Raw genomic sequence first — 72,089 nt, 5'->3', positions numbered from 1 at the left:
TAGTGGTGTTGAAGTTCTGGAAACTCTGTACTTACAGGGACCTTTCCTTAAGGAGGATAAGTCAGTATAATCTTACTCTCTCTCTCTCTCTCATCTCTCAACAGATAGAAAGATTTAGAAATAAGAACATGGCTGTAGATTAAAGGTAGATAGACATGGATAAACATGTAGATGGGGCTTTTTATTCTTGTGAATGTTGAATTCATTTTAAGCTGGACTAGGCAATAATAAGATTTGCTGAGAAAATTCTGGGTTGAGAATACTCACTACATCATTATGTAATAATATTAGAATTTAGAAATCACCCAAATGACCTACCTTGAGGAAAGAAATATATTGTATTATGTTTACATGAATGAGTACTGGGTAGCCATTAAAATCATGTTGGAGAATAATTATCCCTGTGAGAAAAAGCTACTGAAAAAAAAAAAAGAAAAAGAGAGAGAAAAGGCTGTATTAGCGCTTGAGCCATAATGAATGACTAGAATAAGGCAAGGTAATAAATGCAAAAATACTGTTTGACAAAGGACAACAGCAAATTAGTTTGAACAAGATGAATTAAATCATTGTGTGGCTTTGACAGCAATTTTTATTCCACTTTTTGTAGTAAAATATACATTGCATAAAATCTATGATTTTAACCATTTGTAGGTCTGCATTGAGCATATTCACAATGTTGTGGAACCATCACCACTATCCATTTCTAGAACTTTTCATTATTCTGCCAAGAAAGTCTCTGCTCATTATACAGTAACTCCTCACATGTCCCTCCCACCAACCCCTGGCAACCTGTACTCTGCTTTCTGTCTCTCTGAATTTGCCTTTTCTGGGTTGTTTATCATGGGGTGTCTGACATTGATCCTTGAGGCATCCACTTCAGAGACATTTGTCTCTAATAAATGGAGCTGAATGCCACGGCTACTGGCCAAACAATTAGATTAGTAACTAGGCTGCCCCTTCCCATGAAGTTCCCTTTTAAAAAGCCCTGGGTGATGTAGATAAATAACCCTTCTTTTCCCCTTCGCATGCCCTAGTTCCCACTTTTATACCTTAAATTTGCCAAGGAACTCTACCTTTCTCAACGGCATGAATAGAACTAGAGATTTTTCTGCTATAATTATTATCCTGAAATAAGCCAGGCAGGGAAAGACAAATACCATAGGATCTCACCTATAAGAGGAACCTAATGAACAAAACAAACGAATGAGCAAAATAGAACCAGAGGCATGGAAACAAGACCCAGAGGGGAGGGGGCAGGATGGGGCAGAAACAAGGGGAAGGGTCTAGCCGAGGAACATGTATGCATGACCCATGGACATGAACAACAGAGTGGGTGGGGACTGGGGGAGCGGGGGGTGGGGGGAGGTGGGTGGGGCAGGGGAGAGCAACAAGGGAAAATTGGGACAACTGTAATAGAATAACAACAATAAAAAAAAGAGTGTACTCACCCGAGACACTCCACCTTTGACCTTGATAAAGACAGAGCCCCCGACCCACACTCCCTCCTCCTCCCTTTGCCTGCAGGCAGCCTCGCTGCGCTCTCTGCTGGCCTGGTGAGTAACTGGTCTTGTCTCCACAGCTTCCATGGGAGTTGCTGAGAGGCATCCTGGAATCACAACGAGAACCACAAAGGCCAGGCCTGACACAGCCGTGGCTATAGCAGGGCATTGACTGTGGGGGACCCCGCAAATGTGTGGGCCCACAACATTGCTGTCAAGAGGTGGAGACGACATGTTTTTACAAGTGAAATCACGTGGTATTTGTCTTTTTGTGTCTGGTTCATGTCACTTAACATACTATTTCCAAAGTTCAGCTGGGTGGTGCCCAAATTTTATTCTTTTCAAGACTGAATATTATTCTGTCGCATGCGTATATCACATTTTGTTCATATATTTTCATCTGATGACAGATATTTGGGTCGTTTCCACACTTGGGCTATTGTCAATGACACTGCTGAGATGACTCCCTCTACAGAAAAGAAGAAAGATATAGAATCGATATTTAAGTTTCCACTTAGCACCTGGTCATATTCTTAGGAACCTGGAAAAAAAAAGATGCAAATTAAATCCAAAGTAAGCAGAAAAAAAAAAAGAATGACAGCAAAAATCGACCTAACTGAAATCAGGAAACGCATGGAGGAAAATCAATAAAACCAGAAGTTGATTCTTTGAAAAGATCAATAAAATTGATAAGCCTCTAGCTGTGCTAAGAAAAGAGAAGAGAGCATACACAAATTACTAACACCAGCAGTGGAAGAGCCATCACCACAGACCCTCCTGGTGTTAGAAGGGCAATATAAGAACACTATAAACAACTCTGTGTCCACAGACTTCATAACCCAGACAAATAGGCCAGTTTCTTAAAAGACACAATTTATTGAAACTCACATGAAAAGAAATAATCTGAACAGAACTCTATTGAAGAAACTGAATCAACAATTAGTAACCTTTGAAAAGAGAAAGCACCAGGCTCAGAGGAGTCCATCAGGAAACTCTACCAAACATTCAAGGAAAGCACCACAGTGCAGCCGCTTGGGAAGACTGCCTGGTAATTTCTTACAAAGCTGAGTACGCTCCTATTGTATGATCCAGCAGTCACACTCCTTGGTATTTCCCCAGAGGAGTGGAAATCCTATGTTCACACAGAAAACTGCACATAGATGTTTATAGGAGCTTTATTCATAACTGTCTAAACTTAGGAACAAACCAAGATGCCCTTCAGTAAGTGAATAGATGCACTGTGGTCCATTCAGACAATGGAATATTACTCAGCACTGAAAAGGGGCTATCAAGTCAGGAAAAGACATAGAGGAGCCTTAAGAGCATATGGCTTTAGTGAAAGAAGTCACTCTGGAAAGGCTGTCTTTTCCAGAAGGCCTCCTGGAGAAGCAAAAGTAAATGGTGGAGGCAGTGAAAAGTCCCAGGGTGGTTAGGGGTTGGGGGGAGAGAGGAGAAATATGCAGAGCACAGAGGAGACTATTTCAAATTCATGATTTACACGAAGTTTTGTTCTCGGTGCTGTACATTGGATGGGTTTGGATACGTGTGTAATGACATGTATCCATTACAGAACATTTTAATGCTCCACGTGGTGGTCTAGACAGGTAGAAGGAATGGATGGGAAGTGTTGTCTGGTTATGCCGTCCCACCTCCATCCAGGCACCTCAGCTCTGGCCCTCATGCCAGTGCTGCGCCCCCAAGGACCACTCCTCTAGGAATGTAATTTTTACCAATGCTGTTCAAGAGGGGTCACATTGCCGACTCTTCTCAGAGGGACAGCATCGTGACTGGGAGTGGCACCTTCCAGTCAGACCCCGGGACCCCAGGTGGGGACTCTGTGTGTCCAGGTGGTTGTGGGCTCCTGCAGGGCTGGGCGCCAGAGCCGTGGGCTGTTAGAAAGAGTGACATCAATGAAGACATCACAAACGGCTATTACTGTCTTTTTTAAAAAATTATTGTTTACAGTTGTCCCACCTTTTTCCCCATTGCCCTCTCCTACCCTGTCCCCCGCACTCCCACAGTCTGTGCCCGTGAGTCCTCTATTCGTGTCCCTTTACTTGCCCCTTCCCCTTTTCCTCCCATTATCTCCTCCCCTCTCCCCTCTGGTCACTGTCAGTTTGCACTTTATCTCCGTCTCTGGTTCTGTTTTGGTTGCTTGTTTGTTTGGTTGATTAGGTTCCTGTTAGAGGTGAGATCATATGGAATCACTGCCTGGCTTACTTTGCTCAGCATAATGCTCCCCAGTGCCATCCATGCAAAGGGCAGGAGTTCTTTCTTTTTAATACTTCAAATATATGTAACACATTTTCAACTGTTAACCTATCTTTCTTGTAAGAAAAAAATAAAATAACAATAGTCAGATACAGACCTTGGGACACTTTCAAGTGTGATCTTTTTCAAATCACCCACTTCCCAGCAGATCTCCAAGGACACTTGGTGAGCGGACCCAGGAGACTGTTCACAGATTCCTTTCCTTCCTACCCTGCATTGGAACCCAGAAGTTCTGGCCACCTGGGAGGTGCATTTGGAGAGGCCCATTGCCGTGTATTTCCCTGCGAGGCTGCGGGGCACATCCCTCCTGGCCGCTCTCCCAGCACTTTCAGAATTAGCAACAGCACACCCCACAGGTGCTGCAGCCCGCGCGGCAGCTGATAAGCATAGGCTGTTTTGAGAAAGGCTGAGGATGGAAGAGCGGACCTGGCTCTGAGGCCAGGTTCCCTGCACAGTGACAGACAGACTGCGTGAGGCACAGAGGAAGCTGTGTGACCTACACATTCAAATGCAGACCGGCCGTCTGGGGAGGGAGTGGGAGACTTTGGCTTATCACCGGGACTCACTCTTTTGTAGATCCTATGGTCACGTCTGTGTTTCTTGACTCAGTTTCTCACCTTAGATGTTGGGATTCTGAACCTGTCCTGAAATGGCTCTTGGTTTCCTCTCCTCAACCCTCTCTCTGACCGCCACCCGCCAACACCCATCCTTCATGGCTTTAGCTCACACTATTGCAACAGGTACTAGCCAGGATCACGGTTCATCACCACCTGCCCCATGGGGTGGACACCTGTGTTTCCTGTTACTGTATGGCTGTTCACAGTTGTAGCAGAAACCCTGCCAGGCAAAGCCTAAAATCTCTGGTCAACAGACTTTGTGATGGTATTTGTCCAGAGTATTAAGGGGAAAATAAATTAAATGATAGAAGAATGCTCTCATTCAAAAAAATTATCTGGAGACATATGCTGGAGACTCCTGAGCAGACCCAGCCCACGTCCACTCAGTAGTTACTCAGCAGTGGGAACGACGTGACTTGCAATTACAGTAACATCCCTGCAGGCTCCATACACTTATCTGTGATTGGAGCGATTGGGATGTAGCGGTCCAAAGCATTATGCATTTGTCCGTCTTGTTCAATTGTTTGCAGCCAAGTGACTCAATCATATTGTTCATGTCACTCAGGAAAAAACTAAAAGTGAGATGGTCTAAAATTAGCTTGTGTACTAACTCCAGGCAATTGGTCTGCGTCCAGATACACTTTCTGACTGCTGAGAGATTCCTGGTATGAAATTTAGAACCCATTTGTGACGAGTCACAGCCCATTAACCATCTGCTCCCTGTTCTAGACCTTTCTTTTTATAACATAAAGATTTGGTTTTCACAATAATTTAAAAATATTTTACACGCATTAAGACATGACAGCAAGTACCATCAGCATCTCACATTAGAGCAATCATTTTGATAAACATAAGTTTAAGGGTACAAATATTAAGACATGGGTAGTTCATATAAGATAAAAGTAATACATAGAGAAAAACCACAAAAATACCTCCCCCGATAAGTAACACATTGCGGTGGAAGACACGGCCTTTGTGCCTTACAGTATGTACGAGTGATCACACAAGCATGTGGGTGTCAGGTGGAAATACCTTCTGAAACTGGGCAGCCCAGGATTATTTATTGAAAACTTTCTGCCTCAGTCCCTCATTCCAGTGGTTACAACCTTTTCTACTCCAGTCCCTGGAGAACAGAGGGCAAAGAAGGAAAGACAGAATGGTCACATGATTAACTGGCTCTGGCCAGAGGCGGCTAATAATTCAGTTGTCCCCCAGTGGCCTGGATACCTTCCTTGGTTGGGTGTTCTGCATCTCGTCATCTTAGAATTCCCAGCACTTCATACCATGCTGGTGTGCATTTGGCACATTTAATTACAATTTTTTTCTAAATATAAATGTCTTTTGCATCACAGAAAACTCTGAAACTATGGTAAATATAAGAAATAAAAGATATTTGTCCATAATCCTACTACTCTGTGGTGAACTGAGCATGCGTGATATATCTGGTAGCATTTCTGATGTCTACTTGAGTGTGCATGTGCCCGTGTGTCTACTACATCCATGCACACTTATAAATACACAATTGAAGCGATGCTGTCTGTGGTATTTACAGTAATTTTTATCACTGCGATACTTGTACACATATTTTAAAAGTCAAATTGAATTGCCAGGCTTATAACACAACAGAAGTGTCTCCTAATTTACTCCTTCCCACTGGATTCCTGCCTCTCAGTGCAACTACCTTCCACACTTGTAGCTGTTCCCGTGGGTGTTGGGCTCCGCATCCCTAAATAGCTCAGGCTACTGACGCGGAACTATTTAGCGTCCAGTTTTATTAGCTTCCTTCCTAGGAAGACAGATTATGGTTTCATTTGCTCACTCTCCTCACACCAGCACTCCACCTCTAAGGGTAATCACAATTTGTATTGTTTCTTATAACTTGCGAGTTTTTGCCTTTATTCCTGTTCATCTATTTTCTCCTACCTTTCTTTGAGGTCGTATTTTCTAATTTGAGGAGGGATTTAGAAATTTATGAAGATTGTATTTTATTTAACAGTAAATGCAATTGTCACCTGGCCCCTAAGTGTGCTGTGGGGATATGAAAACACACGATGAGGAGGGAAGAGGACAAAGGGAATAAATCTGACTCACTAGACTAGAGAGAAACACAAACATGTCATGCTCTTCCACTTTTTAAGGCAGCTCTAACTCAGTTCCCACGCACTGGCATTAGTAGGTGACCTAAAATCAGGCAATTTTCAACACCTTTATGCGTCTAGATTGTTTGGAGGGTCTTTATCTTCCTTTATGTTAATTCAATGGATAGGACTGAGATGTCTGATTTAGCAACCCAGTTCTATGGCGTCTTTGTCTGCTTCCTGAAAGTTTATGAAAAACATGTTACACCTGTAACTAAATGTGGTCTTGACATAGTTTTCAACATACAAAGCCCATTATTTTTTAATTGTGGATGAACTTTCATCGATTAAAAACTACTTGTTTTATTGGATATTTACTCTTGGGGATTCAGATTTGTCTGAAATTATTACACTAGCAATTCATTTCAATCCACATTACTTGTTTTATGCTGCTCCTCTCCCAATCAGAGCCAGTAGGATTTTTAAAGCAGCTGTATTTATAATTAACATGCTGTAGAGGTAAGTTTCATTTTCTTTGGCACAGTAGATTTTTAAGTTATAAATCATTCTAAGTTATGATCTCTTCATAGTTAGGATTATGGTTGGTGATTGATAAAAATGCTAATTACGGCCCTGGCTGGTGTAGCTCAGTGGATTGAGCGAGGGCCTGTGAACCACACGATCGCGGTTCAATTCCCAGTCAGGGCACATTGCCTGGGTTGCAGGCCAGTTCCCGGTTCCTGGTAGGGGACAAATGAGAGGCAACCATACATTGATATTTCTCTCTCTCTCTCTCCTTCCCTTCCCCTCTAAGAAAAATAAATAAAATATTAAAAAAAATGCTAATTGCTTAAAGGGAATTACTATTTAGAATAAAAAAGAATATTTCATACAGAACTAAAGAACACAGTAAAATCTGTAGTTACAGGAAATTTTGTGTTGTTAAATGTTTTCATTATTAAAGAAAAAAGAAAAGTAAGCAGCCAATAAGAAGAAATTTTGAATGAACATAATTTACCAAAAGGAATCAGAATGTAGGAATCAGAGAAAAAGCAAAAATTAATAAAATGGCAAGCAAAAACACAAATTTATTTGTAATAAATCATAGCAACATTTTTCATCAAAAAACTTACACAATGGTTGAACAAGTAGCGAGTGTTATTGAAAAAAGCAAAGAAAAAAATAGACATGTAAACTCCATGGAGAATGAGAAATACGATGAAATATATGGGGCAATTAAAAAAATCTTGAGCCCTGGCTGGTATAGCTCAGGCCTGTGAAGTAAAAGGTCGCCGGTTCGATTTCCCATCAGGGCACGTGCCTGGGTTGCAGGCCAGGTCCCCAGCAGGGGGCACACGAGAGGCAACCACACACTGATGTTTCTCTCCCACTCGTTCTCCTTCCCGTCCCCTCTCTCTAAAACTAAATAAATTAAATTAAAAAAATCTTGAAATACAGCTACATGTAAGTAAAAGGCAGCAACTTTGAAAACCAAGATAAACAACATGATTTTTTGACAAAATAAAAACTACCAAAATTTCCCAAGAGGAGGTGAGAAAATATAATGGGCTGGCCGATCAGAACAGAAGAAATTTAGGAGGTAATAAAGACATCTCGTTGAAAAGGGCACCTGAACGAGGTCCCTTCGCAACTGGATTTTATATGCCCCATTAAGGACCAGCAATGCCATTGGAACTATCCCTGGTCATAAAGAAGACAGAAACCTTCCTGCTTCATTTTACAAAGCCGGTAAAACTTGAATAATAAAACTTTACCACGATAGCATCTGAAGTCAGAGAAAAATCTCAAGAATAAGTAAAAGCCAGATCATTTCGAATACAATTTTAGCAAAAGAACCCAGAAGTACATCAAAAGATGAATACATTATGCGGAAGTAGGATTTAATACATAAATAAAAAAGTGGTTAAATATGGAAGTGTGTATCATTAAAGAGAAAGCCACAGACCCAAACTGGAGTCTCTGTGCTGATGCCATGAATCTGGACTTACTACCTGGCCTACTGCGGTTTCCACCTTCTCCAGGAATGCAATGTTCCTCAGTCAGTCTGCAGTGTTCTGGTTGGTGCCAGTGTGATAATCCGTCATGCGGGCCCTCTAATACCCAAAGGAAGCTGAGGCAATCTGCCTGGTCAGACTCCCGCCTTCCACTAAGGAAAGGTCATCTTGCCTGAAACAACCTTTCCTTTCCTTTCTTTTGCCAATAATGTCTGGTCCTGCCCAGTGTCTGCCTACAAAAGCTTTCCATATTGTACAGCTTCTCGGAGCTCCTATCTATTTATTAGATGGGATGCTGGCCAATTTATGAATTGTTCTCCGAAGCCAATTAGATATTTAAAACTTAACTCTGGACGTCTAGTCTTTAGCAGTATTAAAAAATCCATTACATCAATAAATTATAGAAAAAAAAGATCGTATCCATCGATGCTGCAAAAGTATCTCATTTCTTTTTTTACTTCTAAAATTAATACACTGGCACAAGAGGTTTCACAGTGAGAAGGCTTCTTCCCATACCTGCCCTACTGCTGAAACTTCAGAGTATCAAAAGGAAAAAAAACATAAAAACACCTGCCAAGGTAATGGCGGCCACCTACCAAACAACGACCCTCTTCCAGCCGGCAGTGCATGAACCTCGAGATTCATGGCTTGTCCCTGTTAGAACCTCAGTGTTCACTGACCTCAAAGTTCAAGATGGAGGGAGCAGCAGGACTGAGTTCTCCTGAGGCCTCTATCTTTGGCTTACAGATGGCCTTCTTTCCTTCTGTGTGATGCATTCTTGTTTTTTTTCCTATAAGGACGCCAGCTTTATGAATTCATGGAACCTTCATTACCTCATTAAAGGCCCTGTTTCCAAATTCAGTCATATTGGTGGTTAGAGCTTCAATGCGTGGATGTTGGGGACACAATACCTTCTGCAACAGCAGCATTGAAAAGAAGCATGCTAGTTGACATCCTTGTCTTGTTCCTCATGTTAAAAAACGCTTTAGTTGTTTTTCTTTTTACCATTACATATGGTGTTTGCTGTGGGCACTTTGCAGAAGTCGTTAATGAGGTTTGAGAATTTACCTTTTTTCCTCATTTGCTTAGTGTGTTTTTGTTCTTTCCAGGAGCAAATGTTGACTTTCACTAAATGCTTTTTCCATCGTCAGCATTTGTTTGTATGCACATTGGACTTACGGCACTCAGAGTGGGGGTTCGATGGGCAATGGTAGACCCTCTGGGGCTACAGGCTGACAGGGCTAAGGGATGATGCACTTGGGGCAGGAGCCTCTCCTCTCCGTTTCTGCCTTCAGTGCTTCCCTTGGGAAGTTTACACCTGTTAGGGTGCAAAGAAGCCTTGTCAGTCCTAGTCCTTTAGTTGTTTGCTCTGAGTCCCTGTTTCAGCACAGGTGTCCCACAATGGCAGCTGAGGGGAGAGCTGAGGATTCTTGCCTTCTGAATAAGGATGCCCAAACATCAAGAGACATGTCTGCATAGGGAGCTCTGGTGACATGGCAGGTGATTGGAGGACACAATGTCCTCCTATCTGCAGTGACATCGAGGTACCCATTTTACCGAGCGAGCTGAGCTTGAAGGCATGCAAAACAGAGCACTTGATTCTTTGCTCATTGCATTCCACCCCCCAACTTTGGGATCATTTCCCCCCACCTTTCGAATGGAATCTTGCACAGAGCTCCACACCTTGGGTTGCTGTCAGATAAGAAAATTCCCTCTTGTGTCTTTAGTCCTAAGATCAGTCCCTTCTTGGTCACTGAAATGTCTGCTCCCTGTATTAATCAAGACCCCAACTGTCCGATAAGTCCAGTTCCTTTGCATCCTGACTTATGTCAGCTTCACGCACAGAAGCCCGACGTGGAGAGCAGCTGGTGGTCAATTCAACCTCCTCCTCCACTAGCTGTTGAAAGGATTCAGCAATTCTAGTACACAGCAAAGCTCCATCTACTGTCCTAGCAGATGAGTGATGACATACTAGAACGACCACGTTGTGACCCTCCTAGTTATTAGCTTACGGTGCTCGTGGAGGCTTCCATCCTGGTGGTGGTGACTTCCTCCAGCCACTTCTCTGCATCGACCTAGTGTCTCTCTCACTCTGGGCTAGGAGGGCACTCCACACCTGCCATTTTGTTTTAAAACTTGGGGCGCTAGTAAGTCTGAGTCCAAAGGGATCATATTTTAATAACCAGATGTTTGGAAAATATACTCCTGAAATGGTATGAAGAAATATACTCAGTGATTCTGTAGTTCTTACATGTGTACATTTGTGAGAACAAACTATTAAAGTATATTGCTCCCTAGAATAATAAGAAAAATAATTTTAGCCTGTTCTTATTAAACATCCCACATTGGAATGCTTATTTTATAATTCCCACTCTGAGATGTGTTTATTTTTGCTTATATTCAGATTTTGGATATTTTTGAGAAGAAACGAAATGCGTTCATTTCTTTGGCTGGCTCATTAGTGACCCTTTAGAAATTCTGACTCAGCGTACTAAGAACAGGGCGCTGAATGCACACCCTCAGCTGGGCAGCCACACACTGAGAGGAGCATAGTTCTGATCGAAAGAGCTGCAATAACTGAGCAAATGAGCTGAAATGAATGGCTCCAATGTTGTTTGTGATTTGCAAATTAGATATACACAGGCAAGAAAAATGTTTCTACACTCTCCTTCTACAATTATGTTCAGTTTCTTACAATATTTCCCTTAAATATGAGGATTGGGACTCTCAAACTTGGTTTCTGATTTTGGCAAAAGAAATTTGCAAATAACCTTGATTCGGGGACATACAATTCCAAATCAAAGCTATTTACGGTATAATTGGGCAGACTGCAATCCAAAATCAGGGCTATTTAGAATTTCATCATCCCAAAATAAAAAAAATCACAATGAGTTTCCTATTTCTTTTTGGAAACTTTTCTTTTACTGAAAAATTCCTTAATCTTTTTAGAGAGCAAACACATAGAAAGAAAAAAATCTCTTTAGAAGAGGAAATGCAGCAGCTGGGGTCCTGGCAACAACAGATGGTGACCTTCAAATGAGGTCATCAGAGGTGATGTTAGTGAAGACTGGCCACTACCATGGGTTCAGGGCAGGGGCTGGGGGCCTGTCTGGGAGCATTCTTGCGTCTGATGGGGCTAGTGTAGGAAGCAATGACCCAGAGTCTGGAGGAGTGGAGGGCTGCATGGAGGCAGCCCACTGTCTCGGGAGAAGTATTGATAGGGTGCTTGTCTGGCCCGAAAAACCCCATCCATGGGAAGGAAACCTGGGACTAAACACTCTGGCTCCCCAGCTCTCTCTCCCTCTGATTTCTTGTTAATGCTTCCTCTTGCCTGAACTCAGCTGCAAGCCAGAGGTCAGTTCTTAGAGGTGAGCATCCTAGGGCCCTGGGCAAGGGGGGAGGGTAAACTGGGTCTGGAGGGGCAGACAGAAGATGTGCACACAGTCTATTCCTTTGGTCCCTCAGCCTCCACTCAAGCTTCATCCAGGTACAAAGTCCACGGCCTCACCGGAGGGAACATGGCACATCTCAACAGCTAACGTATTCATCCTAGGGGACATCTAGGTAGACACACTTTCACCTAAAACCTGAAGCATTAGCTACAACTTGGGGTCTGTATATAAGGTCACAGAGAATGAAAAAAGGGAATAAACAGTTACTATAACACAAAGCTGCTTTGGTCTGTATTTTGTACCCTGTCACAGGCCGATGTTGGCCATCATTGCTGTCCTCGTCCTTTTACACTGTTAGCACCTCATCGAAGTAGTGCTGTTTGCCTGATAAGGTGACCCAGATTCTCATTTAGTTAGGCCATGAGGTCTTGGGATCTTGTCTTTATTGGACAGTCGGAGTTCTCTGGTGCTAAGGAATCCCCTGGTTCTAGCTCGAACCTGAAGGGTGGAGAAGCACCCCATGGGATGAACCACATCTGAGAGTGGAGTTACCCTCTTTTGATATCAGGGGCCCAAAACAGCCAAGGATGCTCTCAGTTTCCAAATCATGGAACCCTAACTCTGCTCTCTAGTGAGAGCGCCCCTCCCTTGGGGAGACGCCTGAGACTGTGGGCTTAAGAGGCTGAGACTGTGGGGGCTGAAAGCAAACATCCGTTAAGGGGTTCATCAGTAGCCAGCTCCTCGCCTCAGTTCTGAACCCGACTAGCGCTGAGCTGACACCCTGTATCAGCCACTAGTCAGAGAACATCCTCCACCCTCGGGGGCAGCACCTGTCCTAGCAGACTCCTGTCTCCCAGCTGGCGCAGTAAGTGACCTTCTGGCTTCTGGGATGTGGAGCAGAGGGTCAGAACAGAACTGCGATGCTACCCATTTTCAGTCTTCACCAGGAATTAGCTCCTGGAACAGAGGCAGGATCTGCAGGATTAGGGGACGATGGATAAGACATCCTGTCCGTCTATAAACAGTGGCGCTGGCAAAAGTAGGACAGGGGGGCTGATTTCTACCAGGAATATACGTCTGCCCCATGTAGACAAGTCACTATTCTCTTCGTGATAAGAGACGCCCAAGGTAACCACCCGCCATCAGGCAGCAGGTTGGCCTCCCAGATGACTGATGTCATATTGGGGTTTAGTGTTCACCTCAGTATGCACGGCCCAGCTCATTTTGCAGCAGCCAACCAGGGAGGTGAGTGGAGATGTAACAGATGACCCAGAGCTGTTCAAATATTCAGTGGGCTCGTTTGTCTCCTAAATTCCCTAGGGAGGAGGCATTAGCTTTCGGTTCCCTCTCTGGGTGAGGTTAATGGGAGGGGGAACATTTCCAGGGGCTTCCATCTGGCCTTTTCTACTGTAGTAGTCTTCACTCCATTAATCAGGAACTAAACAAGGACATTTTCTCAGTGACTAAGTGTATTTCTCCTGGGCCTGGAGAAATACCACACCTGGACCCACTAGCCCAGTAGCTCTGCTGTGGGAAGAGCTCAGGTCAGGGGCACATCTGTCACCTGGCCTCCCCCGAGCCAACCTGGGTCAGTGGGTCGTAGTGACATTCTAGGTCTGCATGGGTTAGGAACGGGTCAGAGCCAGTGCCTCCTCAAAGCCTTGGAATGCCCCTGTTCTCCCTCCAGAATTACGCAGTTAAAGTTGTTAGAGTCCTGGGAAAGCGCTGGAGAAGATTCCTGGTATCGTCTTGAGGCTGCGTGGCAGGGTCCTTCCCCAAAGGATTCAGACTCCTCCTGTTGACCTTCAGACGCCTGGCCTAGGGGCTGTCAGCCTGGTCGGCATCTTAGAATAGCCCAGGATGCCTCACAAAGTCCTGGCACCTGACAGGCCGATTCCCTGGGTCTGGGCTGGAGTCTGGGCTTGGTGGATTTCGAAACCTCCCCAAGGGCTCCTGACATGACTGGAGGGTGAGGACCCCTGTTCCCCTGTGGCATCCTTGTAAGGAGCAGGAGAGTGTTGGCTTCGGTGCTTTTTGCCAAGGACCCCAAGTGATTCTGATAGAACCAGAAAACCTCTGCTAAGCGTGTATTTGCACTGCCCAGCCAATGGCTACCGAGTTCAGCTTCCTTTTGGCAACGTATCGGTGATGCACACTGTCCCCAGCTGCCGGAGCCCACACCTAAGTCCCAGTGTGGAGAGCAGGATCAACACAATGTCACTGGTCTGATTAGTTGGTATGAAGCAGGGGTGTCAAACTCATCTTCACCGGGGAGAACATCAGCCTCGCTATTGCCTTCAAAGGGCTGAATATAATTTTAGGACTGTGTAAATGTAACTACTCCTTAACTAGGAGTAAGGAGCTTGGTGCTGCTGCTGGGTAGAAACAAGGTGCTGGGTGGATAAAACAAGGTGGAGGGCTGGATTTGGCTCTTGGGCCTTGTGTTTGCCACCTGTGGTATAAAGTCTATAAAACAAAGTGGAGTCACTTATGTCAACTAAAATGGCTGCCAGTCAGCCATGACACTTTGGTTCAAGAAGAAAATTACCTAAGTCAGAGCAGAGACATCTGGCAAGGAGACACACCCAAGATACCTGCCCACGTGGTCAGAGTGGCTGTGTTTGCAAAGCGGGACCACTCACAGACAGGCTTGCCGGGCAAAGTCCCTGCTTGGCCTCAGGGGCGCCAAGACATTTATTGAAAAGACCCAGAAGGGCGGAGGGCACCACTTTCAAGGTACAACTGAGGCAGGCTCCAGAACACTGCAGGGAGAGCTGAGCTCCACACCCCAGGTGCTGCTCCACATCATGCTGATCCCCCTTGGCACCGCCTGCCAGAGGCTCTGCCCTGCCGGACAGAGGGCTTCGTCTGCCCTGCTGCCCACCTGGCCCTGGAGGTCCTTCCTTGCAAGATGCTGACAACTCTCTTGCCAACTGTTCTGACCCACAGACCTGCAGACTGAGACTCTGGGACTCGGGTTTATTAGCCCCCACTGATTGCTGTGTGTGTGTGTGTGTGTGTGTGTGTGTGTGTGTCTTATATTCTCTTAGATTGTTGGAGTGGGAGTAGGATATTAAAATACATTGATGTCCTACTTCGAGTGAACCTGCATCCAATAAACACTGAGCAAATAGCCTAGTGTGAGGCTCCTGTCTACTCCTTGGTGCCAGGCAGCTCTGCAGGCAGCAAGCCGAGCAAGTTGTCCCACTGACTTACAGAAAAGACTGTGCCACAGACCTACACTCTTGATACCCGGTCTGGCAGGCAGCACAGATGTTGCACTGGTAGGGCCTGTTCAACCCTGTACTTAACCCTCCTCCACCCTCACAGGCTTGCTGAGCTCCTGCCAGTAGAGATCGGCTTAATCCTATAATTTGGTTGGGGTCAGGGCGGGGTGCGTTTATATCTGCTTCCAGAGCAGACCTGGTACTTCATGGCCCTGTCTATGCCAGAATCCAATTCTAATTATGAGCCTGGAGGCACAGGGTAAAGGGTATGTCTGGGTCACTTGCTAGGCAAGAGGAGACGGGCTCCTTCTCTTGGAGGAGCTCGGGGCCGTCTTTACTTGTAGGAGTCTCAGAAATTTTGCGAGTCCAGTGTTCCCTGCATTGTCTCTCGGTTCCAATGTTCCTGGCCCCTGTCTCAGGGCTGCATGCCTCTCTGGCAGGACCTGACAGGGCTGGGTATGTCCTTACGATCAGACCTCTGGCTTGGTCCTCAGCCCTACCTGTCCCCAAACTCCAGGACGTGAGGATTCATTTTAACATGTTGCCTCAACTTTCTGAATTTGACTCACATTCTCAGTTTGATCTTCACTGCCTTCTGTTTTCCTTTAGAGCAGAGTTTCTCGACCTCATCACTGTTGACATTTTGAGCCAGTCTCCTGTGCTGTAGGCTGTCTTCCACATCGTGGGATGTTTCGCAGCATCCCTGGCCTCTGCCCACCAGATGCAATAGTACTCTCCGCCCCCAACTTGTGACGACCATACTATCTGCACACATTGTCAAAGGTTCCCTGGGGGCCAAAACTGCCACCAACTGAGAGCCACCACTTTAGAGCTATCAGAGAAAAAGCCACTTAATGCTTTTAATCCGTATTATCATCATGGAGACTAATAGCTACAGTAAATTGATTTTCCAGCAATGTGCCCTCCGCTCGCCCTTCACTGCGGTCTCCACTGATGTGCGTCAACGCGATCCCAGGTGCAGCTGGGTATTCATGTCCCCTTCCCTGTGGCAAGGAGAGTAACCCAGTCCCAGAATCCTGTGTTGAGTGTCTGTCTCCTAGAGCTATTTCCAGTACCAATTTCTGTATCAGTTAACATCCCAGCAGGAAACAGATGTTACACTCAATCTGAGCAATTGGCCACACTTTAGTCAGCCACTATTTACATAGATGTGGACGGGGTGTAGGGAGACCGACAGGGAAAGTGCAGGTCCCTGAGCTCAAAATGGGCAGTGGGGACTCCATGCCCACCCCTAGGCCTGGAGAAGCAAAAGGAAGAGAGAAAGAGAAATTACCAGAATCTTAGAAACAACCTGGAGAGGGAGCAAGGGGCAGGGGCAGCAGGAGAGAGAAACTATCTGCCCACATTGTCAAAGGTTCCCTGAGGGAGCTATCTGGTGGCATCTCACTCCAGTAGCTGTCCTGTAGGAGGGAGGGAGCCTGGGGGATTGACCACCACCTGCCCCATCCTCTCCTCTTCTCCTCCCTTACTGAAGGGAGTTCTGCTCCCTATTGGCAGAACTCACCTGCAAGAGCTCTGAGAACTCACATTGTCAACAGGGACAGAGACTACTTTTTGAGAGCCACGGATTTGGACACGAGGGTCACCAGGCTCCTTGGCAGCAACACTGACCGCAAACCTCATTGCTCCCTCCCGGAGGCTCTCCCTCCCTTCCCTCCCCACCAAGCCTGTGTCTCCTAGTGTCTTCACGTAATTCTCTCCTTTGTTCTGGTGAAGTGTGTTCTGTAGCAACTTCTTGAGAGGCAGGAGGTCCCCTTCCTGTTCCTGTTCCTCTTCCTCCTCTCCTTCCTCCTCTCTTCCTCATCTGCTTTGAGGTTATTGAACTTTGGGCTCATTGAGACATTGTTTTCTGGCTCCGGACAGGCTGCTGAGTGTCAAATGCCCTCCTGATTGCCAGTCCTTTGCAAAGCGACCTGTTTTTTATTCCTGGTGACTTTCAAAATTCGCTCTTTATTCTTGATGTTGTGAAATTCAACAATTATGATTCATCATGTGTATCTGTTTCATTCATTTTTGATCTGGCCAAGTTCTGTGAAAAACTCAGTTGAGATTTTTATTATAATTATATTAAATTTACAGATTAATTTGGGGTTCATTGACATCTTTACAACATTTAGTCTTTTCATCCATGAGCATAGAATAAATCTCTCTCCATTTTTAAGATCTTTTATGCTTTGCAATAAAATATTTTATAATTTCCTCTTGAAAAGCTTTATATTTCTTTTAGATATATTCCTTAGGTATTTGATATTCACAGGTAATTATTTTTCCCCCATTGCAAGTGTGTCTTTGTAAAAGCACATTTTGTAATTGGTTATTGCTAGTACAGAGACAAGCTATTGAATTTTGTATATTCATTTTTGATTTACAAAAACAATTGCTCACTGGTAAATTTTAATTATTTTTCTGTGAAGTCTCTTTAGTTTTCTTTGTAATCAATCATGTTACTTTTAATTATCAGAAAATAGCAATTTTGTTCTTTTCTTTATGACTATAACCCTCATTCATTTTTATACCTTTCATTAATGACTAAGTAGTTTCAGCCAGGGCCCTTAAATTGTTTCTGACTTTAAAGGGATCTCTTCAGCTACTCTAATATTAAGTATACTAACTTCTGGCAGTCTTTGGTAGATACACTATCAAGTTCAAATTCATTCCTGAGTTTGCCAACTGTTTCTTTTTTTCACTAATGAGTTTTCTATTATCAGTGCTTTTTTGGCCTGTGTTATGGTGAACATGTAATTTTCCTGAGAGTCTCTGTTGAGGTATTAATTATATAATAGTTTTTCTAATATGAAATAACCTGGCTCTCTTGGCCTGGATTCTTCCTGGTCATGGTGTGCCTTACCTGCCCTTGGTACATCCAGCCCTCTGTCGACCTTAGTGTCTGTTACCTTTGCACGGCTTGGGTCAACAACCCATGGGCTCCATCTGCCCCTAACAGACCTCTTCCCCTCTTTCTGAGCATGCAAGGCCTTCCAACTTAATTTCACTTTGCCCTCCTTCTTTGTTTATCTCCATTACCCAAAGAAGCCCAAATCATCTCCATCATCTTTATCACCCAGATTCTTACCTTTGTATGGCCACACATCTCCTGATACGACTCAAGCTTTCATCTCCCTCAATCTTACAAATCCTTGCATGGCCTAGACTGAACCAAAGGTTCCATGTCTTCAACTTCCTCTTTTACCTTCTGGATGAAACTATGTTTGATATTTTCCTGGAAACGCTCGTAGATGGTGCATGCTTTCTTCCCACGCTTCTCCTGCAGTTCATCCTACAGTCAAAGTAGGTAGTTGTAGCAGATGGCACTGTATTAATACAAAGATGGACACATCATCCATCATACACCCGCTCAAGTGCTGTTTGTTCAGTGAAAATGCTGACACCTTTTCATTGGGATGCAAGTCCATGTTCTCTTCTCTTGAACTTGAATGGACCTTTGTAAATGCTTCAACTACTAGAATGCGACAAAAGTTTCACCACATAACTTCCTTTATTTCTTTCAACCTTTCAAATCCACATTTATTTTTTTCCTCTCCACACACAGATATTCTCCATACACAATATTTTTTTGCACTGTAAAATAACCTTGTATTGGTAAGGTACCATTTTACCCCTGAAATTTCAGGTAGCAAAATGGGACAGTTTATCAGCTTTCAGACCATAAAATATTTACATAGCACAGCATGTTAATCTTCAGACATGTGGCAATTGAATCATGTGAGAATAGCACGAGACCTACATGTTTAGAATCAGGTGTTCGCCGTCCCCATTTGGTGGCTGAAGGTGGCAGAGACGACAGGCGGTTATGGAACGCTGTGACCTGGCAGCCCCTGAGTATGTTACCCCAGTGATGCGTTCCACCCCACCTCTCTCAGGTGGTTTCACGATCCTTGAACATCAGGTCTGGTTGGAGCAAAAGGGACACAGACAACACAGCACACACTCTGCAGACACATTCTAACTCCTACTATGTGCATGTTGTGATTTTGAACGAGACCCGCCCCCTCCCTGGCTGGGGGCTAAAAGGCAGTCCAGCTTCTCCCTGACTCTCTCTTCCCGCAGCTTGCCCTTGGAACCCAGCCCCAGGCTGCGAGGCAGCCAGGCCACCTGGAGACCATACGTGTAGACTGCTGTTGCTGACAGTTCCCACCAGGGTCCCATGTCCCACTACCAGTGTCAGGAGCACACGACACTTCCCACAAGGCAAGCCTCGGGGCTTTGTTTTCCGATTCGNAGGCAGTCCAGCTTCTCCCTGACTCTCTCTTCCCCGCAGCTTGCCCTTGGAACCCAGCCCCAGGCTGCGAGGCAGCCAGGCCACCTGGAGACCATACGTGTAGACTGCTGTTGCTGACAGTTCCCACCAGGGTCCCATGTCCCACTACCAGTGTCAGGAGCACACGACACTTCCCACAAGGCAAGCCTCGGGGCTTTGTTTTCCGATTCGAACCTCAGACTTCATGGAGTAGAGATCACTGTCCTTTTTGTGGCTTGTCCTAATTTTTGACTCACAGAAACTATGAGAGATAATAAATGATTATTGTTGTTTTAAGCTTTGAGTTAATATGTTACGCAAGAATAAATAACTAATAGGAGTCCTTAGTGTTTCTCATTACTGTTTCCAGATCATTATCTCAGCTTCCTCCCTATTAAACCCGAGACTCCTTGGAGCTCGTGTTTTGAGAGTACACCACACGCTACTCCTGTTTCTTGCTATCCTTCATTCCTAGGGTATTTTAACTACCAATGTCTCACTTCCTTTTCTAACGACTCATGATCCATACTTTTTGGCTATGTCAATATTGTCATAGAAAAATATTCCCAATACCCCGGGGCTTCTCATTTCCTTGAAGCTTCGTCTTCCAAGAAATGTGTCCACTCTGAACGTTGGGCCCCGTGTGGTCATTACCAGGAACTGCAAGACCTCCATAACCTCTGTTTTCAGCATTCTGCTTTCTGACTACCACTTTGAATCATTCCAACCCACTCCCTCTGTCCTCCAATTTCAACAACTTTCATCCCAATAAACCTTCCAATCAATTGACCCATGACCTTGTCATTGTCCTTCACATTCCAGCTGGGCTTCCAGTTCTTTCTTTCTGAGCTTGGAGCTCCTGATCCATCACTATAGTTATTTTCACACCCTTTGCTTCTCTTTCTCTTCATTCCTGGCAAAACCTTGTACCTAGTTAATTACAATTCACCCATAACTCCACACCTGCCACCAAGAAGGCAAAAGGAACCAGAGAAAAGTATGTGACAATACTGATCAGTCTCACATTGAATTCATAACCAGTACCCTTAAGAGAGTTTTTGGTGCTTCCTGACAATCATATTACATTTCCCCTTATCTTTTCAATCCCTTATTCTTCTAGACATCTTCCAAAGCTCCAGAACCTCCTTTTTCACCTCACTCTCAAGGGATGACTTTTTTCACTTATTTCTATAAAAAAATTTTAAAACATTAAAAAAAAAATCAAGCAGCTTCCATACTGATCACCTGCATTTGGGCCTCACTTTTTATTACATTGAATAAATTCTCTGTGCTCTAAACCCAGCTCCTTTATTCATGTAATTACTTCCATTTCCTCTTTCCAACTAAAGCACACACTTGAATCATCTCTCGTTTATATCATTAAATTTCCCCCCTATGGGATCATTTCCATCAGCCTGCATGTATGGTTAAAATCCTCTTAAAGAAATAACTCTCTTAACCTCATATCCCTCTCTAGCAATGTCCCACTTCTCTGCCCATTTATGTAAAAAAAATTTTTTGAAAACATGTTCTGTACTTTATTTCCCCATTCTGCCTTCCCTCATTCTTTCTTGAACCTACCCAAGTAAGCTTTCGCTCCTGCTCTTCTTCCAAAACTCAAGTGACAAGATCATCTGTGGTCCCTGACTTGACAATTTCCACAAGTATGTCTTGCTGCTCATCTGTCTACATGGGGCAACAGCAAGTAACACAACTGGCCCTCTCTTTCTGTTTCAAGGGTACAGACTTGTTGTCCTGAGCAAGTTCTGGCGTCTAATACACAGCATAGCCATCCTAGCTAACAAGAAGGCGTTGTATACTTGGGAGTTGCTAAGAGAGTGATCTTAAATGTTCTCACCAAACACACAGAAAAGGTAATTGTGTGAGCTGATGGATGTGTTAACTAACCTGCTTGTGAGTAATCGTGTTGCAAGATAAGCATGTATCAAATCATCTCGTTGTACACCTGAAATTTACACAAAGTGTCAATCACATCTCAATAACGCTGGGGAAAACTTTATTTGGCTTCTGGGAATGATTTGCATTCATTCTCCATCTCATCATGTTTCTGCCCATCGTTGTAGAATCTCTAGGAGGAAGGCTGAGTAGTCAGGACCCTCCAGGGAATTACAAAACAGCGGCTATCTTTTAAAGCACAGGAATTATCTTTATTCATGTAAATGGAACAAGGGAAAAGGTATCAGCAATTTCTCTCCCTTTAAAATTTTTCTCCTATTCGACTATCTCAGAAATACTGTGTGTTGTGGTCAGCAAACTTCTCTCTTGCTGTGTTGATGCAATTTCATTTTGTTGCTTTGTAAGAATTGAAGTCTCCCAATAAGATGTGGAAAGTGGTTTATATGCGGATTCCACAGGAGGATGCATTTGTAAAGTGGGAATAGATTCCGGTGGAAGAGCACCCCTCTGAGGCCAGTCATCACACCCAACTATTTACACTCTTCATGCCTTTGTCTATAGAAGATTTCTGGGAGCTTCAAAGAAAAGTAAAACCCAAGCACATGACAAATATTAAAAGTGGCAGTGTCACAAATAAAAATAACATTGTGAACGTGAAATGGTGCCGAGAATGAGGCAGAATTGAATGAACTGGGTCAGTTATAAGCTTTTTAGCAGATAAGGCAAAAAGAAAGTCTGTTAATTATGTAATTTAGTTTCTTGAAGGTAAAGCTAAGTTTTCAGAAGATGTACAACCAGTCTTTTACGAGCAGCAAAGAGAGCTCCCTCTCAGGGGCCACCACTGCACGCTGTATGTAAAATCACCCAGCGTCATTGACATAGGCTCTCTCTGTCTGTTTCCAGCATCTTTATTTTTCAGACTGCCATTATTACATGTATGTGCTATTGCCCTGAAGTGAACCTGAGTAAGAGCAGGAATTCTTGTGGTCAGTGGAATGTGGTCTAGGGCTCCTGCTCTCTGAATTCTTTTGAGTTAGATGTGAATGGTGAATATCAGCAGAGGAAGCTGAAGTGTGGACCACCTCCACAAAGCTTTCGGTCACTACTGGGTAGCAAGGAGTTCAAGGTTGTGTGCCCCAGCCTGTGGTGTGGGTGTCCCTAATTCACGTTTCTGAAAAAGACCAATCCCCACACATTCACAGATAATGACTTGTGGGCAGAGTTGATAATCTCTTCCGAAAGCTTGAGATGAAGAAAGCATCTGCCTGTATAAAATATGCTTTCATCTGTTGCACAGATGCTGTCTCTTTCAGCGGACATGGTCAAGGAAACAAGAACCACACAGACGGGGATGGCTCACTGAGTAAGAGCAGAAAACTCGAGTTGCGCAAGGACGTGGGCCTCGGTCAGGGCGGTTCAACACCTTCTCATGCTCACAGGCACCAAGCAACCCACAGACGTTCAATACTTACTAAGAAAAGGCAAGAGTAAAGGTGTCCTTTTGGAAACTGCAGGTATTTGGGGGAGTTCCACACGGGCCCAAATTAACACTGGATGCCTTTTCTGTTCGTGATGTTGGGGTGCCCCAGTCTCCCTCACCCCAGACTTCACTTCTATTTCCTGGTGCGTGCTAAGCAGTTGTGACTTAAGTGTGTTTGTAGTACCAGAGTCTTCTAGACTGTGTTCAATTAAACAAATCACCCGTGCATAACCAAACAGCCTCCCATCACATAAAATCACTCCTGCCTTGTTAAAATCACATTTGTTATAGGAACTCTTAAAAACATAAGGTGCCTCCGAGGAAAAATTATTACTACCCATATTGCAACAGGAAATAATGCTTCCTATAAATCAACACCAGCAGGGATGTTCCTATTAAAAAGGGGTGCACAGGTCAATTGCTAATTTCCAGTTGACAGCGTAATTCAGTGAGGCATGCTGTGCCCTTATGGTGGCTAGTGATCATCTTTAAAGAGAGCAGGACTTATTTTATTCAGGTACTGATGGAAGCAATTTGCCATAGAAATAAAATAGAATCAGAGTTTCATATGTCATCTTGTTTTAGGTGTTTTCTTTTGTAGAAAACAGCGTTATTGAGGTATACATGACACACACAAAACTGTAGCTATTTCCCGTGTACAGTGTGATGTGTGGGCATATGCAAATTCCCACGGTACCGTTAAACACAATTAAGTCAATAGACAGATCCGACACTTTTCAAAGTTTCCTTTTGTCCCTTTGTGTGTTTTCTTTTTGTTATTATTATTATTTGTGTGTGTGTGTGTGTGTTAAGAACACTTACCAGGAGCCAGGCTCTCTCAACACCACTGTGTCAGTAACTACAGATACTGTGTTGTACAGCACAGCCCTGGATTTATTAGTCTTGTATGATCATAACTTTGTAACCATTGGAAAACAGCCCCCCTCCCCCTCCTCTCTCCACCCTCTGGCGAGCACTCTTGTATCCTCTGATCCTATGAATGGGATGATTTTAGATTCCTTACATTAGTGGAGTCATGTAATGTTTGTCCTTTGGTGATTGGCTTATCTCACTTAAGCTCAATGTCCTACAGGTTCATTCATGTTGTCACAGTGGCAAGATTTCCTTCCTTTTTAAAACTAGATTTATATACATACACATACACAGCATCTTCTTATCCACTTATTTGTGGATGGGCCCTGGGCACTGAGTGTGTCTACACCTTGGCAATCGTAAAAAATGTTGTGACGAATGTGGGGGTGCAGACATCTCCTCAAGACCCCGATTTCGATTCTTTTAGAGACATATCAGGAAATGGAATTGGTGGATGATGTAGCAGTTCTGGTTTTACATTTCTGAGGAACATTCAGCCTGGTTTCTATACCTGCTAAAGCAACCACTTCGCATTTCCACCAACTATGCAACCTTGTCAATTCTTTAAAAAATTATAGCCATCCTAACACATGGGAGGGGATAACTCCTGGTAGTTTTGGCTTGTATTTTCCTAATGAAGAGTAATGTTCAGCATCTTTTCATGTAACTATTGGCCGTTGGTGTGTTTTCTTTTGAAAAATGTTTATTTAAGTTCTTTGCCTATTTTACAAATAGGTTTGTTTATTTCCTGTTGAATTATAGGGGTTCCTTATGTATTTGAGATATTAATCCCTTATAAGATATATGGTTTGCAAATATTTTTTGCCATTTTGTAGATTGCCTTTTCATTCTGTCAATTGTTTTCTCTGCAGAAGCTTTTTCACCTTTAAAGATGGATGGGTTTTCATCAGTCTTCATGGACATTGTTTTGGAACTTTCCAATAAGATTTCAGTTTAATCTAGGCACAAATGTTTTTCTTACTCAGAACACTATGGCATTGTAGTCTTAGGGAAAACATTTCTGAGAACGTTGAAATAATCTTTCGCATGCATTTCTTTTGCTGTCTTAGAGGCTATTTTAATTGAAAACTGGGAAAGTGTGAAGCATACCTCAGTTTAATCTAAACCCTGATCAGTCGCTAGTAGTGATGCATGTGGCCACTTACGTTGCCATGTTTGCTTCTTAGTTGAGAAGAACATTAGGCTCGGGCCATTATTTGCCACGGTCAGCACAGGTAGGAAGAGGTTAGATCTGCTATTTTCAATCTCAAAGCTCTTCAGCTGTCTCCCATGTGAAGATAACAAAATGACATTCTTAATTTTTTTATGAGTGCTGCAGAAGCCCCTTCACATACATTATCTTATTTGCTTCTTGCAGCCGCCACATGAGACAGGCAGGGCAAGACTCATAATTCCCACTGACAGATGAGGAAATCGGAGATCAGAAGGTTAAGTGGCTCATCGCAGGCATGCTCCTTCTCTGATGAAAGGCATCGTTTTTGTAGAAAGGAGCATGGCGTGGGATAAAAGATACCAGCTCAGGAAACAGTGTCTTGGAATCCTGTCTATCCCATCTTCTTGCCTTGTCATTTAAATTCCCTGAAGCCTGTAGCTTTACATAAAAATAAGATACCTAAAATGACACACACCAAGTGGAAACGAGACCTTACCTGCAAAACCAGAGGGGTAATTTGAAGGCTGAGATAATGAATCTAATGAACAGAGAGCCAGAAAGGCCAAGAAGCAGGGGAAGGTGACAAGATGGGAGATAAAAATGCTGAAAATGGAGAGGACAGGTGACTTTTATTGTGACTTGTGTTTATGTCCTTTGTTGGAACACCTCTCTGGATGTACAACTGGTCACGGGCCTGTGACACTTTGGTGATGCGGACACATTATCACCCTGGGTGTTATAACACTTTTCCATCGCACCTGCCACTTCTCAGAAAGAATCAAATGTGTAGGTGTCACGTGGGGAGACACACTCTGGAAACAGCCTGAGGCCGAGGCTCAAGTGCTGTGTTCGGGAATTGGGGTGTCTCGGGGCAGGACAGAGGACCAGAGGGCATCTGGGGAGAGCCCTTGTGGGACCAGACTTGGAAGAAGGGCGAATCAGAAGTCTCAGGGACTTCTGATTGCCTGTTGATGTAATTTATTCTCTATCAGTAAATGTTGACCAAAATCATCCTAGGCGTTCACTGACAGCATTCACTGGTTTCCAACTGGGTTGTCCAAATTGTGTGACTTTTTGAAATTCAAAACTATGTACAATACATGGTTTATATATAGCTGCCACTGTGTAATCCTTAAGTGACTAGGTGTTTGCAATAACTATGTTGACCTTCTAAAGCATGTATAGGCTGAGGCCTGGTAGCAAGATTCTTGAAGCTGTTCGGTCCCCACCTTCTCCACTGTTTCGTTGGAGAGAACAGCTCTGGATCAAGAAGGAGTAGCATGAGCATCTACTTCGGAGTCTAATTTGCTGAGAGTTTATTGCTGGCATCAAAAATGCTACCTCTCTTAGTTCTCAGGCTATCAATGCCATTAGTATTTTTTTAAAAAATATTTTTGATTGAATTTCTTCCAGTAATGCTTTAAGGTTAGTCTCTCAGGGCTCTCTTTATTGTTGTTCAATGCCAAGAGCACATTCTTATCTTTGTAATTTTATTTCTGTAAATTTACTCGCTCATGCCCAAGCACGCCTTCTTCTCAAATTTATGAGTTACTGCTTTTCACTGTCTCACTCCCTGAAAGAGCAGAAGGATGATCAAATTACTATGTAACACAAAGATATGTGATCTGAAGGCATATTTTACGTCTCTACAGTTGGGTGTAATTTTAGAAGCTTGTATAAATCACTTTCATTCACTCCCTCCAAATCGCAGATGATAAAATGCAAGGATGCATCACAAACAAACATTTAAATGATGGGCTGATTCCAACCCTGCCAGGAACAGGTATGCCTCTGTGCTGAGCAATATGAGAGAATGTACTGTTACTGCCAATTTAAAAATAAAATGAGGCTCTCATGAAAAAAAATAAGGCATTCCTGTCTTAGAATAGTAAAATGCTTTAGATACGTCAGCCTTATTCATAACCACCATTGAAGTGCTACACACATGAAATAGATGCTCTAAGAAAAATCTGCATGAAGGCGATGCAGATGTGAGCTCAGTTTCAAGGCCACCCATGGTGCATCTCACACTTTGGGCATAGTCCCTCCCTTCTCTTCTCTTTGATTACATGTGAACACTGTATTTCTGCTCTGGGCCAGAGCCTACACTACTTTTGGGAATACAGAGAGGCAACTGAAGGGGCTTATGCAGTGTACCCCTAGCTTCTACCTGAAGATCTAGGATTCACACTTTCGAACCTGTAAATCTGATATGCAGGCAAAAGGCAACCTTACAAGCACAGGAATCGCAAGCTATGCATGGTGTTCATACAGTGAAATATATAACAGTGTTGTATTTTAAGGACTATTGTTTGTAGTATAGCTTTTTCATATTTATTATCATAAAATGTTTAGTAGTATAAGATTTTTAATGTATATGTTGCATCTTAATGAGTGGAGATTTAATGGCTGTTTGGCTGGATTTATTTGAAGATACGGAGTGTATGACTTGGCAAGATCAGCAGCCTCTTTGAAAGACATTCAAATAAGTAATAACAGTGAAGTTGTTAAAAACCTATCAAGTCTGTAGTTAGCGTGTCTTGATTAGTATGTGAAACACAGTGAATTGTGTTGACACATTTTAAAGCATCTGAGTCACCTTTTCATTTTATATTAATAGATTTTTATTTTTTAGAAAAATTTTAGGTTTACAGAAAATTGAGAGAAGGTACAGAGAACTAAGTTACGCTTTCTCTCTCCCCCACTATTTCTCCTTTGATTGACATCTTCCACAAGTGGGCTGTATCTGCAGTAATTGGTGAATTAGCATGAATACACTATTATGAACGGAAGTCCATAGCTTACATCTGAGATCACTCTTTTTGCTGTAGTGTTCGATGAGTTGTGACAAATGTACATCGTCATTTAACCACGGTGACAGTAGGATACATGTTAATTTCACTGTATTAAAACTTCTCTGCACTCCACCCATTCATCCCTCCCTCCTCCTCCTATCTACCCGGTGGCCACTGGTCTTTCACTGTCTCTATAGTTTGCTTTTTCCAGGAGGTTGTATCATTGAAATTATACAGTATGTAATCTTTTCTTAGCATTTAGCAATCTGGGAATCCATCTCTTCATGGCTTGATTACTCAATTCTTTTTATCACAAAATTTTAGTACATTGCTTGGATGTACCAGAATTATTTACCCATTCACTTTTTGAAGGACGTTCTTGGTCACTTCCATATTTTGACGATTATGGATAAAACTTCTATAAGTGTTGATGCACAGATTTTTGTGTGGCCATAAGTTTTTAGTTGTTTGGGTCACTACTTAGAGGAGTGATTTCTGAGTCACAGGCTAAGACTACATCTGGTTATACAAGAAAGTATTGAATGGCCTTCCAACTCTCCATTCGTTACTCTGTAAACATTTGCTGTGGTTCCTTTCCCTCATTTCTTCTCTAAGATTAAGTCTACAGTGAGTTGGTGAACTTGCAAAAGCAACACAAAACAACCACCAAGCTGGGAAAGATTGGAAGCACCTGGCTGCAGGCAGGGCGGCTGTCTTCATGAAGACTCGTTCTGGGCGATGCAGTGGTTTCCAACTCATGGAGTTTCTTTTGTGCCTGTCTTTTTTTTTTTCCCTTTCACGGAAGTCTGGCTTCCTTCTTGATCTTGTTATTTTTATTTAATTGTTTGTGTTCTCAGTGTGAATGCATTTATTTATTTTTTGTTGTATTTTTCTAACTGACACAGAAGAGTGTGTTGTATTGGTAAATTAATATTTGTCTTCTATCGTATCACAGTCAATTGCTAGCCATAAAATATGTCGGTTTCCCCTCTTGTGCTTTACAGCAGACAATTATTTGCCTACAGATTATGATAATTATGTTCTTCTTTTCAGTTTGTGTTTCTTATTTTGTTTTTTGCACTGGCTAGACAATCCGATTGATGTTAAATATGAAACAGCAATAACAGGGATTCTGGTTATGCTTCTTAGCTTAATCAAAGTGTTTACAATGTATAAATGTTACTCATGGGTTTTGTTGTTCACTTAAGATAGATTTTATTCATTTTGTTGATAAAGCATTTTTCAAATTCAAGTTTACAAAGAGTTGTTTTTAAAGAAATTTGTACTTCATCATGTATTCTTTTTTTTTTTTTTGTCTGAGGAGGTGATCATTATTTTCTTAGCCATGTTATAATCTTCCATTACATCACCTTATTCGGTCTTATATTAATACATTCGCTCGGGCTCAGTGGCTGGGGCTTCCCACACGCAGGCTGGCGGGCAGCCCCATTGCCGTGCGCCCGGCTTGCTCCGAGTGGAACCAGTGCCGAGCTTGAGACCTGGCGCCCTTCCCAGGACGACCTGGTAGGTGGGAGTTGGTTACATTGGATTCCTTTCATCACGGACAGAATGACCATTTGTTCTGTCCGGAACACGCAGGCATTCTGCATAGGATTTTTCCTCCTCTGGGTGGAGCTGTTGCCAGCACCATCTCCCCCGCACTGCCTCCGATCCGGGGCTCACACCACTGCAGAAGTGTGGCCAAAGATGCAGTCTGACAGCCTCCCGGTGCCACCGCAGGCCCCCAACTCGGGGGCCTTGGGCTTGATGACACAAAGGCGTGGCCCCCTGAAGACCTGCTTGTGACCTAATTAGCGTCAAGACCCAGAAAGGTTTGAATCAGCCTCTGGTGTGAGGTGCTGAGTTTTCCGAAGCCAGCGTCCTGGTTCCAGGAACCAAGGCAGGACCCCGGGGGTGGCCGGTCACACTTACATAATTACGTTTTTACATAAAAACTGCTGTCACACTTAGAAGTTTCACTCTCTGTCCCTTTAGAACTCTGCTCCTTCGGAGGTTTTGCTTCTGAAAGGAGATATGTCTCTGTCAGGTGACAAACAGTGGCTTCTTGAATTTGGAAACTGGGATCACCACTTGCTGTTGCAGGTTTTTCATCCCGCCGGGCCTACCACAGATGATCACAGACAAGGGTGTTGGATTCCTGTGCGCGTTTGAGGGCACGCTCTCTGGTTACGTCTTATCATTTGATTTTCTTCCACTTTTTTTTGGTCTCACTCAGAATTTTGTTTCTTCTCATTTTTTAAAACAACTTTCTCTTATATTTGCTCTCTAAGGTTTTACTATGATATCATTCATTATCTGTATATTTATCTTTATTATTTTTTCTTATCCTCTGGTTCATTTAAACGGAATTATTTTTTTACCTTCTTTAGTCAAAATATAATTTATACTATTTCTTGTTTTATAACATTTAAGAACATCTATTTTTCTTAAATTCAGATTTATATTTACAAAGTATTGGTCTTATGGTTACTGCTTTTTAAAGATTTTAGTGAGATTTAAAATATTCATGAATACTGGCTTTTTCTATTTTTTTCTCTTAAATTTTTTTGATTATTTGCCTCTTTTTAAGCTGAGGTTTTTCCTTTTGCTTACTAAGTTTTTAAAAATATGGAAGGACATTGACTTGGGCATATCATGTATGTCGAAATGGCTTTGCCCTTAGCCTTCTTTTGATTTTGCATTTTTACCTACATAAACCTTAAGTTATATACTGTTATTTAATTTACACTTTTCTCACTTCATTTTTTCTCAATAATTTTCCCCAAATAATTAATCAATCAATCCGAGTTTGCTTAGAGAACACATATTTTCCCAGGGATGTGGAATGTTGCCTGTACTATATGCTGATATCTGCCTTGTATTTGTCTAAACATGTATATATACAATTCTGATGGTCAGGGACCTGCTGCTGGATATTTCAAATTTTGTGTATCTTCTAGAGATCTCACAAGAAGAGCATTTTCTGGTTCCAAAATTATTCATCAGTGGAGTAGACTTTTCCCTTGGGGGAGAACTGTTGTACTTTGTCCAGAAGCTCTGACGCAGGTTGACCAAGGACAGGTGGTAAGGGGAGGGGAGGAAACTGAGAGCGCAGGGCTCTGGTATCTGGACCTTCGGGGTCTTCTCAGGCCCTTTCTTCCTTCTGCTGGTCAGTGGGCTGCTATGGTTCTCATGCTTCATGAACAGCACTAAGCCCTGACATGCCGCCTAACTGCCTGGTATTCACTCACTCCTATATTCATTCCCTTATTCATTCACTCTACCAGCGGGCAGCGGTAAATGGTTTCTTAAAAACAGATGGGTGACTTGCCCCCAAAGGCGTGGCTGTCTCACAACAGCCTGCTGATGTTCACAGAGCTTAACGAGGGACCGGATCCCTGCTGGGCCTGCGGGGTCAGGAGTGTTGATGGGCAGAGCCTACTTTCCTCATGGCCTGGACCAGATAAAGGCCTTCTCCTCCTCTGGTTTATACTCAAACCCAGCAAACTTTCAGGTCCCTTAATAAAAGGAACAGAGCAGCACACCAGATGTATTGCTTCCAAACATTCAAACAGGCCCAGGGATCAGGGGACTATTTGTTAGTGCCAGGAAGGATGAGGTGTGACATACTTCTTCATTCTGGGAGGAATTGTCCAGCACAGTGCAGACACTGATTCAATTTTACAATCCTAGATTTTGTCAAATGGAACCTCGCCCTAAGCATCTTCTATGACTTTAATCAATCGAGGATTAATCGTGGCTTTAAGAGCCATCCATAACACTGCAAATAGCCCTAGTACATCCTTTTATTTATATATCTTACTACGAATGGTCATTTGTGTTCTTCCCAATTACGGATCATTAAAGTGCTTCTAAGAACATTATTATGTGGTAGATATATGTGGGGTCGTGGGTCTTATTGTCCTGCCCTTCATTTCTGACTATAAAGGAGACAATATCCTCTGTGTCGTAACTAAGTGTGGAATTTGCTACAACACGGTTTTGAAAATACCCATCACCCGGGTAAGGAAGGAGCTTTCTATTCCCAGTTTTCTAAGAGTTTCTAATCATGAACGAACATTGAATTGCATCAAACACCTTTCTTTCATCTACTGAAACACACACACCCTTTTCTCTTCTATTCTGTCAACGTGGTAGCAGAAATTGTGGTCCCTGTCCAATGGGCCTCGGCTTGCCAGTGTGTCCAAGTTCCCCATGCCAACACCTGCAGTTCTCCCAAAGACTGTCTCGAAAGTCGCAGAAGGCTCTTCTGCCCATGCACAAGGCCGGCTTAACGTGCCTGGAAAGTAACCCTCTTCCCTTGTCCTCCTTCAACCCATGGCTGGCAGGAGTTGGCATTTAAATATCACAGGTTCTCCTTTGGAGGGGGATGGGCCTGAGGGGTGTGTTTTATACTGCTTACTTAGTTTCCCCATGGGATGGAATTCAGGTAGCTCGCAGGGATGGCTGGCTTGACAACACACTCTGTCATACTTCCTCCTCCTCTGCTTGTGGTTCTGAACCTCCCCAACAAATCAATTACCCTCATATCATGCTCTCACTGTCTGCTGTGGAGACTAACAATTTAAGACCATTGAGAATCTTGTTGTTATTTTTTCCAGTCTTTGCACTCCCGAAATAACACATGTTCATTCTGTGTGGTGTAGTAGACGTCAATGGATTTGTTTTGCTATTATTCTGTCGAGGATTTTTGCACTTATATTCATGAGGTGGGTTAGCCTGTAATTGCTCTTTCTCACTGTCATTGTCAAGTTCATCTCATGAAATGAGTTGGAGATGATGCCACATTTCTATTCACTGAGTGGTCTGTGAAAGACTGGAAGTGTTACCTCCTTGCATGTTTCCAGATAGGCTTGAAGCCATTTTGCTCCTACATTTCCTTATAGCTTCCCCCATCCCGTAGCGTGTATGGAAGTTATCAAAGCCTTCAGGGGGCTGTTTCATTCTGATCTCCAGGCCCTGTCAGCTTGATGCCATCTGCAGGCCGCCGGAGGGCTGGTGGGGAAGACTACATCATGGGTCAGACTCGGAAGGGCAACAGAGATTTGAGGTAAGATGGTAGAGGGATACTTTCATCCCTGCCAGGTAAAAAAAAAATCCTTTTATTTATTCTAATTGCAACAAAGTAGAACACTCCCCAGTTATTAACTGCATGACGCATACCGGGAGCTCTGCTGATTTGCTCCAGTGAGCAGCTACCATGGCTCTCAGCTCCTAATTATGCTGTGGTAACCCAGAAGCCATACAGATGAGCTCAGCTTGCTTTGGTACGACCAAAGAAAGAGGTAAATGCTTCATCTGTGACTTTAATAGTGTCACATATTTGTCATTGTTTTTTTATTAACTGCTTGGGTAAAGAGAAACTCAAAGTTCCTTCAAAAACTTATAGTCATTACTTTATGGGGCAGAAAACCAATATAGAGGTTTTTTCCCACCATTGCTGAAGGTTATACAGTTCAACCATACTTTTAGGAGTTGGGGGAATAATTGCAGGTGGGTATCGTGGCCTCCATGGGCCAACAATAGATTTTGGGATTATTGTATTCATCATCTGCTCACTAGGTCTTGGACTGACGTGCCCCAGGGACCCAGGGCATGGTATTAATGCTGAGACACTGACCAGTAACACAGCAAGGTCTGGACAGCTCCTGCTTCGATGCACAGCTGCTCTCCAAACATCTCTGGTCCCTTTGGAAGATGACGAGAGTGATGTTCTCAGCATGCACGTGAAATGTTATTGTCGAGGCCAGTGTTTCTGTCAATGAATCTGGCTCTGGTGATAGGTTTTGATGAAGAATGTGACCTTACTGCACTGGCCCAAAACTCTCTTTGCAAGAAATGGAAGATTTTCCTTATGAGGGTATCACCCAAATCAGGGGTGGCTTCCTGAAGGGTGTCCATAGGTTTCCTCACTGGAGATCCCACAATCCATCTGCTCTTCCTGACTGGGTCAGATGATCCTGCTGGCCTGCCTGGTCCTCACCTTGCCTTTCCTCCAGGGATTAAATATCACCCCATGAAAGCCTGCTGTTTGTTCCCTGGTGTCTGGGGACTGCTGGGGTGCCGCATGCTGCTCTCCAGGGGCTTCTCAAGGCTTTGAGGAAGGAAGTGTCCTCTGGAGGGTCTTGTCATTTATTAAGCGGGGTGGAGCTATTGCAAGCACATAGGAAGGGGGTCCAGATGGTGATAAGTCTAAAATCAGAAGATAGAACCCCAAAAGAGAACACACAGACCACAGGACAGGGGTCCCCCTCCTCCCAACGCCTGTTGTCCTCCTTTAGTGGGGGATGGAGAAGGCACACCTCTCACTCCCTTGGGTCATCTCTGACTTCCTGGTTTTAAGAAATGTAGTAAGAGTTTAGAACTCAGATTATTGTTTTATATTATATGCTGTCATTTAATTATTCTTGCCATCTGTATTACATTTTAGGATAAAATACAGCTATGATTTTTTTCAACTTTTGGGTTGTAAAACCAATTTAATGGTTTGGGACAAATTTTAACAAAACAAAACATAAAATATTAGAGTGCATTTCATAGCACGCACAAAATAAGGATGAATATTGTTTTGTGAAACTTCGGTTTCTTTTCATATGCAGTGAAATACAATAAAATATCCAGTAATTCCTTACCTTGAATACCATGTCTTATGGTAGATAGTTTATATTATGCCTGTTTATTTTTGAAATTGAATTTAACTCCTGTCTGAATTGAAGTATGGAGGTAAGCACAGCTTTCAAGAAGAGTAGATACTACATGCTATTTTTCAATGAGCCTTGAGTATCTCAGAATGGTTTCGTTTATTTTAACAATGAAAATATAATTTAACACAGTATGAAATAATATTTCCCCACTGTACTTTTTAAGCCATTGTCTTTTGGAAAACTCTAAGATCTTACTTTCTGGTTTTTTGATCATTTTTTTTTTCTGTGTACCTGTAGAGTTCTTTCCTTCCTCTTCCATCTTATCACGATGTTTTACCAAACAAGTCTCCAGGAGTGAAATCTCTTTATTTTCAATCTGTCTGTGCTTTCAATCGACACACTCCTGTTTTTATTTCAAATGACATTTGTAATTGTAAGTAGTTCAGTCCTACATTAAAAGTAGTTTCACTAAGCTTTCTGTCTTTCTGTTTCCTCCTCGAAATTAGCAATGGTAAAATATCATTAAAACATGGAGTCAAATTCCCTCCTGCCTAACAGACCGGGAAGTTCCAGACTGGAGTATTTGAATGGTACAGTGTTATTCACAAAGGAGTCTTGTTTACAAGCTCAACTACATGCAGTAAGAAGTTGACTCTGGAGAGAGCCCACACCCTAGCTCAGGATATGAGCCCACAGTGGACCTGCACGGTCCTGTCCCGCTCTCCTTGGCGGCGCCTCGACTGACTTTCCCCATCTGATCCTTTCTCCTGCCCTTCTCCCCTCAGATACTGTGCTACTATCCTCGCTGTGGTTGGTGAGCCCATCTACATAGGCTTCGCCATAGGAGTTTTGCACAAGCCTGGAAGCCTCTAGCTTCAGGCCCCCTCCCGCTTTGCTACTTGTCCTTCAAGTTTTCCTTCAGTGTGGCCTCCGCGGAGCAGCATCTCCTGACCTCCTACAGTCACACTCCTTCATATCGTCCTACTGGGTTTTCTTCTTAGAATTTATTGCTGTCATGGGCTCACTCTGTCTCCACCTTGGTGTAGGAAAGGACCTTATTTATTTCATCGATCAAACTATAAAGTCTATGACACTTCCTGAATGCTAGGCTGCTCCCATAATTAACAAGAGGTTCTGTAATTAAAATTATTTGGGTTGTACATTTGAAATTATGTGCACACCTATTTTGTAGCTTCATAGTCTTAATTCCAAGATGCAATCATCAGAGCCTATGTAGTATTTAAGACAGAAATTATATTTCCTTTTGCAATTATTTTTTTCTTACAGAAACTACCAAGTTATATTTAATATTTTATCTTTTATATAGTATCAATGGTAGCTGCATATATTTTATAAAATTATATATTTAGCATTGGTTCCAAATATATGAAGACACTTAAAAATATATGTATTTTTGCCAAATATACATACACACTACTTCCCTAAACATGTCTTATTTCCAAAACCTTAAGGTAAACTAATTCAAAATTATAATAGGTCCTTTCAGGTGCTTAAAAGCATCTAAATATTCTTGTGGGCAAACAAATCATAATTTAATTGTTTTCAGAATCAATGACTGCGAATGGCCATCTCCAAAAACATACACACACAGAAATATGCATACAGTTCCAGTGGGCTCATGGCCTCCCCAACCTCACTTACAACTCAGATTAAGCGCTCCAGATTTAGATGGTTCTGTTACTCTATGTCATCCTTCAGTGTTTTCAATTCATTGTTTCATTTGTAAACAACTTGTAAGTCTTTAAGAAAGAGCCAAAGCACTTGACTTGAATTCAGGTAAGCAATGTCAACTTCTTAATGGTTTTCCCTTTTTGAAAAGCATTGCATAACCTGGGAGACCAAGGGTGAGGACGTCAGGTAACTTGTTTCTGGTCTTTACTTGTTTGTACGGTCCTAGTTGCATACCGATAGTCCCAGAGGGATGCAATATACAATGGAAAGGACTAGCTGACCTCCTTAATTTGTTATAGATTCTATTCTAGTTTTTAAGGTTCCACATGAACTTGTGAGTCTGGAGAAACAGTATCCCATGGTTTTTTTTTTCCCAAGAGGCTGGTAAGTCAGACTCTTGGTAGCATACTGACAAAAACGTCTTGTTCTGGGCACTGATACAATGAGTCTAGTGAGCTTGTCCCAAGCTAACACGTCCTTTACTACCAGCAAGCACCTGATAAAGATACACATATATGTTGCCGTAGAATTGACTAATCTTATGGCCCGAACTTTGGATAAAAGTATATTACACGGTAGATTTTCTCAACCTGACAGAATTTGAACCAGTATACCAACTTATGGTCAAATGCATGTGATCATTAAAGCCCAGATAGACTTAATAAATAATAGTTATCTTACCATTCTCTTATGCATTGCATGTTTTAAACTTTGAAAGAAAATAAATTTCTAAGTTAATAAAATAGTGCAATCAAATCTTTTATTTATTTTTCTCATTAGGCTGAAATAATAAACCAAATGAACAAGAAAAGTGTCAATAAAAGATTTAGCATGAAACATTAATTCTCAGAAGATAATGTCAAGAATATTATGAAAATATGCACATTGCCTATACTTAAGTTGCAGAAAATTGATGCATTTACCTTTGAAAAGCAGAGGTATTCATTGCCTTCAAGCTTCAGGTTAGGACCTTAGGCTGGAAGATGATGGTCTCCTGGGTTTGTTATGAAAGAAAATGGAAGGATCTCTCTGGAAGGGAAACGTAGGTCATTTCTGTCTCAACCCACATCGATTCCATAGTGACTATGGAAGACACACAAAGTTCTGTCCCGTCATTCTTTGCCAGAGGAGAGCACAGGTTTTATAGAAAGTAGCCAGAATTGTCATAAAACCCAAAATAAGGATGGAACATTTAAAATTATAATCCACTTAACTAGCGGACACTGAGTGCACGATCTTCTTCAATCAGAAATTTGCAGTCGTCTTTTGCATATTCTATTTAGCCAACAACCAAATTTTCATTTTTAATTAGGAGACATTAAGATGTAATTAGGAGCAAATAACAGAATGACAAAGCTACAAAAAAAAACCCCAAAACCCAAAATGCGTCAAGGTCCCAGGAAGCACACGTTTAGCTAGCCACAGCAAGAAGCACTTGTCCATGAATCCAGGGAATCATGGTGGCCTCTTCACCTTCCCCACGTCCACCTCCAAGGCCAATTCTCTAGGAGCATCGCTGCTCTTTGACAGTGATGATGGTGATAATGATATGAAGGTTGTAGTCAAAACCAGGGAGGGTGCATTCCTTAGAGTCAAGAGACCCTCAAACCTCAACAGACGTCATATAGAAAGAAACATAGCAAATTCCAACAAGCATACACACAACAGAATTAATTCATTTATCAGAGACCAATACAATTTTGAATATGCATTTTCTAGAAAGAAGCATGGGCCAACAGAGACCCCCCGCAGCTGCCAAACCTGTGGAAGTGAAATGATGCATTACAAAATTCCCACAACATAGGAGTCATAGGTGAGAAACAAATGCTTTATCAAAAAAAGTTGGCCGATGACCCAACATATAGATATTTATATGTATATATTTATATATATAATGATAAAAATCAGCTTGCATGAAGGTCATAGTCTATCTACTTTGAAGTTATATCACACATACTATAAGCAATTTACAGGATTCATCAGATTTGCATATACAGGAATTGCAAAATGAATGAAAATACATTGAAATATAGAACACTCAAAATGTATTTCTATAAACCTTCCAGGATTGACAGGGATTGGCCGTAATCAGCACTTGCCACCATTGAACAAGAACTACAATCCAGAAAAAGGAGAAAAATCCAAGAAAAAGGAAAAATTAGAAAAAAAATCTCTCTTTCATTCTTTCGTATTTAAAATAACGTTCTCCTTGTTGCCTCGTAGTGTTGGTAATTTTGTTGTTGCCCCCCAAACCGGGGTTTCGTCTGGTGATATTTTGTGTTCTGTAGTCTTTTCCCCTCCGTTTGCTTCCTGTAGATAATGGGTCTTTTGGTAGGAAATCTGTGGTATCCATAGGAAGTATTTACCATCCCGATGACGTTCAGGCCAACCCCTGAGATGATTAAGTAGCCAGAAGAAAAGGGAAAAAATAGATCTTGCTATTAGAAAATGTCCTATCGCTTCACACTAATTCTCTTCAAACAAAAGATCAATGATTTGCCCAAGAACACACTATGAACAAAGCGTGTGAAAGCCTCTTCGTTTATGCTTCCGGAAGCAGGTGCTCCTTGGGTAGGCAATTAGACTACAGTGGGTGCGGAGTGGTGCTTGGAGTTTAGGGTCAACTTTGCTGTCCGCTCCGTAGATTTTACAGGCGATTTGCTCTTTGCTTTAAGAAGAGAAAGTGATATTGGAAAAAAGTCAGCACTTTAGATTAAAGCAAAGCACCCTTCACAAAGCCACAAACAAGAAGCAGGACAGAAAGTCCATGGCTTGTAGCTATCCTGGCACCTGCGGAAGAAGTTATAAGATATTCGCTCATCTTGAAGATTTCCAACGCTCCTTATCAGGCTGTTTAAACACATACACATACATATTTAATTAGCTCGCCAGCTTGGCTCTGGTGCCCATGAATGTCTTGGCATGCACTGTAAATGACAACACATACAAAGCATTTCAGTCCCGGGCAATCGGTCGTGCTTGTGTTTTCAAACAACGCCTTTCCACAGTGGGGACACGCGGAGGAACAGATCCGGAACAGCTTCCTTCCTGCCCTTCTCTGGGGTCCTTCTCTATGGTCATGGGGCTGTTCCTCTATCGGTGCCTACGATACAAATGTGCCCTGCTTTCCTGCAGCTTAAGCCTGACACCGCAGGAGCTGCCTCCCAAACTGAGAGCAACAGCTTCTGGTGGGCGGGGCCTGTGTTCGGGGATGGGCTCGGGTGGGCGTTTTCTTTTCGCGGAAGATCTTTCTCAATGTTACCCTTGAAATCGGAGGGAAACAGTTAGTGCTATCAAGAACTGACAATTTTTGAAAGACCTTCGAGACCTTGTAAGGGAGACAAGTCAATTGTATTTTTGCAATTTTTCTTGATGTATTTTATCTAAAAACTTCTGGTTACAAATGATGCATCAGAGACGGCTATTAGTAAGAAAACAAGAATGTAATTGGGCTCAAAGCATTTTCCTCTGTATTTCTTTTTTCTTTTTAATTGGAGAAAGATTAAAAGGGTTTGGGGGGCCGGGGTCAGGGCAGAGAAATTCAACGTCTTGCGTATTTCAGCCAAATCGTGTGTAGGTCCACACTGGCAATGACAGCAAGGCGGGCACAAGTACAGTGCTGTCACAAAGTGACTGCCACAGCGCTGTCGGGGGCTTGCTTCTCCCATGACCGTGTGGTTGCCTCCCGTGGCTGCTTTGCTGTCAGGTCACTTTGGTGAGGCCACAAACTCACCCCTGTTTGGTAGGGGAGCCACATAATAAACACAGTATGTCCTCACAGAAACCTAACGCCTGAACGCCCAGAGGTTAGTGATGGGTCTCTGGAGAGTGTTCCCTCTCTCAAGCTGGGTGCTAAGGGTCAAAAATGCAAAAGTGCAGTACAGTCCTTGTGAAACTCTAAGAACAAAGATGGTGTGGGGAAAACAAACACGATCTATGAAGAAGCACTAGCACCAGAGTTTTCCAAAATTAAATATGTGTTCTTGGTACCCTTGGCAGAGAGATTCTTTGACAGGGATTCGTTTTTTTGAGAAAACAAAGAGAGGGATGATTGATTAACTGGCTTTTTAAGTCATTAATGGCACTTGACACAATGTCTGATATTGAATAAAAGTTCAAAAATGCTGATAGCAACACTCCTAAGTAAAACAGTTCACTCTTTAGAGAAGATAGTTTGTAAAATCATGGTCTCCTTTTTAGCATGGGCATTGCAAATCGGCTCAAGTGGACTGAAGCGGTGTACTAATCTCCCCTTTCTCAAGTGATCGCCCAGGACAGAAAGCACCTGGCCCCTCATTCCTATGAGATAAAAGGGAAACAGCCACCACATTTGACTGCCACTTCCTTCCCCTCTAGGTCCAGCATGTGCAAGTTAAAGCAAAATTTGCATTGACAGTGTAATTGCAAAGAAATGTAACTATGCACTGAAGAGAGTATCTGAAGGCTCCTCAAACTCTGAGCTGCCACATTATAGCCAATGTACCATTATAACCCAGTACTCCCCTCCCCCACATTATTCATCCATTCTAGGCACATACATTTTCTAGCATATTTTTAATTAAATGACATTTATTTCTTTCAAGCCAATGACCAAGTTTTTCTTTCCTGCACAGTAAATTCTGAAGCAAATCACTGATCATTTTTATAGTTTATGCCTTGAATTAAGAGTTATGTACTTTATCTTTGTTATCTCAAAGACTTAGTGAAATCTGAGAACCTAAAATGCTATAATCTGTCTTGTGTAAGCTTCACAAATACTTGTCATAGTCAATTTCATTAAAAGGTACATTATCTTGAATATAACATTATTTACTCTTCTGAGTATGCACATTGCTTATCAAACATGCTATGGTGTATTCTATAGACAGTCAGAAATTTTTCTTGGGAAAAGACTTTGGCCACTCACTCAGCTTTACTCGCACTGTGACACCAGGGACGTGCTATTCACACTGTTGTGAACCGATGGGAGCCAGGGCTGCGTTTGGGCTCTAACTGCATCTGCCACCATGCACTTCTAAGATCTCAAATATGGCACTTACTTCTTCCATGGTTTCTAAGAGGAGCATAGTTACTATTCATGTGTTTTTCCATATTAGTATGCCAGACCGTGTGTTGGACTAGATAGAATCAACTTTCTCTCCTTCCTTCCTTCCTTCCTTCCTTCCTTCCTTCCTTCCTTCCTTCCTTCCTTCCTTCCTTCCTTCCTTCCTTCTCTATGCCCAGTGCAAGCAGGATAAGCTCTTACTCCCTAACATGACCAAGTATTTAAGCAACTCTTGCCCTCCAATAACCTGCTGTCCACAGTGTCTGCCCCCACCCACTCCTTGTAATCCCTCTCGCCCCTGAACCTCAGCGGTGCTTTTTGGGTTTTGCCTTTCCTATGGTCATGGCATGGCTCACACCGGCCTGTGATTCATCATAGTCCTATCTCATCTCACTGACTCCCCTATAAGCTCCTAAAAGCCAAGGGCTGAAGTTTCAGCAATTATTTTTCATCACTCTCAGTGTCTAAAACAATGCCTTGGGAATTTTTAAATGTTTACTCCCAACACAAAATACTCTGGTGAGGAAGGAAGAGAGATGCTGCTCTGTAAGCTCTCTGACGGACCTGGACAGGGAGCGTGCGTAGGCGACGAGCCCAGACGGAATCCAGAGATTTCTCTCCGCTGGGAAGGCCTTTATCATGACCTCCTTCGACTTCTATGCAAAGAAGATGCTTTTCAATTGATTTCATGCTTAAATGTTTACATGATGCTCTCTCTGGGGTCATTCCTTGGAAGACAGGGGAGCATTTTCTAGGTTTTGCAATTGGAGGCGTCCAGGAGTCTTCTAAGTCCAAGGAGCGTGGACACTTAGCTTCCAGTTTTCAACCCCTGTTGCCCTGCATGCAGCAGCCATTCCCATCGCCTTCCCTGCGATGAGGGCGTGCGAGTGTTCATTTCCACAGAAGGTGCCCATGACAACGAGCGTTTGGCCGAGGAGAGCTATGAAAAAAGTCTCAGGTACTTTATCTTCACTATAATGATTATTTTAGAGAGCAACAGGAAATTCCATCTAGTTCTTTAAAACAAAACAGAACAAACAAGTAAAAAAAATGACAACTCAGTCGTTCATGGCGTGGTGTCCTTAGCAAGGAGGGGGGGATGACACGCAGTTACCCCACCATCGTGATTGTCATTGTCATCGAGGGCCCAGCCCCCACCTCCCCGCCTGGTTGAACTCAGCACAGCATCTGGGACTGAAACTCTCCGTGTCCCTGGATCTGAGGTCCTGAGGCCAGCATGCAGCCGGCCTGTTTAATAACGCCGCGCCCCTCTTCCTGCTTGCGTCAGTCTCCAAAAGCATGAAACGGGACTGGGCATCTGCTATGTGCCAGGGAAGGTGCCATAGGCACTTTGAATAGGTTGTGTCATGCCTCCCTAACACCCTGTCACCCTCCAGATCAGGAGCATCTAACTCAGTGACATGGGGTAATGCCCCCCAGGTCCCATGGGTGACGGGCGGTAAGGCAAAGGTGCAGAAATGAAGAAACAACGGTGCCTCGAGGACACCTGGGATGCAGGTGAGCTCCTTTCTGGAACTCCTGGGACAAGTGCCCTGCCTGTCCTGTCTCCACATCTATTAAATGGGATGGGAAGCCATGACTGAAAGGCACACTAGTCTTTTCAGAGGAAATGCAGTGCTATACCATGCTCCAGTGAAAAAAAATTGTTGGTAGAACACACTTCTTTTCTCCAACTCTGAGCTAATAAATACTGAACATGAAAACATCAGCCTCTTAGTTGTCTTAGACATTAATAATAAAGTTTGTTTTGCTCCATGTGGTGTGCTAAATGTCTTACAATAATATTTTGAACTTTTTATATTACATACTTTTAGAATTTAAAGTTTCCTCCAAATTCATTTAAATATCTGGGTGAGAGGTGGCTTCACCATTATTCATAGATGTCTTCTTCATTCTTTTTTTTTATTTTTTATTTTTATTTTTTTTGTCTTCTTCTTTCTAAGAGCTTCTCTTTTCCAAGCTTTTTATTCTGATTTGAAAGACTGGGACCCATGCTTAAGCTGGTTGATTGTTCAAAGGGCCACTCTCAGTTAATGATGGGGACAAACAACCAGAGAGCCGGTCTACCAAGAGAGATCATCAGAGAGGGTGTGAGTGTTTAATTCAAAGGGCTGAGGACTGAGACACAATCTAGAGAGTTGATCCCCACCCCCAACGTTGACCACCTCATCCAATGCCCACTCTCTCTGGGGAGCAAATCTCTGATGGGTGAACTTCCTGTGTGAGGACAACCCCCGGTTGTGGTTTAGATCACACGGGGGGACGGTCACAATTCAGGGTCCCTTTCTGTAGATTTGGGTGCCGTTCTCCATATGCTCTTCTCTTCTTTTTCTGGTTTGAATATCTAGCAGAATCAAAAGAAATTAAGAAAAAGAGAAAGAAAACAATTTCTTTCCCGCTGAGGCTTAGTGGTCTGACTCCAGATCCTGTGTTTTGTAAAAGTGACTATTAGTGGTACTTTTCATACAAACAAACCTAAAAACGGATGTCCTCCAATAACAAAAGAAGCAACAGTCTGATGATTTTATTTTTGTCTGGGAAGAGGCCCAGCTGAGAAAGAACAGAGCACCCGGCTCCTGGAACGGCCCAGCCTTGGACACACGTCTCCTTCAGCATGGTGACAGCCAGCTTTGGGCTTGGCTGTAGCTGGGGGAGAAAACCGGAGCTAGCCTTTCATGCAATTTTTATTCTGGCTTGCACATACTAAGTAACTATTTACGTGGAAAGGTCAAATAATAGGATGATTCTATCCTAAACATTTTTGTTAAAGAATACCTTTTTGTTCGAATTCTTATGGGTCCAGTGCCGGCTTCTTCCAGAAATCCCCTATTTTAAAAAAATGTGCTTCATTTTGGCCTAATCCATAAACCGCTTCTTGGATTGAGCCCGCTTAGGCCTGCAGTCCTTGCTTAATGTCTTTTCCTTCTTTCCTGTGGTCAGCAAAGTCAGTCTTGGTGGTTTGTTAGGAGGCCTCTTATTACAGCTCAGAGAAAGAGGTGTGGCCGCCCGCATCCACAGGTCTCAATGACAAGGCACATGGGGGACAGCCCATCCACCTCAGAATGTTCCAAACTCTCTTGCTTACATGAGTTCCTCTAGGCTTTCAGGGTTTCCACCTTCCCCAGGGACTCAGAAAGGGACACATGAAAGTCATTCTGCCTCCTGCCTGCTAAACCCACAGTGCATCGAACACAGCCCATTTTCATTGTGATTTGCTCGCCCAGCTGCTCTGGGTCAGATGGGATGATGACGATGATGATGACGATGATGGTGGGAGTATCTAGTATTTCTCGAGCACTTATTATGCCTTTATCCCTGCCCCGTGATCTGTGAGGTCACTGAAACCGTTTTGCTGAGGAAGGAAATTTGCTGAGAGGGGCATGCTCCCTGCTCAGGTTTCTGCAGCTGGTAAGTGATGGAGCTGAGATTCAAATCCAGCTCTGTTCGACTCTACAAACTAACCGTCATTTATTTCACTTGCGGATTCTGCATACCTGAAAACCTCACTTTCTCAATCCTGCCTAGTACAAATATGTGGAAATAAGAGAGGCTTTGATGAAGTGGAAGGGATGATGTCTATATTAGTGGAAAAACAAATAAAATATTTTCAAACAAAGACATTTTAATACCACTTGTATTTAATAACTGTGTAGTGCATAAATAAGAGTAATTTATTATTAGCACTGCATTTACAGGTATATAAATAAATGCTGCTAAAGTGCTTGAAACTATTACTTATGGAGCTTAAAGCTGCCACCTGCTCATATGTTTTCATTATTAATCAGCAAATTGTATGTATTCATAACACAAAGGTAGAAAGTAATCCACACCTTGTGGGAATGATCCGGATTCTGGATTAGGCATTGCACAGACATGCGCTTTTCCTGCCCACGGTTGCAAAATGCCTGGTTTGCCCAAGGGCTTAAATAAGTACTTATCTTGGGGAGCAGACTGGGGAAAATCGTGAGGACAACCGAGACCGATGTGGGGCATCTTTGCTGCTGGCTGGAATAGTTAGCCTGGAGTGAGGGAGCTAGAATTGCTGACTGCTGAGCAAAGAGGTAAGACAGATGCACATTTGTATTTGAGTGATCACTCACTGACGGGAGGGGGGACTATCTGTCCTGCCCACACCTTCTGCCTGTGGTCCTAGACCCCCATCTCCAGCTTCACTCGAGGGAGAGTCCCCATTAAAGACGGAGATAGATCAACTGAGTGATCTAAACTCAGTTCAGTGGCAACTGAGAGACTCAGAGTCAAGAAACAGAAGTAGAAGAAAGAAGGAAAGAAACATGGCTGTGAATAGGATTTCATTTTCCACATACCTTCTCATGTAAGTGGAAGAAGAGAAAGCAATCAGCACACTTTATAAATACAGCAATTTGCCTACAGTAAAAATTAATTTGAATTGTTTAGCAACTGTTTGTTCTTGAGGAAAAAAAACAGGTGAGGACCTAATGCCGTAGGCCATAGAAACTCATCCACAATACGGCTTCAGAAAACACACCTGCTTTAGCACAGTGAAACTTCTCAAGAGTTTACCCACATACTTTCCAAGTTTGAGCCGATGCTTTTACCCTTTCCCTTAATACAAGTATTTCAAAATTAACTGAATTAGAATGCTTTATAAATTATATTCATAACAGAAAATGTCTTAGCCGTCACAATTAAGTAATGAACAAAGATAGTTGAAGATTTAAAAAAATCTATGTCCTATTTACCAAGGCATGCAAATAAAATGATAAAACTACATAAATACAATTTGTCGTGAAATATAATTGGAAACAAATGAATATTGTTGTTGTCAGGGGTATGGAATGAAGGATGGCCTGAGTACTGTTTTCTAATCCTCTTTTTCCCTGAACACATAAGTGGTCTGGGGTGGTTTTCTTAAAGATCAGCCAAATTACATAAAAATTCATGTATCTTCTTAGCAGTGGTGTTAACCTCAAAAGTGCTTTGTTAAAATAATAGACAATCTCAAAACATTCATTAACTAACTATGTGCTGAGCACAGTGCGAGGTGCTTCAGCAACACCTGAAGTGTGCAGACCCAATTCGCACCCTTTGCACCCTTCATTAGCGTTCTATGCTAACTCTTCAGGGTTTGCCGAGCAGCACTGTTTTGGCCGATGTATCAGAAGCAGCCATCCTCCTGCATTTGTGTGGTGCTCTGCAGTGTATAAGCATTGTCAGGACCATAACTTTATTTCTTTAAAACCTTTATGTTTTCAGATCTTTAGAAGTAGAGTGAGTTTTTGAATTCTAAAGTTTTTTCTTTTTTCTATTTAGTGCTTCAGATTCTACTGCTTGGTCCCCAATGCTAGCATTTTTTCAAATTAATTCTTTACAATGCTAACGGAAGTGAGCAAATTGCCTTCAGGGCAAATGAACTTGTTTAATCAAAAAAATTAAAAATAAAATACTCTCCAAATGGCTGAAGAAGATGCTGCTAAGGATGTAGCTACTACCTAAGACATCTAAATAAAAGAAGAAAAAAATTCAGCCTCTCCCTGCATGATGCTTAACCTTTGTATTTTGAAGTTTGGAGTATCTGGCTGCATCATTCCATCTTCATTCCAATTCTTGCATATGTGAAGGTATTCAATTTGCTTAATTTATCTTCTTATTTTTACCTTTTCAAGTTTCCTAGTGGTAGGCTTCACAGAATGAGGAAGTCTAACTCCTAGCTTTTACAGTTTGCTCTGATTCAAGTACTGAGAGTTTAATGTCTGTTGGGTCTGTTTTGTGCATACAGGATTCTGAATTCATGCAAAAACGGTTTTGCAGACTTTTTCGAAGTGATCCTATTAAATGCAACATAATTATCCTTTATAAATATTCCAGGGTATTGATTTCTCCGACACTCCTTGTGACCACACTGTCACCCATCGCTCCGCTCCAGCTGTGAACTGTGGGGGCCGAGTGAGTCATACCACGGAGAGGAAGAGTGATTGCATCATATTCTACTTATAGACTCCATATGTGTTTGATGTATTTAGTCAATGTATGTTTATCAAGCACATCCACTGTTTAGAAAGATAGAAAAAATAATCTGATGGTCAGATTCTCCACTCAGATCCCAGGAAATAAGATATAATGATCTTAATTTCAATGCTACTAGCAATTTCTGACTACACTACCTTCATAACAGTACTTTAAATATTTACATGTATATGCACATATACACACGTGTACATACATGTACACGTGTGCATGCATTTTAACTCGTCGTTGGTTCCACAATCATACAACACGATTATTTCACTTCACCTTTGTTTTTATTGAGTACATTTATTTGTTTAGTTTGTTTTCTCTCTCATGAGCCTATTTTTAGATTTGGGAAATTTTAAATAATTTTTATAACAAAAGTAATAAATCATCATTGTGCAAACGGTATAGAGAAAAATAATCAAATAATTAGAATCATAATTTATCTTGACTTTTGATGTATATTGTCATATATTTTTTCCTGTGGTCCTTCTATGCACACGTCTCAGATGGATTTATTTGTAGATTCTATATTTTTTATTTTGAAGTTTTGCATCCTATATTTTTTACATTAAATTTGGTATTCAGTCCTTTCTAATTCACTAAACATTCTTTAAAGACACTATTCTAGGAGCTGTTGAATGTTTGTTTTACAGTTTGAACACATTCATTGAACACATTCGTTGGGTAACTGTCCTGCAGCCCGCTGCATGCGCAGTTTGGGCTTGGGGCAGGCCTCTGAAACCGGCATCCCTCACTCACGTGGTCCCCGTCGGCCCCACCGCTGTCCTCCCTGGGGCGTCCTCCCAGGGGCGTCACTGCAGGGGCAGCCCTGCCACCCACCTGACCTCCCCAGTTTTCCTCCGGAGGGAGAGGGAGGGCCAAGCCGCCATGCAGGAGTAACGGCAGACTGCCTCACTGACTGTCACCTTGATTGATGGCAGGGGTCGGTTTTAAAACTCTTTGCCAAGATTACATGTGTCAAATTTTTAAAAATAACTAGGATTTTGACTGGGAAAACCTGACATATTTATAATACCGAGATTGCCCACCTCAAAACATAGCAAATTCACTCATGTACTTAAACCTGAACTGTTTTAACAAAATGTCCTAATGGTCTTCACATTTATATTACTTATTTGTGAGTCTTTAAAAAACTAGGTATTTTATACTTTTTTGTTGCTGCCATTGATGATTATGTATTTGCCCCAAGTATTTTCTATTTGTGTATTGCTGTCATATAGACAATTGATTTCAACTGGAATAGTTAGCCTGGAGTGAGGGAGCTAGACCTCACTATATCTCATTATATCTTATTTTATCTTCATCAATACTGTCTGATCACTTCTGACATATCTAAGTCATTTGGAGTGGGTTACATTATCATAGCATCTGTAAAATGACATGTTTACTTCTTTTCTTGAGTATCAGACACAAACATTTCCTTGTCTGTTACAGCAGTTTTTGGTTACATTTGTAAATTAAACACATTTTAAATTATCTACAGGAAAATATTTTCACTTGCATTTTTTTGTAATTGTCAACCTTGGAGCCTCAGGCCTCTGATTTCATGCTGATTTTCTATGCCTGATTTTTCTTTCCTACTTAGCTCTTTATTTAGTCAGATTGCATTTGGATATATATCATCAATTGTGATAATGTTTCCTTTTGTCATTTATTAATTAAATAAATCCTTCCTTAATTATAATCTTTTTAATTCAGCAGATATTTGTTACTTTACATAATTTTAGAGTTGTCTGGGCTTATTTTCTTTCATCTTTAGTCATACTTATGTTCCTCAGTTAGTCTCCTAAATCACGGTTATTTAAAAGTATACTTTAGTATCTGACAGGTAAAGAGGAAGAGAACTGACCATTGCTGAGCTCGGTCATGTGCCAGGTTTGCTCTTATGTCACTTAATGCTAACAATGACCTTGGAGCACATGGGTTACCACCTCCGTTTTATAAGTCAGTGCTCTGAGGTTCAGAGAGCGCATGCTCAGCCCGCTCTGCAAACTGGTAGCGAGGGAATCTCAGAATCAGATCTGTATCCACGAGCTACCCTGGACTGTGCGGTTCTTACTAGGAACTTCTAAATCCTTTCAGTTTTCTTTCTCTTTCAAGTTTTAACAGATTTTCACTGGTTTGTGACTTAAAAAATTCCAAGGGTCTTTTATAAAATACTTGAATTTAATTACTAAAGCAGCTAGTGTGTGTCATTGCAGCTCCCAAATGCATATTGTTTTTTCGGGTCACGCAGTTCAAATTCTTAAAATCCTTTGGAATTTCATTATGTCTTACAGTAAGGATCTAGTTATGACCTTGGGCAGGAGAGCTGGTGGCTAATCTGGTCAGGTTACGGAGGGGACCACTTATCAACTAATGGCATTGTGACAGCGGAAAAAAAGGAAACTCTGAAATGATAGACAGTAAGGCATAAGCCAGGAGTGAAGACCCAGTCTTCCCTTGAACTCATTCACTGGTCCACACACCCAACCAGGCAAATACTCTCTGTGGCAGAGCCGGGTGGCACCCGGCATTTGCTGTCACCTTTTCACGGCTGCTAACAATTAAAATGTGTGAGCCCCATGCGATAATCGTCCTGTTACACCGGCAAGCAGTGATCATTGACGGGGGCTTGGTCAGTGCCATGCTCTCTCTGCATACAGTTGCAATTAATCCTCCAAACGAGGAAACGGAGACACACAGCTCTGGAAACAGAGACACACACAGCTCTGGGCGGCAGGGCTGGGGTGTGAACAGCCTTCCTCCCTAATCAAGGTGCCTACCTCCCGACTCCTGAGTGGCTGGGTCAAAGGCAGAGGGTCAAAGCAGCATCTTCCTGTTTCTCTCTGCTCTTTGCAGCCCTGAGGCATGCTCCCGTGCTGGGCTTTCAGTGGCAGCAGCATCCCTGGGGAAGGAGCCCTTGCCTTGCTATTTAGGACCTGTGTCACCATGATCGGCAGAGGAGGTTTCTGCAGCAATTTCTCAACCCCTTGGTCACCTACCCAGAAAGCCGCTTCTCTGGCAGCTTTGTGATGCCATTGGAGACAGGAGCTTGGGACATTGGCAAAGCTGCTCGTGTCCCTCCTCAGTGACAGAGCTCCTGGTTGTCACAGCTGGACCTCAGTGTGACCCTTCACACGTTGGCAGACCCTGCAGCCTACAGCTAGTGCTGAATTTCAATGAACTAAGTTAAATACAGTTTGTGGGAGAACTTAGCTAATAGAGACTATTAATTTACATAATTCCAGTTCAAACACATCTCTAGCAGATTCACTGGCTTGTATTATCCCAAGCACTGCCTCAAATCTATTTTTCATCTTACTCATAGACCCTTGGTTTACATAGCAGCCATTTAACTGATGGAATTGCAATGATCAAATTAATTTTACCAGTGTAAGCAGCTGGGTTGGATCATTTAAACCAAAATCAACATTAAGGTCTGAACTGCATGCCTGGCTCCCTACCTCAATGTGGAGCACTATTTCCCTCATATTTTAGATCAGGAAAACACTCTGCTGCCAGCCCCTCAGCCCGTCCCCTCTCTCTCCAGCAGCTTTGACTTCTGTCTGAAGATCATTTCTGCTACATCTGGCCACTTTTGGAGAGCTGCCATGCTTCTCGGCAGCAGAGGGGTGGGGAGCTTCTAGCAGCGAGAACAGCAGCTGCCTCTCGGGCTCAGCTCACAGTGCGGTAGAAACACAATAACCATGTTTCGGAGTTCAGAGAATCAGCATTCCCGCCGAGTGACTAGAGACTCCGCACAGACTCCACACGCGGAAACATCGTTACACCTTAACCAGGGCTGGTGCTTAGGAACGCCAGCTGCTGATCACGGGAATGAACAGAAGAGCTTTGCTGAAGCCCAGCTCAGTACAGGAAAAAGATCGTGGCAAAAGACCAGCATCTCTCTCTCTCTCTTACACACACACACACACACACACACACACACAGAGTCATAGTAAATGATAAATTTTTTTCTCACCCATAAGACCTTTTTAGTGTCCATGATTCTCACCATTTACTGCTCACAAAAATGCCTATTTCTGATTCTAGATTCCGATTTTCATCCAGGAGGGGCTGCAAGCATGAAGTCCTGGAAGATGAATTTCTGCAGCTGGCATCTGGCAGAAGTCACCTGCACTACACACTTTGAGAAGCACTGTTGAGGCCCCTCGATCTGTTTCTGGATAGTGGCAATACTAGTTGTGTAAGTATAATTACAAGAAGAAGAAGACAAAAACAAAGACTGACCATTCCTCTCCCTTTCCCTTTTCTCCCTGAAAACAAACTCCACTTGCTGCGGGCACTGAAGGAGATGCACATGCAAGTATAATGTTTGTAGCCAAGAAGTCATCCTCAGGGAGACCAACAACCTGCCCTGCCTGCCACTGAGAGGTCGGAGAACATGGGCCTCCAGTCCTCAGAGGAGGAGAGTCCCAAGAAGAGAAGCCCACAGGGCACAGGATAGCGTTAAAGTCGGCACAAGCACGTTGCTTTGGGACCTGAATGAGACAACTATCGATTCTGACTATGACAACAGCAGAAAGCTATGTAAAAGAATTTGCATCAGCCCTTAGGGAATGACCCCCACAAAACCCCAGCATTTCCAGAGTCACAGAAGTAAGAAAGTATCGGAAGGCATTCAGGAAATACCACTTAGGAGGAGCATGTGTGAGTGAGGGGACTCAGGAGGAACGGGGCTGGAAGTTGGACCAGGAGAGGCAGTGCAGGTGCTTTGGAGCCAGCATTATGGAATGCCTGCTCTGCTGTGCCCAGGTCCTTGTGTTGGAGCAGAGACAGGCACATTATGAGGAGCTGCTGGGACAGAGGAGAAAGCAAAGAGGGCTATGCTGAGAAGTCGATCCGTGCTCATGGAACAGGCACGGCGCCCCAGTTCAAGAACAGTTTGAAAGGACACAATAGAATGGATGACGGAGGCATTGTGGGCACGGAGTGGAGAAGAGGTGATAAGCACATTTTCAAGTTTCCACACATTGAAAATGGGATGGTGTTATTCAAAGGATCTGAGAACACCAGAGAAAGAACACTTGTGTTTTGGTGAAAAAGGTAGTAAATTCCATTTTGGCTATTTGGGTTTAGGAGCCTGACCCAAGATAGTGTTGTCATGAAAAAAACCACTAGAAAACCGAGGGCCTGAAAACACCACTTCGCTCCCATGGCTCAGGAGTCTGTGCAGCCCTTGGCTCAGGGGGCAGCGCCAGCTTGGGACCACTCACGAGGCAGAGAAGTGGCGGCTGGGGCTGAGGTGAAAGGCTGGCGGGCTGGGGACTCACAGCTCCTTAAGGTGGCTGCACTGATTAAACGGTTGCTGGCTTCTAAGAGGCCACAGCAGAAGCTGCCCATCCCCTGAAAAGCCTGGTCTGGAATGAGCACGGCATCACTTCACATCCTCTTGTCCAGTGATCACGGGCCCGCCCAGAAAGGGGGCCAGGGGAAGCCTCTAGGGGGGGAGGAGTGTCAAGCATTGTGCACCGTCCCTACTCAGTGCTGATAGGGTGTAACTGTGGAGAAATGTTGGGGGACAAGAGTGAATCTCAGCCTGGCTCCCCTGAAAGAAATCAGAACTGGAAATGTGGGTGAATGCAGAGGGAATAAATGAGTGAATAAATGATGCCTGGGTATTGAAATCAGCTTTATTTGAATATAAGCCGAAAAACTATCAAGCAAAAGTCTAATTGAGGATGCGGTTACTACTGTGAGTGTAATTAATAGATGTCCATCCCAGGTACTATATGCTATGAAACAGCTGTGTAAGCGTGGGAACCTACTCGTGAGTAGGATGGGTGGCTGGCCCCCCCTCCCCCGAGTCTGTACCAGAAGTCAGATAATGTCACACGTGTAGAAAATGCTTTCCAGTATTCACTGGTAGAAAAAATAGACCTGAAACATTTTGATATATTTCAGATTAATCTTTGCTCTAAGCAGATGCTGCTTAATGAGTGTGGCTTTTGGTGAATGTAGGCTTCCATGAGTCAGCATTCCTTCCTTCCCAGTGAGTGAGTGAGCCTGAGAGTGGGGTGAAAATGAGCAGGGATTTCTGTTTGAAAACTGTTAGAAGATCACTAGCATGTACCAGTTAGCTCCGATCACAGTGCTAAAAAATATGTATCAGAGTAAAACAGGTATGTGTAGAGTACATTACATAAAAGTAAATCGTTTAGAAATAGAACATTTAATTCTATGCTCAGAATCCTCCATTGGACTGGGTAATAAAATGTTTGATTTTATTCCACAGCATGGATTTCTGATAGCTGGTGTGAAATATTCTAGGGGGGCTAATAATTTTACTTCCATGATTTTGGCGTTTTCTCTAATTAGGTCGTAAACTGCCTGCTGAGGCTGCTTTGTAATTTTGTCTAGGTGCTTCTGTTGACAGCACAGAGGGAGACAAGCAGTGCCTCCAAAGAGACGAGATCTTTATCAAATAATGGCTGCGCAGATCATCACCACTAAGTGCATATACAGGTGTGTGCTATACATGTACATGCAGAGATGTAAGTACACATGTCAGCACATGTGTATATTCTAGGTATGGTTTAGTTCTTTAATTTGGGAAACAAAGGAGACAAAGAGGAAAACGAGATGAAGCCAAGCAAATTGAGCTTTTGGGAAGGCAGGTCACCTACATCCAAGCAAATTGAGCTTTTGGGAGGGCAGGTCACCTACGCATCAGACCGAAGTTATCGCCGTGACTGAGGCCTGCAGAGGCAGGTGCTGGCCTGCATTGCAAGGTGGTGCAAACTCTCCAGGGACCTCGGTCGAGCTCCCTAGAAACATATCTCTTAGCACAGGAAGCACGAGGAGGGAACCTAGGTCGGCACACAGTATTTTAAAAGCATGGTTCACAAGACAAGATTTAAAGGTACAACTAAGATAAGATGTAAGAATGTATACATAATATATATATATATATAATTACATACAATATATATATAATTACCCTGATGAAATGACCAGGTTTAATGGCTAAGGTGACCTTGAAAGCCAGCAATGTAATTTTCTATGACTAGTACTAGTAGCAATAATGTCTCAATGACAAACTGCAAAGGGAAAACCTTCAAGAACGATCGATGTTTTTACCCCCCTTCCATCCAGTAGTATCGCACTAAGTGCGGGAGTGAAATACAGAGCGTTCGAGGGTTGTGTGCATACTGCTTCTTCCAAGAAGCCTTTATCCCGCATCAAGGTTGAAACTTCAGTGAGTTTCCAGGCTGAATGTTTGCATAAATTAATGCTGTTCAGAAGGGCTTTAACTTGCACAGCTGACTCGGGAAATGTGTGACTAAGCTTCTGGATCAGCAGTGAAGGCACATTTACAGGAGTTGTCTTATCTCTGTGCCACTTCCTGCCATTATCATCATCACTTTCATCACAGGCAGCTGATGTCTCCTTCCAAAGCCCAAAAAAGCCCTTGGAGACTAGTCCTGCTTAAAGCTATGGGTCGCTGAAAATGTGTCTGTCTTTCATTTACATTTTGAGGAAGTGAAACCTCTTAATTTGGGTCATTTTCGAGACATAAATCTGTAGAGAAAATGAACATGCACTTATAATGCGACCAACATGACATGATTTATTGTTCTTAAAATGTGTAAATACAGAAGGGAGAAAAGAAATCTGGCCCTGAGATCCCCTGAACAGGAAGCACTGCCAGCCACTAAAGGCCGGTGATCACCTGGGCGAAGGCCAGCCCCGGCTCTCTGCGTCTCACCTCGTTATTTCGGTGGAGCCAGGTCTCTGGCGTTACAAACCGTCATGTACAAACCTGTCTGCTCTATTTGACCAATGGTCCTTAGGAGGGTTTGGTGAGTGGTAAAATGAAAGGCTCAAAATGGGTTTCCATACCTGATTGTGGACTTTGTTTGGGGATTTTGGCTACCGCTTGAGGGCTGGAGGTGGGGGCCGTCCGCTGGTTGGCAGAGCCGTGGATGCTGCTGCTGGGGGCGGCTGCTGAGACATTCTTTCGAGGCTTCATGTCTTGCAGCCACATGGGCGAGGCTTCGAAGGCCTGCATCCTGCGCGCGTGGCTGTTGGCATTGACCTTCAGGTAGGCCTGAGCCTTGTGTTCTTGCAGCTCTCCGTAATTGGCGTCGGTCACCCTGCACTCGTACAAGCCTTCATCCTTTTTCCTCACTTTGGAGATCTGCAGCTTGTGGGAGATGTCATTGCCTTGGACTTTCACTGTCTGAAAGATGCAGGTAAAAAACGAAACAAAACAAGAGCTACATCAAATGATGGCGCCCCCATACTTTGCCCTGAGCTTCCTCATGTTGGAAAGTGAAAGAGTCTTCATGGCCACAGCCAAAGAGCTCGCTCCTAGGGTGTCGGCAGTGAAATGCCAAGGTCTCGTTTATCCTAGTCTACTCTACCCGGCTTCACCAAGCGTGGCGGAGTAGTGCAATCCAGCCAGCGCCACATTCCGTGAGCCACACGGAACTGCAGGTTCTGGGGATGGCTTTGCCCTTTTCCAATCATGGGTTCCTCTCTGCCTGGTTAGCTCAGCGGAAGGAAGCACAAAGTCAACTCTAGTGTTTACACAGCCTCTGTTCTTCACTTTGGGCTTCAACTCTGAGAGGTCACAATGTTTCGTGGGTGGTTGTGACTGACGGTGAGATTAACTGAGAATGTGCTATTATCCCAACACTGGAATGACTATTAAAGGCAATGATAAAATTATACTGGGATGTTAAAGGTTTTCTTCTCAAGTTTTTGGTACACTCTGACCTACTGTCATGGGACAGCATGGCTCAGGGTGCCAATTAACGTCACCCGAAGTCTTGTGGCTTGGATGACATACTCCCTGAGATTACAGGGTCTGCATACTATTGGAACTTGAATAAGGCTTTGACTTTCCAAAACTGAAAATGGCTCTTATTTTTGCCAGTAATTTGAGGCCATATTAATGGCAAGATTATACATATGTATAATAATGTATAATATATATCCATTAGCATCTTCATCAACACAGCTAGATTTGATATACATTATATATTACCAATGATTGGCTGAATGATGGTGGATTTCATGAGACATTCAGGATTTAAGGACTCAGATGATGTTGAAAGAGCAAAGAAGTGAAAGAGACAGAACTTTATTCTGTTACTGGCTGTCACACTTTCAAATAGCCATAAATAATTAAGATAACTTGCAAAGTGTTCACCTGTTTATTACATAAAGTATGTATCGGATGGAAAATTACATAGATAGCAATACTACAAAAATAATGAAGATGAGTAGCTTCTAATATATCCTCAGTCTCCATAAGTCTGAGTACTCCTTATCATCCCATTTTATAGTAGAGTAAACTGAAGCCTGGGGGGACTTTGGTCGGCAACTCAACACCGGCCGCACACGGGGCTCTTCTGAGGCGCTGTGAGAAAACGCTCTCACGTGGAGCAGTGTGGACACGGGGTCTGCATCTCCACGGGGCAGAACTCGTATCAGTGTTTCATCAAAACTCTCCTGAGAATCTAAGCTAACAGCTGAAAAAAAAAGTGTCACCTCTTGTGATGGCAAGATTATTCTCTAGTAACTGATTAAATATCTATGTGATTAAAATAAATAATTTCATTGTACCAGTTCTAAATCGGCTTCGGTTTTTATGCCCTGGCTCTCGACCTGCTTTTGTAAAATTGCCTTTTTAGGGCCAATAAGTTAAAAGGCTTAAAAGAGGGCCATAAGTTCGACACCTAAAACGCGTCGATTTTCACCCTGGGCCTGCGTGCCGCGGACAAAGGCGCGCGCCCCCTGTCGCCGGGCCCTGGGATACTCACACTGATCTTGGTCCCGTCATTGTCCGGGTCTCGGTCAGGCACGAGCTCCACCTGCGGGGGGAGAAGAAAGCTCAGCCCGGGAACCTAGCCGGCTCCAGCTTTGACCTGCAGCGCTGCCCCGGTCGTGGCGGAAGCATTTCAGCGGTTCGAGCCGATTTGGCAGAGAAGAGGGGCGCGGGTCCGCCGCGCGGGGGCGCTGCCCGGTTGCGCGCGCTCGGCTGCCACTGGGACTCGCGGTGCCCGGGAGGGAGGGACACGGGGACTGCGAAGACGGCGGTGCGGGCGCGCGTGTGCGTGGAAGTTTGCGGGGACGAGACTCGCCGACTACCCGGACTGCGTCCCCTCCCGGGGGTGTCACGAACAGACTCTTTTTCTCGCCCCAACAGCCCCGACCCGTCTGCCGCCTCTTTGGCTGAACTCTGTCACCGATCTGCGCTCTCACTCCCTCTCCCTTCCTGCCTTCTACCCCCTCTTCCTTTTCCCTCTGCTCCTCCTGTCTCCGCCCCTCCTCCCCATCTCCTCCCCCTTTCCCCTTCCACCCGTACCCTCCACCCCGCATCCCGAACCCTTCCAGCGGCCTCCGGACCCTCGTTCACTCCCTTCTCACCCCGTTTCGCCTCCATCGGGCCCGCTCTCCTACTGTCCCCCCTCCTCCTTGCCTCTGTTCCCCGCTCCTTCCCTCTCTTCCCCCATCCCTTTCGCCCCTCTCCCCTTCCGTCTCTTCCCACTCTCACTAATCTCCTCTGCCAATCTCAGATGTGGGGGCGGGGGCCGGAGACACCCAGAATTCTCCACCCCACCCCACGGTCCGGGAGAAGGGACAGCGAGTGTCCCGGGAGGGGTCAACAGTGTAGTGCCATCCTGGACATCCCGACAATAACCTTTACTAACAGGAGGAGGCCAGTCCCGGCTGCAACCAGAAAGACAAGACTTCTTCCTTGGTTTCAAACTAGAGTCACCAGGAAATATTCCAGCTCATTCCCTGGAGTCCCTGGGCCTCATCCGCGCCAAGCGGGCTGCCGGTTTCCAAGTGGCGCCCAGAAACCTTCTTGGGCCGCAGACCTCTGGCTGGACACCCAGAGGACTCAGGGGGTGCGTGGAACAGACGCAGGGGGCGATCGGAAGACGGGACTCCGATCCGCTACCTGCGCACCGGCCACCTCGGCCGCCGGCTCCAGGTCCTCAGGGCCCCGCAGGAACCACCACTGGATCTCCAGGTACACGGAAGCGGAGCCGCTCTGGAAGGCGCACGACATCTCCACATTCTGCCCCTCGGTCGCGGTCACGTTGCGCGGAAACTCAGTAAATTTTGCTGCAAAACAGAAATGCATCCTTTTAGAATATCCACACCATGCTCGCCAGCTCTCTTTCCTTGAGAGATCGCTACATTTTTCTTGGACTGAAAAAAATATAAAAAACAAAAACCCCTCTATAACAACCCGCACTTCGCCGGTCTCCCCTCTCCTTTGCCTCTTGCCTGCCTCATTTTTGGTGTGGCGCCTAAATCACTTTGTTGTCGATCAAGTCTGGATAATGGAAAGCCTAACAAGCTTGCCAATACTCCCCCCACCACCACCTTTAGCCAAGCTCCTCAGTTAGAAGCGAAAGAAACCCTTTGTCAGACTGCAGCACTCCCCCAAATTTACTGAGGGGCTCAGTGGGGTGCATTTTAGACAAATCTGTCAAGTTGATGTATGGGGGCAGGCTCTTGCCTCCAAGTTTCTAAACAATCTATGATAACTGGATGTTTGATGTCACGGAGAACAGATCATGATTACCTGTCAGAATGCACATTTCCGACACATCAAAACGAGGAGCATTTGCGACTCAAAGGCTACAGAATGGGAAGAAGTCGCACACTTCCTACGCTGGAAACATTTCTCCCTCTCCACATTCACTGCACGAGCATTCCTACCGAGCCCCTGCCTTGTAAACTGCCAGACATCATGGGATGGAAGAATCAGACACCTGGACTCTGTTCAAATGAAAGGTTGTTGTGAAGCCACTGGAGAGATTTTTTTGCTTCTCTTCATTACCAACCCCGACCCTGCTAGTTTGCAAGATTCATGGAATCCTGGCAAAACTCACACGGTTAAGAGGCTCCCTGTTGCTCAGAGGCATTTGTCTGCTATGGAATGTTTCGGATGGCTGTTCTTATGTTGTCTGAGGGACACTTTGGGAAGAGCCCATGGTTCCCTACAAGTGGCACTGAGAGGCTTGTGGCTGGCAGTTGTGCACAGTTGCAATGCACACTTATGGAGATAAGGACCCTGGGGGGCTGCAGGACAGGCTTGGGGTGGGTGCACATTTCCCCCATTTTTTAAGGAGAGACACCATCCTTGCCCCTTTTCACGGCTGCATGACACCCGAGTGGTCTCTGTGGAGAGGGGGCTGCATTTATACTCAAAGCAAATGGGAGATGCAGAGAAGACATTCTGACGGGAAAAGGACTTTTTGTTCCAGCCCAAGGGAGGAGGTGGCATTTCTGCCTGGGCAGCGATGCAGTCCTCTGGTCGAGCGCTGAGATCTGTTCATGGTGCTGAAATGCGAGCCCTGCAGCCTGCGAAGTCCCGAACAACTGGCTTCAGCAGGCTGCCGCCGCTGCTTGGAATGCAAGCCATGCCTTTTTATGGGTCCCCGGGGACGTCTGTCCTTTGATAAACACACACGCAAACCAAGTCACACGGACCCAGAAAAAAAGAAACTCGAAACCCATTCTGCCTCCACGGAGCAGGAGGACTGACCGTGGAGAGTCCCTGTTTGTTTGCCATGATTATGTATGCATGAGTGGTTACCCTGTGCATGCACACACACACAACACACAATACACACACAACACACGCACCCCTGTGTGTCTGCTCTCCGAGCCCCCTGCTTCCTTGTCAGGCACCAAATAGATTTGCTTCCGAATCTAGCATGCCTACTATTTAATCAACTTTAAATAAAAATGCCGAACAGAACCCTATTCCACTGTTACTTGCTGGGAAGCTCACATCTGCCTGGATACACACACACACACACACACACACACACACAAGCAAATGCACATTTGCCAATGAGCACACACTTACCTTGAGAAGAAAGCCCTTGCTGCACGTATAAAACAGAAAAGAAGACAAATCCAACATACGCCAAAAAGATCCCCATCATTCCAAAAAAGAGAGGGGGTCACATCAGTGTAGCCAACAGCCAAAAAGCCCCCAAAGAAAGGAAAGCCGAGGAGTCCGAGGCTGCTTCAGAGCCCCGGGCGCGACGCCGCACGCATCCCGCTGTTGGCTGGGCGGGACTGGCTGCAGGAGAGGGGGTGCCGCTGGCGAAGGGGGCGGCGGGCCGCCGGGGCTCCGAGAGCCTGGGCGCGCAGAGCCGGCTGGCAGCGCGGGAGTGTCTCCGCCGCCGCCGCTGCGCCCCGCTACCTGGTGGCTCGGCCCACGTCAGCCGCGGCTCGGGCTTGCGTGATCACTGCCCTCCCTCCACGCCGCGCCAGCCGGGGAAGTGGGGAGCGGGCCGGGGCGGGCGGAGGACCTCGCCGGGCTCGCCGCGCCGCAACTTTTCCCTCTAATGGCTGCGATGATGCCTTTAACTCTCTGCGCGCCGGGCCGCCCCGCACCTGCCGGGGGCTGGGCCGCGCTGCCCGCAGGAGGCGCGGGGCTGGGCGAAGCTTCCGTCTACGGCTTCCCTCTGCAGAGCAGAAGCATTTGATTCCCCCCGCCCCCCAATGCGCTTCTTTCCCCCGTGGATCAGGTCTCTCTGGGCCTCGGCTTGCTCGGCGCTGAGGAGGACAATACGCTCGCCGGTCCGCGGGCAGCGGGACTGGGGGCAGCAGCCCAGACGGGAGGAGGAAGTTGGGGCACGTTCGGAGGGGACGGCGTGGGGTGAAAGAGACTGCTTCGGGGCGACAAACGCAGCCTTTCGAGGAGCACGTCGCTTAACCAGTTATTAATGGCCCTAACTAGAATGATCACATGCCATCATTTCACACCAATTCATCACTGACCGCTCTTCTCCCTCGGAAGAGAAACAGCGCAGGCAGGCGCTGGGGCCTTGCAGCTGGCAAATGGAAAAGATGCAAAGTCCGAAAAGTCACGCACTGAGAGAATTTTCCAGAAAGGAAAGCCCATCATGCCCCGTTTACTTTCATTTACTTTAAAAATTCGTGTACCCACTGTCTTCCGCGCCTCGACCCCCAGGGTATTTTGGAGCAGGGGCGGGTTTGAAACACCATGAAGGTCTTCCTTGTGTGGTTTGTTTTGCTTATTTGCTTTTCTTTTGCCTAATACAATAATTATTTAATGTTCCCCAGGGTGATACGAATAAGGAATGTTCTTTTAAGAACAGAAAGAACAAGTTTTAGAATTTGGCACAAATCAAGTTATCTGCCCTGGAGAAGCTTTGAGACGTATATTCTATTTTTATTAAGAATCAAAAAACAGTATACATCACATTAAAGACTCTATTTGTCCTTATGAAGTCCAACCATTTAGTCAGTGATTTTAAATCTTTTTAACAAAACTAAAATTATTTGCTATCTCAGCAGAGTAGCAGATGTTTTATTCCCCTTATTATTCCTATCAATACCACAAATCTACAATATTATGTGGAAATATGACTCAGTCTTAGCAATGTAGTCAGGAAACCAATGCAGTTCAATGTATTTTCATTTTACTTGTAGTTTCATTTGCAGTTGGCTAGTTCCTCCACCGTGGGGAAAAACTGACCTTGACATGGCTGATGCATTCTTAAACCACTGTCTACAGCTGCATGTGGAAGTCTCATCAAAGGTCAGAAAACAAAGTCACAATAATTTCACGGCAATATTATTTATTTTCTGAGGCTACATTGACTTTTCACGGTGGGTAGAGGCAGAATATAACATTTGGGGAGAGTTGTGGGGATATTTCACCTCTGCTCACCTCTGGGCCCAAAACCTGCTGTCTCCTTCCGCACCGAGCAAAGGGTCCGGAAGTGGGTCTTTCCAGAAATAAGTCTCTTTATGCCCAACCGTGTGCTTGTGGACCATGTGTTCAGAGTCTAGAAACAAACCCAAGTTAGTACATCTGCCTCGTATTAAATAATATTCGGAAAGTCACACTTTCCAGGTATCAGATCCTCAGAGGATCTTCCAGCCTTAAATGTGATGCCTAACTGACTACAGTTAATGTTTATCACAAGGCTTTATTTAGCTTTATTTGAACCTTCAACTTAGACATGTGATTAGTATGTCATGCACATGATCTGTCTTCAAGGTTATCTGTGGTTGGAAGAGTTTCCAACATAGAGAAAAAGGCATCAGATACCAGGAAGGTGGTTACCGAAGGGAGGGGGTAAGGGTAGCAAAAGGTAGAGGGAGCCAAATATAAGGTGATGGAAGATGATCTGACTGTGGGTGGTGGGCACACAAAGCAGAGTATAGACCATGTATTGCAGAACTGTACGCTCGAAACCTATGTAATCTTGTTAACCAATGTCATCCTAATGAATTTAATTTAAAAAAAATTTAAAAAGTTCTAACCATAAAAAAGGAAAGAAAGAAAAGGGCATCTGTTTTCAGCAAGTGGAGTTCTGAGTTAATTTAACAAAAGCATCTCTGCTTCTTTTAAGGGGAACTTTGTCACTGTCCCTGTAAAGGAATAAGAAAAGTAAGATTAACATGTGGGAAGGAAGGCCTGAGAAAAGCTTTCACAGTGCAGATAAAGCATCAGGCACTTTAGACCGAAAGTTATAACATCAAAGCAACTAGAGAAAGAAAAAGAAGGGTGGAAGAAAGGGAGAGAGGAAAAATTGGAAAAGGATTTATGTACTTTTTTCTTTGAAAAGTGCCTGAGACATACTTTATTTTCTGTTTTCTCAATGTAGACCAAAATTTTTATCTTAAATGCCATCTGTTATGTCATCTCAAGGGCTGTAAACACATTTTCATGGTCTTCTTCAGAACATTTGCCTCGTTTAAGACAGAATGTCTCTCTATTAAAAGTTTGAAATAAGAAAATATAATTAAAATGTAAATACACCCAGTATATCAAATGACACAGTTCTGAGACCGAGTCCCATTGTGTCACACCAGCCCTTGAAGAGCACCGTGTTCTCCTACAAGGTCTGTGGTAGCTTGTCAGGAAAGCCAGGTGGTCTGCACCCAGGTAAAGGAGGTGTTTCCCGCCTGTGTGTCCTTCCCCAAGATGGTGGCTGATGCCTCAGCCTATAAAGACGACTGAAATCTCTTTAAAAAAACTTATTCAAGAAGTAATGCTCCAAAAATAAAATTCTACAATCTCATTTTTTGTTGTTTTCTTGTCCTCTGGATTGACTTTTGGTCATTTTTTTCTTTTTTTAAATTTAAATATCTTTATCACCGTAGCTATTTCCCCCTGCTATTTATAATAAGAATGCATGACTATGCTCCTTCCTTAGGCATGATTAAATCTGCTTGATTTAATTTTTAATTTTAATTAATTTTTCATTTTAATTTTAATTTTTACATTCCATTGCCTTTCTTTGGTCTCTTACTGCATTTTATTTTATTTTAATTTGTACACCAAAAATTGGTTTAAATTTGTCTTTTGAACACCACTTCCTTATGATGTCTTCAGCTGTCACATAAGCTTTCAGAACCACGAATCCACCAAGAGCTAGAGGATGGGGTCTTTAAGTTCTGTGATTACAGACCACATCATCCCTTTTCCCTAACAGGGCCTCGAACTTGAGGAGGATCCACATTTCACACCCATAGCTCATGATAGCATGACTTTTCACATCACACCATCATAATCTATTCTAAATTGAGGCTTAAGTACTCCATGGAAACTTTTCTGAAGAATTGGAAGACAAATTAGGCATTTTATTTAGATATAACCTTTCAGATGAAACCATCTAAGGAAATGGAATATCATTCTTATGATCCAAAGGCATCGCTTCATGTCTTCACCTCTCCTGTAGACTCATGTATCACCTCTCCTGTAGACATCTCACGTGGCCAGTGTAGCTGCGCATGCGTTCTCACCCATGTGGGAGAGGCGCACCCCACTCTCTTCTTAACCTATTCTTTGGAGAAGCTCAAAATTGCCTAGGAGTTAAGATGAAGGAAGAAAGAAAGTGGAAAAAGGAATACTAGAGAAAAAAATCCCAAATATTTTCCAAAGCAGGTTTGAAATATATCTTCACTTTGAAAATGGATCAATAGCTACTTTCAAAACTATTTTGGACAGCATGTTTATCACAAGAAAAGAAAAAACTACTTAGCGGAGACTATTTCAGGGTATTGAGGAAGATTTTTCTCACTTGGGGAAATAAAAGAAAATATCACAGAGTCTTTAAATATAAAATCAATATTAATAATCCACAAAGAAAATCTTTATCAACTAAAGAAAATGTAGCTGAATGCAGGTCTGCCTGCTTGTGGCAAAGAAACCCAAACTCATGAGACAGGTGCTGGTGAGAAGGAAAGTGGTTTACTCAAATGCCAGTTTCTTGAGAACATGGGGGACTCTTGTCCCAAAGTCCATCTCCACGTCTCAGTGCAGACAGAGGTTTTTACGAAGACAGAGAGGGAAACAGAACAAGGAGATCAAGGGAGGGGGTTGGAAAGTCCTCTGCGTGCAGACGAGCATTGTCCATCCTGATAAGGACCTTGGAACTGGTTAAGCAATGGTCTGGTGTGCGTCCTCCTGGTTGTCACCATCCTAGTTTATGGTGACATCCTAGTTTATGGTTTTATGGTTGAAGGTCACCAAATCTCCCAGAGCTGGGAAACCTGAAGGTGGGAGATTTACCTCTTGAAGTTAGTTCCTAGGATTCTTACATGAACATATTGCTCATCTACAAACTACATTTTAGTTGGAGTCAGCCATCAGAAATATCAAAAGAATGGTGGGGTGGGTTACGATCTCCTGCTGTTACAAAACCAAGAGTCCAGGAGAAAGTCACTAACTCATACTAACCAAAAACAAGCTTTTAAATTTTGTTTTCCACTGAATCATAGAGGCAATGCTTTGGCAGTACTGGGTGTACTGGTATTCTCCATGTCACATTTTCAAAGACATGATAAGATCAAGGACAAGATAATGACAAAAGAAACAACACAAACAATATCTCTTTCTATCCATGCACACAGCATGTCTTCATAAAATAAATGAACTTCAGAGCTGGAATGGAGCTTTGTAAACAATTAATTCAAACTGCTTATTTTACACATGAGGGACCAGAGGCTGCTAGTGAACCAGTCACTTTGATGCAAAAACAAATCAAGATCTTGTTTTTTCCAGACCCTAAGATCTGAAATGCTTAAAATGGAGGGCAAAGGTTTAAATATTTTAAGGAGAAGAATGGATCTTGTTCATGCTGTTGGTTATAAAAGTTGTATTGAAAAAGGAGCCATTAGAAACAAAATTGCCCTCAAATTTTTTGTGGGACACTGGGAAACAAGTCAAAATTGTATACTCAGAGAATAGTATTCAACTCTCCTCCATACAACTTTCGGTTGTCTAATATCTTGTGTCTCATAAGGTAAGCAATTCAGAGAGCCAGCATCACTGGTGGTCATTGGAAATAGTCAAGCATCTTGCAAAGCCAGGTAGGCTATATGGACTATAACTGCCCACCAAACGGCCCCTGGTCATTTTAATCTCCTGACGACCTTTCTCCCATGATATTTTCCTTTTACACATGGCTAAAATGTAAATTACCTAGATCTGGCTTATATTCCATGAAACTTTACGTAATGTTTTAATTGAAGTTCACAAAGTTAGAACTCAAATTATTCATGAGGTCATGTTATGTTATTTTAAAACTCTAATGTCTGGCCCAGCAATGACCTCTGAGAACGGCAAAGGGAAGCTTCGTAGTTTCTGTAAAAGTTAATATCACAATCTGCTTAGATGCCCTCTACAAAACTTATTGACCCTTACGTCCATTTTTTTCTCTTATGAGAGATTAAAATGGGCCAGTGATTAAATTATAAGTTGTGTCTGTTAATTTCTCCATTAGCCAACAAAAATGTTCACATGAATATTATGTGCCCACTCCCTAGTAAAACTCTACAGCTAGAAACCAGGAAGTGAGAAAAGCTGAGGGTTGTTACTGAATCCACTAGGCTGGGAAGTTTCTATTTGCTTCAAAATATGTTCAAGTTAAAACTCAGGATTTGTGATATTTATTAAATTCAATATGTTCTTTTGTCATGAAAAATCCCATGGGTTTTTAAAACATGAGCAACTCCATTCTATATTGCTTTTTGTATCACAGGTGATTATTTTGGGAAAGAAAACCAAAAATACAGGAAAAGTTGCAATTTTTGGCAGAGTCTATAATTTCTGAGGTTTTCTGTCATTCTTAGCCTACATTTATAATTTGAATAAAAGCAATAACTGACAGTAATGCTGTTGAAAATCTTTCAAAAAACAAGGCAATTAGCCCTGGCTGGTGTAGCTCAGTGGATTGAGCGCGGGCCTGTGAACCAGACAATCGCGGTTCGATTCCCAGTCAGGGCACATGCTTGGGTTGCAGGCCAGTTTCCAGCAGGAGCCAGTTCCCTGCAGGGGATGCACGAGGAGCAACCATACATTGATGTTTCTTTCCTCTCTCCTTCCCTTCCCCTCTAAAGATAAATAAATAAAATATTTTAAAAAAACAAGGCAATTTATAAACAATGAGCTCACCTGACACGTTTAAGTATACATGTTTCTCAATTACTGAGTATTATAGATTGGGTTCAAGCTCACCTCGAGCATTCATTATCTCTATGTCCTTAAGTAAGTGATTTATCTTCCCAAGATGTCACCCAGTCTCCTTGCACAGAACGGTTTGCTTCATACTTTGCAAAGACAATGTCAAACATACAGTAAGTGCTCAATAAAAGCTAAACCTTACTTTTATTGTCACTATCCTTATTAAAGAATTGGTACTTGAGAGAATTGGAGTTAGTTTAAAACAAGAAGACTAAATGAAAAGCACACTAGGCCCCTGAGGCTGTGTGCATGGGATGGGATGACAAAGGGACCAAGGCCACCATCCAAGACCTATGACTTGCCTGGCAGTATTCCAGCAGAGTTCTATTGGGGGATGGGCTTCGGTCTGACTCCAGCACATGCGGAAGTCCCACCTAGTCCCAAATAAAATAAGCCAGGTATATTAACGAATGGCCATTAAGTAATTCTGAATGGTCATACATTTAATTGGACTTGGTCTGACTGCAGTGGAAAGGGCACAATGACTGTCTGCACGCAGATCCCCGAGCCTTTGAAGGGAGCAGTACACAGGTTCTATGCTGGTTAAAAATATAGTGATCACACTGTAATGGTCTTGGTTCATGCCAATTGTCTCACCATAATTATTAATAGCATGTACTTTTGCTTTCACAAGCAGCCCTCTTTGGGTGATAAATGATAGGAGCACCCTCATTAAAGAGAAATATGAAGCTCCTACTTCAGTATCAAGTTCAGGGTCACAAAGGGGTAACTTTCAAGGTATAGAAGAAAAGCTACTTAAGACTCCTTTAAATGGCCAGGATTTAGGCAAAGGGATTAAGCGAAACAAACAAAAAACAAACAAGCCAACCAAATACTCAGAGACATAGACAACAACAAGGAAAATAAAAATGTCCAGGATTTAGCTTTGAGATTATTTGAAGTTGGATGAAAAAAATTAGATCCCAATTAGAGCCCCCAGAGGGCTCTAAATTCAGAGAGCAGGAGTCAGATCACATTCTCTTCTGAGAGGCCACTGGCACTGGGGGAATAGCCCCTGATGTCTGGACTGAGTCACCAATCAGTCTCTGCAGTTGCTAAGAAGGAGTGAAAAAAGGCATGTGGTCTAAGGAAAGACGAGCACAGCAAAGCGTAGTTTGGAAAAATGCTTCGCAGTTTGAGGAGAGAAGAAAAGGGTAAAGGAGGTCTTCAGAATTTCCTGGGACTTGTTCTGTGTTAGGAGGGTTTGTCTATGAAAGGTGTGTTCAGTACACCATTTTGGGAGGAGAGGTTTGTGCGTGTGTGTGTGTGTGTGTGTGTGTGTACCCAAACAATGGAAGTTAATTATTTAGACAGGATAGGTTTGTTAGTGAGAATTACATTTTGCTCAGAGGGAATAAAAGTCCCACATAACTGTGCCTTATACAAGGCTGAACTTGATCTCTATGTCATGTGAGCCACATTTGGAGGTCGGTGGCGGTTCAGGGTCAGTCTGGTCATCTGCTCTCGGAAACCTCTGAGGGCCAGACTGGGTCCTTGTCCTCATGTTTCAATATTGCCACAGAAAGAGCAGACAAGGACAAAGATGGGTGAGGGACTTGTGACAGACATTCAGACTTTTCTTGGTTTTTCTGTGATTTGCAACCACGCAGAGCTGCTGGAGTTACTTCATCCTCCCACTGTCTGCCTGGGCCAAAGTCAGGATGGCTTTGAGTGGGCTCTCTGTTATACCTGTGACAAATTTTATCCATGAGAGCTTCTTTTCTGAAAATTTTATTTTTCAATAGCAGTTTACATTCAGTATTGTTTTGTATTGGTTCCAGGTGTACGGCGTGGTAGTTAGACAATCATGCACTTGGCGAACTGATCCCCAGAGTTGTCAGTACCTGGCACCATGCACAGTTATCACAGTGTTACTGACTGTGCTGGCCGTGCTGTGCTTTATGCCTCGTGACTGTTTTGTAACTGCCAGTTTTACTCAATCTCTTCACCTTTTTCACCCTGTCTCCCATCCCTGCTCTGGAAATCACCAATCTGTGCTCTGTATCTGTAAGTCTTTTTCAATTTTGTTTGTTCATTTGTTTTGTTCATCAGATTCCATGTGTAAGTTCAACTATATGCTATTTTTATTTCCCCGATTGACTTATTTCACTTACCATTCACTTATTTTCACTTAGCACTTATTTCACTTACCCTCTATGTCTCTAGCCATGCTGTTGGAAATAGTGAAATTTCATCCTTTTTTAGGACTCGACCATTGCTGATATGAATAATTGTTTGTTTAATATGCAGTTTTCCCACCTTAAGATATTTTAAAATATTATTGAAATTAGTGAATAAAAAGAGGCACAGAGACAAAGGCACGAAAACAACTCAATGGAAAAATGTTTTCAATAAATATTATTTTAATACTTATACTTCTAAATAAAATAACAAACCTAGACATACACATTATACCATTCACCATTATATCTCATCTCACAAAGGATAAGAGGAAAAATGTAAAATGAAAAACTACAAAACTTCTAGAAGAAAACATAGTGGGAAATCAATGTGACCTTGAGTTTTATGGTGATTGCTTTAGGTACACACCAAAAGCACAGTCCATGAAAAAACATACAGTTAAGTTGAACTTTAGTAAAATGCAAAATGTCTTCCTTGTGAAAGACATTCTTAGGAGAACAAATAGACAAGCTGTAGACTTGTAGAAAATATTTGAAAACAGGTAAATAAATTGTATCTTGAATGTAAAAAAACTCTTAAATCTCAACCATAAGGAAACAATCAAATTAAAATATGGTAAAAGATCTGAACAGACACCTCACCAAAGATGTGAGGATATCCAAGGAGGGTGATGCAAAGAGTATATGCAGATTGCAGCTAAGCATGGGAAAAGAGACTCGGCATCTTGTCATTAGGGAAATGGAAACTAAAATTATAATCAGATATCATCATCCCTATTAAAATGGCTACACTCCAAAAAACGAACATCACCAACCACTGATTGAGAATGCAGAGTGACAAGAGCTCTCATTGCATGTGGATATGCAATATGGTGCAACCACTTTAGAAGACAATTTGGCATCCTTTTCCAAAGCTAAACGTTATCTTACTGTATGATCCAGCCATTATGCTACAAAAACTAGCATGCAAAATGCTACCAGGAGCTTCATTAGCAATAGTGAGAGGCAACTAAAATGCCATGGACTAGGTGAATACATGAACAGAGTGTGGGAAGCCCACGTAATGAAATGCTCTTCAGAAGTAGAAGGAACTAACTATCAATTCATACAATGGCATGGGCAAATCTTAAGTGCACATTATTAAATAAAACTATTCAGTCTGAAAAAGCTACATCCAGTATGATTCTGGTTGTACGACGTTCTCTAAACAGAACAATACTTGCCCAAGGCTGAAAGAGGGTGGAGGGTTTGAATAGGTGAATGTTATTAGGTAAAGTGCCATTTTCATCACACCTTACACAGAGTTTCTTTTATTTTTTGTTGGCGGTGGTGGTGGTGAATCCCTTATTCTTCATGATATTGTAATGGTGGCTACCTAATATTATGATTAGGTGCTTGTTCAATGTGTATACATTTGTCACAATTCATGAATTGTAATGAAGATTGTATAGTTTTGTACCTATAAGCATACATCATATGTTTATCTTAAAAAGCAACACATTGATATTTTAGGAAGTTAGGAATTGATAACTTAGTGAGTCATTCTTTAATTCCTTTAAGTTAAGTCTCTCTGTTTTAGAGAATATGGTATTGGTTGCCTGGTTCTTATTTTCAATCTTTGTCTCCAACATGATTTTGATGGCTCTTAAACATGGAGACACCATACAAGTTCTCAGGACTTTATTCATCTTTCTAACATCCGATTTTCTCTATAATGCCACACACTCTGGACTCCAGAGTTGTAAATTTAATTTAGAAAAATAATGATCCTTAAAAGCATTCAAAGCATAATACACAGAAATTATAAAAATTTATTAAAGCTTGACAAAAACAGAAAGAAAAGAAAGGCACAGTTCTGTGGAGCATGTGAGCTACATTACGGAACCATGACCAAAAGAAAGGAAGGAAACAACTGAGAATACATTAAGGGTCAGCTTGGAGTAAACTAGCCTTCTAAAACTCATTCCAAATGTTCATATTTCACCATCAATGTACTTTGACTTGATTATTTTGAAACAATAGATGAAATACTCATGTCTAAGCCACTTACATTCATATAGTACCCACTATTCTAAAAAATTATCATCCATCCTTTCCATTTATTTCATAGACCAGAAAAGGCCCAGTTGGTGAAATGTGTTCTCTCTAATGAAAGCTCAGCGTGGCAGAGAGTGACCCAAGGTCATTCCATCAAACATACTCTTTGTCATTATTATAATAGAATATAAATAATTTTGAGATCCTAATTTTTCAAAATATCCCCACACTTTCTGCAATGATAAAGTATCCCTAGGTTTTTGGTAATAGGTAGGAATACATATATATTTAAATGAAAAATAGGCATTATCAAAATGAGTTTGTTTTCTTGTTTTTATCTTCCTTCAAAAACCATGAAGCAATAACAGAAACTTCCTCCATAAGACAAACTCATTCCTAGTAGGGACAGATTATTAAGGACAGTAAAATGGCTCAATGTATTCTCATCTTATTGTATCAGACTTTTGAAATTGACTGGCTGTGCCTTCCAATCTACTCATTTTGTGATTCCCTTCTTTGCATATTTGCCTAGAACACAAACCTCAAAACCAGTGAAAAGAGACTTGATTTTCTTGTATTCCAGTGTCTTCCTGAATTATGTTCCCAAGAATTGCCATCTTCACAAAACTGATAATGTTCCAAAATGTTTTCATTCCTATCTACCCATGTCATTGGTGACCCCGATAAATCTCCAGTCCTAAGATAATTGGACAAAATTGCTTCTGATGTTATTATGAAACAAAGCTGAATAGGATCAGTATCCTACATTCAAACACCCAGCTCTCTGAATACCCATCCCTAAATGTCCTGTTTCTATTCTCCAGCACATTCTCACCAATACTTTATCCCATCAAAACATCCAATCCATTAACCCAATCACCTTTTCATGGTCCACCATCCCAATTAGCTCCTTATTTGTCTTCTTACCAAGCTTATGTTTCATAATCTATACCACAATAAACTTTTGTCCTTTCTCCCTTGCCTGACAAGTGGACACACCGCTGAAAAAATAGAACAAAGAGCCTCCTGATGCGTTCATGTTGAAATCTGCACTTACCTGTCTCTGGGCTGATAGCTTTTGTCTTCTCTTTTTTTTTTCATGTTACTTTTGTTACACTCTTAAATAATGGCAATTCCTACTCTCAGGCCTGAATTTCATTCTTCTCATGCATCTCTGCCATTCTTTACTCAATAAAAAAAATTTATTCTGCACTATCACCCTCAATAGCTTAAGAACACATTGGATATACCCACTACCCATTTAAAAAGAAACTTCTTCCCTGATTCCACATTTCCCTTCAGCAATGGCATGTTTTTCCTTTGTCTATTTGGCTGTTTTATAAAAACATCTTTACTGAGTAGTTTCCA

General features: G+C 43.0%; 1 protein-coding gene across 3 annotated transcripts; it reads right to left on the bottom strand.

Annotated features, from left to right (window-relative positions):
- Positions 1-36,759: 36,759 nt before the first annotated feature.
- Positions 36,760-60,384, bottom strand: VSTM2A (V-set and transmembrane domain containing 2A). Of its 3 annotated transcripts, none has more exons than XM_037041107.1 (5): positions 59,899-60,372; positions 57,973-58,139; positions 56,828-56,878; positions 54,900-55,239; positions 36,760-38,642 (listed from the first exon to the last, which is right to left on the bottom strand). In XM_037041107.1, the coding sequence occupies exons 1-5, from the start codon at positions 59,975-59,977 to the stop codon at positions 38,554-38,556; spliced, it is 726 nt and encodes a 241-aa protein (XP_036897002.1). In that variant the 5' UTR covers positions 59,978-60,372; the 3' UTR covers positions 36,760-38,553. The 3 variants fall into 3 exon arrangements, with proteins under 3 accessions (XP_036897002.1, XP_036897003.1, XP_036897004.1); XM_037041108.1 differs by having other exon boundaries at positions 38,560-38,764; positions 59,899-60,383; XM_037041109.1 differs by lacking the exon at positions 36,760-38,642 and adding an exon at positions 38,771-38,901 and having other exon boundaries at positions 59,899-60,384.
- Between the last annotated feature and the right edge of the window lie 11,705 nt (positions 60,385-72,089).

Source organism: Sturnira hondurensis, unplaced genomic scaffold, assembly GCF_014824575.4.
Source record: "Sturnira hondurensis isolate 20B ecotype Veracruz unplaced genomic scaffold, ASM1482457v3 Scaffold0002840, whole genome shotgun sequence".
Classification (NCBI taxonomy): domain Eukaryota; kingdom Metazoa; phylum Chordata; class Mammalia; order Chiroptera; family Phyllostomidae; genus Sturnira; species Sturnira hondurensis.
Note: the sequence above shows the minus strand (reverse complement) of the source record. Positions and strands in the feature narration are given on the sequence as shown.

Coding starts and splice junctions, on each gene's coding strand:
- VSTM2A (XM_037041107.1), bottom strand. CDS start 59,977: ATGATGGGGATCTTTTTGGCGTATGTTGGATTTGTCTTCTTTTCTGTT. Junction 56,879..57,972: donor CCGAGGTGGCCGGTGCGCAG/GTAGCGGATCGG, acceptor CTCCCCCCGCAG/GTGGAGCTCGTGCCTGACCG. Junction 55,240..56,827: donor ATGACGGGACCAAGATCAGT/GTGAGTATCCCA, acceptor TGCATCTTTCAG/ACAGTGAAAGTCCAAGGCAA.